Consider the following 60,948-nt stretch of genomic DNA (forward strand, 5'->3'; position numbering starts at 1 on the left):
AGTGCAGTTTGTAGCATTGGTATAAGCTATTGGTTCTGGGCAGTGGGTTACTCTTGCTAATCTAAAATTGGTGGTTAACAGGCTGCTTCAGTTGAGCTGTCTCTGACCAAGGCAGGGGTACCCTGTTCATCCTGTGGAAGAGAGCAAACTCCACCCCTGGATACAGAGAATGGGCTACGGTATGAGTATGGACAAGCATATTGCCTTCTGTCCATAGCACAGCTCCTGTTTGTCTCAAAGAGAGCTTCCCAGAATGAACAAAGGCAAAGCCTCACCTTTTGGTGCAGAAGGTAATGGATTGTTTATTATCCCTTCCCTCTTTTAGCATTTGATTCAGCAAAACTCAGTAGGAGGGATTTCTCTTCCCTTCCTTCCCATCTTCCTTTCTCTCTTTCTGCTCTACTTCCTTCTTGGCATCTCTCCTTTCTTCATCCTTCTCCTTCCAGCAATTCCAAGCCCAGCCTTACTGCATCTTGGCTTCATTTCTATTCCTCTCCATCTGCTAAAATGTATTCATGTATTATGTATCAAATGTTGACATTTATAATGTTGTCAATAAGGTTTTGAGTCAAAGCCTGAATAGAAACAAGCAAATTGGGCAGTGTTTATATCTCATCAGTATAATTTCAGACTATTTTTGGACTGAAGAAAGGAAACACTGCACAGTTTGGACCTACTAGGACAATTTCCTGAACAACCATGATAGATAAGAGCAATTTTTGTACTTTAATGGAAGTATAAATGCCAAAGAACATGGTGGTTCTCTATGGTTAAGCCATGAATCAAGGTGACCCAGTGTTTCAAGAATACTCTATCAAAGTAAACATATACCACTGCAGTACAGTGAATGTGCAGTCCTTTTGGAACACCCACATCCAGACATATGCATGACTGGGAGTGGAGCTGTGTTCTTAAAGCTGCAATTCCACAGCACTTTAGTATATGACCTAAAGTGGGATTGCCCTCCTCCTTTCCTTTCATGCTCTCTCCATTCTCTTCTCTTCTCTTCTCTTCTCTTCTCTTCTCTTCTCTTCTCTTCTCTTCTCTTCTCTTCTCTTCTCTTCTCTTCTCTTCTCTTCTCTTCCTCTTCCTCTTCCTCTTCCTCTTCCTCTTCCTCTTCCTCTTCCTCTTCTCTTTGTGTGATCATACAGAGAGCCAGTTAAGGGGGAGAAACGAGCAAATCATTTCATGAGGTGTGCAGAGGGGAAAAGAAGCATTTTCTTTCAGTTTAGCTCTCCAACTCACTGCAGGATTAGGTACAGGTTTTGCCAGTGTGAGGGAGAGGTGAAAAATCTAATCAGTGTCATGGGACAAAGGGGCACATAGTCAAGAGGTAACAGCAGCCTTGGTCAGCTTAGACTCTGACAGAATTGCAGATTTAAGGGGGGATTTTGAAAATCTCGGGCATGACTTAGCTGTATCTTGTGTAAAAGCACGGGAGGTGTGTCAAACTTGCTTCAGAAGCATGGTGGCATTAGGGAGGCTTAAATTTACAGCCCTGCTTTCCATTTCTTGTCTGTCTTTGATGTATTGATTGCTACTCTTCCTCCAAGCTGTTTGCTATGCATCACACTTTGATTTTAGGAGAGGTCTCAGACAGCTCTGGATATCTTGATAAGACAAATTTCTCCTGCTCTACAGATTTATTTGATTTATGTTTATGGGATGCCCATATCTGACTGTTAGGATATGAACTCCATATAGACCAGAATAATTTGATTGCAAGTTCCATAGGTCTTCCAATTACAAGATGCTACAATCAGATGGAGGCAAAATATGAAATACTATCAGGCACAGCACCAGTCAATGCTTATTTTTCCCAATATGAGATTTTTTTTTCTATTTCACCCAATAAAAAGTTCAGCACTTGTAAGAAATGGAACAAAATATGATGAAAATCCTTAGGTGTGATTTCCTCTGAGTAAAAAACAACTGAAACAAACTGAAATTCAGCTTCTCCATTAACATGATGCAACAAAGTAAGAACTAGTCAAGGTAGACTAACAAGTACATGGCTGAATCTGGAAGGAACAGAGGTGAAAAGAAGTTATAAGTGAGAAGAGGAAAAACAATTGTTTTCTGAATGCTTCAGTTAGTCAAAGGCCTGCACAGATGCCCAGCTAAGTGGACTGTGTCCCCTTTACTCTCTGATCTTGGTCTGCAAATGATTAATGGCATTCACTGATCCACTACATCAGTTTGCCAGTCAGTTATTAGGGAGTCACAGTTTCTTTTTTGCTTTCCATCCTTGTTTTTACTTCATTCAGTTAATCTCTCAGGGGTGTATTTGCACGTGTGAAAGAAGCAGCAATGAAATGCAGAAGAGCTCTCTCTCTGTGTATGGCCCTTCTGCTACCGTGCCTTTGTGTTTAAATGTTTTCTCTTGTGTTTGGTTCTTGCTGCTCCTGGTCTTTTAAAACATATCTCATTTTCTCTAATCATTTTACAAACACAGACTCAACCAAAGGGCAGAAAAAGTTCTGCTTTATTTGCTCTTACAGGTCACCTCCCCTGAATATTACATTCACAATTTATTTTTAAATTGCTGTTTATCCATTCTAAGTGGTTCAGTCCATACATAATGTCCTAAAAAAAAAAAAAAATTGGCCTTGAAACATTCTGAGGACCACCCAAGAATTGCTGAGTACTTCCCACTTCCATGAGAACTGAGGGCTCAAAGTAACCCGCTGTGCTGTGCCTTGACTCTTCTGTCAGAACAGGACCGTGAGGCTTCACCCTGATGCTTCCCACCTTTCTTGTTTGCTAAGCATCAGCTGACAGGTACCAACCACTACCTGTGGTTGCATTTCTTCAGGTGTGTCTCAAAGAGAGAACACCTCAGCAGCACTTTTTCGTACTTAGAACAACCTCTTGTGGCTATCCAGTCAAAGGAAATTAAATGTGGGAATATTTGCAGGAAAATTCCAAATCCCACCCTCAGCAGGTGAGCACAAGCCTTTTTGGGAGAACATGTTCTGTATCAATCACAGAGTTTACAGTTTAAATGTGTCCTTGTGGAGTATGTGACATCCATGACTTTTCATCCACTACAGGATGATCCTGTGCCATCACAGGATGATACCTGTCTGCCCTAAAATGGAGGCAAACCTTCTTCTCTCAGGAGGTGAATTCCGAAATGGAGCCAACCTACATGTGACTTACAAGAAGTAGTGTATTATTTAGTTTCCCTTTATTATTTATAGTCACCAGGACCCATTAAAGCCGTGAAGCTGCACAAATGTTTGCCAAACTGGAGCTGTATTCTTTTAACTCATAGTGCACCTGGCAACACAATCCAGTATCTCATAATAGACACCTGAGGGTATTGTCAGGGGAAAAAAAGTGATGTTGTGAAGTGATTTCAGAAGGAACCAGAAGTGTTCAGTCATTAAGCTAATATTTGGCAAGGGAAAAGTGGCAGTCTGTAGAGAACACAAAATATATTTTCAGAGGATAGTGAATGGAGAAGGGTGTAAGAAAGCCATGCCAGATGGCAGAACCAACAAATGAGAAAATAAACTGTACCACTCACTGGAATTTTACATGGCAATACATCATCTAATGGGCTGTAATCTCAGCTAGGTAGGCTGGAATAACTCCATTAAAATCAATGAACTCAGCAAGTCCAGCTGGGGACATGAAAAAAGACATGCCTTTAGCAAATCTTTTTGTTTAAGCCACACTTTGATGCTTTCTATGCTGTTTGTTTTCCTCTTGTAACACACTAAGGGCCAAATTCAATTTTCCAAGGTTGTCCAGCGCCCAACCCTATCAGCATCATTGCTGCTCCTGTCAGAACCAGCACGTGGAGAAGTGCAGCAGATTGGAGCAAGATGCCCGCGCTGGGCAATGGTGACAAATGGCAGCCAGACAGGAACTGAAGAGTGCCCCAGAGCAGCCCTGGGAGCTGGCCTGCCCTCGCCAGGGCTGGCAGGGCCAGGGGTGCTGGGGCAGGCGGCGCTCCCAGGGAGATGTTACGCCTCATCTCCTCTGCAGACCAGCTGCTTCTGCTCCTCCATTGTTTCCAGAGGAGCCAGGAACAGGCAATTACAGACCTGCACACACGCTGGCCAATCTGTTGCCCCATTATGTCCCTTGATCTGCCCTCTCTGTGTCTAATGGAGTAGTGAAGTCAGACACGGGGCACTCTGCATTCAAAGCATGTGAGCAATTTTTAAAGGAAAAGCAAAGCTTTTGACAAGCAAGAACTTTGAGGGAGCTAAAATTTTTTATTTTATGGCTTGTAAAACACACGCTTGTGATGAAATGACCTACTCATATGCAACAGACAACTCGCAGAAAAACACCAATGATAAGCATAGAGCAATTTGAAGGGAAACAGGTCTCCTGAGAGTTTTTGCAGGTTTTGTTTATCTTTTCCTTTGGCAGCATGGATGCAAGAGAGGAAAACCACCTGATTTGTTTTTCCCTCCAACTTATTTTCTCAGACCTCTGCAAGTCTGAGACACCCACCACAAACAAAATTCTGGAGCAAAGATGAGCTCCATCAGACCTCCAGGTAAACGGATACCTTGGCTCAGAAAGTTCAGTGTTCTCAAAATTAGTCACTTGTTATTCCCTCCCTCAGATTGCAAATGACATTTATTGAGATTTTCTCTCTATCTTTTACCCATCGTCAAATGACCTTTAGCTGTGTGGGCAACACCAAATAAATATAACCCTGTCATATTCTGGGTTAAGAGGAAAAGCCTAGAAAAAAAAGCAAGGGTTGACGTAAGTACTCTGCTAAGCAGCCCATGTATCCATCAATTAATCTCAGGCAGGCCTCCTGAGATGTTTATCAAGTTAAATGCTTAGTTCTTTTCCTTCTTTTCCCATTTTTCCTGTTGCCTTTGGATTTGCTACCTATTCAGAATAGTTGTCTGGGTAAATAGGAGTATTCTTCCAGAACTGTTCCATTCCTGACCACTGCAGTACAGGAGCAAAGCATTATGAATTGAAGCTTAATGAGCCCGTTGTTCAACTCCTCTCTAGATACAAGATGTCCTAACTTATGAACAGTGTGGAACAGTTGCTGAGTTTTTTTGGCATAGTGAGGGCCTCTCTCTGGTCCTCCTCACTATGATTATAACCATAAGAACACAAATACTAAGGGCATGTTAGTTTTCCAACATTTTTCTGTAACACCCTCAGATGTCACCAGGAGCATCTATTTTCCAATGAAAAGTCACTTATTGCTGTCAGTAGGAAACCAATGAATTGTTTCTCTGACTTGACAGTGAAAAGAGACACAGAAATAACTTCAAAAGCAATTTTAAGTATTTTTCCTGTCCTTTTTAGGGCAGTATAGAGGTATGTCCTAAATGTTCTCTTCAGGTTAGCTGTGCCCGTTTGTGTTTGTGCTGGAAAGGCTAAAGCAGTACAGCTTGTGGGCACAAAGAGTTATTAACCTTGGAGAGGACACAGAAGAGCTTCTGATGGCAAATTCTAGCCTGAACCTCCTGCAACCTGTCTGTGCCTGCTGCACCAGAAGGAACCTTGAGAGAAGGATGGAAGGCATCTGGGTTTCAGCAAGTCCCTTTTCTGTCACTGTGGAGGTCCTTTTTCAGACTTTGTAGGGAAGAACAGACTTGAGCAGGCTGCTCCTTCTTCACTCCAGAGGTACCTGGGGACCTCATCAAAACTGGGAAGTTTGAGAAGCAACTGTGGTTCAAGTGATTTTTGAAAAGCTCTGGGCAAGGAAGCCTCTTTTGCAATGTACTGTCTTTTCTCTACATGTGCATTTATCTTGTGGTACAGGCTGGAATTATAAATCTTAATCAGAATGGTATCTTCTGAATGCAAATCAGTCCTGAGACTAAGGAGGAAAAGGCTGGCATTCTCCACTTAATCAGTGGTTCTCTTCCAAAAGCCTTTCAGCCCACCAAGCTTACGCTCTATATTTGGCATGTGATAATTGCCCCCAGTCATGGCCAGGTCTCCACATTACAGAAATAAACTCTGTGTCAAGGTTTGTGTAGATGTTTAGTATCTAGAAAACTAAATTTGGGTAAAATGAATGTTCTCCTACACGATAAGATTTTATTAGTACTTCGGACTTGACCACCACAGATTGCACCCAGCTTGGTCACTGTAACCCCTCATTTGGCATTGCAGCCTCCTTTTCTTGGGCATTGCCTTTCTCCAATGACGCTGTAAGAAGCCTAAGGTTGGCTATTTTGGATTACAGAAGTCAAAACCTGTCTTTCCTTTCTCTGCTTCAAATAATCAGGGCTGTCAAACTTTGTGTTGGAGATAGCATTTTAACCCCAGAATAGTTTTCTTATTTAAACATACTTTGCCTCTGCTCAAGCTGCCAGTATGTCAGATTTTGGCAACCATGACAGGAAAAGAACTGTGTGAGACTGGGACTAGAAGAGGTTGCAGTACCACAAGAAAAGTCGTGAGTGTCCCAGGGACAAGTCAAGCTGCTTGTGGGTAACTGGGTTCACCAATTCTGGTGGAACATGGTAAAACAGGGATGGGTATTACCAGCACTTGGAGACAGGTTTGCAATACATATTTAGTTGCCTGACATCCAGGCTTCATTTGCCACTGAGAGGTACCTTATCCATGCCAATATTATTTGTGAGTTTAATCTTTATAGCCTAATTTTCAAAGATAGCTGTCTCCTCCAGCCCAAGTGACTAAAATTGTACTTTGGGGGATTTACTTCCTGTGACTTCTTAAATAATTGCTCTGTTGATTACACAAGAGGGGAATATTGCTGCTGTATGTAAGAGCTGTGGAATTGGACTCTTGAGGGTTAGGATTCTCCCGGCTATGATCATCTTCCCTGTTTGGTCAGCTCCAACAAATTGAAGACAAGCAGAACATCAGCACACAGTACACAATTACATTTCTGACACGTTGCATCTTGCTGTGCTATCTCTTCTTAAATCAGAACCTGTTTTCACTCTTATAATTTAATAGAGCATGATATGAAGCCTTGAATAGAATGCATTTCTTTAAAACTTGACTAAAAATAGCTTTTCTTCCACAGTGAGCTCATGTCTTTTTATTTTATGGTCAGTTGACTTCCATTTCACACATACACATATTTTATGAAGTGGACTCATACAAATGAGATTTCTGAATTATTAATTTACTTTGTGACTTATTTTAGTAGTTTTCTTATATGAGTTCTCAGAAAAAGAGTTGGCTGTTATGTGAATGGACATTTTGCAGACATAGGATCTCTTTTTGTACATAAACATAGTCAGGTATATACTTTTATACATTTCATTTGGAAAGCAGTAGAGTTAGTGGCTACTGAGGAAGAGTTTAATTTAAATACTTTTGTCACCTCTGGGCTTTGTTTATCTCTGTGACTGTAGGTTTTCAAAATAAGATGTATAAATTTGTTTACCAGACATAACATAAGGCCCTGCACTAAGAAAAAACTGGGCTCTGTTTCTACGGAGTTAGATACCTGGAGTGAAGCTGTAGGAAAAGCTCTTTTTCTTTTTTTTTCAGCCATCTTAGACAACAGGGCTTCAAGGCCTAACTACATTATCTTCTGCTTCCCAAGCTTTTCTGTTAACTCTGGGAAATGGACATCTGCTGGGAACTCTCTGTATAATTCCTGGTCAGATGGTTGGCCCCTTCATGCTCCACTTATGTCTTAAATCCCTTTTCTGTGTACAGTGCAACTGGGTCTCTTGTCCCAGCATGGATTGTCCATTTTTATGACTACACTTGGCAGCACAAAACCTGGGCATTCTTGTAGGCAAATGTTCATGATAAAGTAAAAGTACTGCTTTAAACAGAGCTGTATCTCTCCAGAGTTTCTCTGCCACATCTGTCAAAAACCCAATTGCTTAAGGAGGGTGAGAAGGGAATTTGCATCCCCAAAGTTCAATCAAAGAAGAAAGCCCTGCTCATGCTGCCTCATTAGCCTGGCATTGGTTTGTGGACCAAGCACCAGCAGGGCCATGTTTGCTCAGGGGAGCTGTGACTGATTATCAACAGTGATGGGCCTGATTACTCCTAAAACCTGAGGAGACCTGCAAGGGGATTAACACTGGAGGACAGAAAATGTTCTTGGCACAAACGATCTCATTAGAATATTTATTGGTGTAAAGAAAAAGACAAATTTGAAGGTGTCAGTTGTATTCCAAGGAAAACCCCTTTGTGACAGGATGCTTCAAGGGCACAAGACCTTTCACATATTTACTCTGTTAAGGACATTCAGGACATTCAATGCATTAAATATGGTGGTGAAAATGAATAAGGAGATTTGAAAAAAAAAAAAAAGAAAAAAAAAAGAGAAGTAGGAGCCAAGCTTAGATTTCATGTATGTTAGAAGCCATGTCTATTGACTCAAAAAGCTGTAACATCTGTTAAAGGTATTCTGAGCTTGTTTTCAGAAGGATACACTTTCAACAGACTTGCAGAAATCTGAAATATTAGAGTGACATTAAAACCACTTGATTACACCTCACCATATCAATATGACTTTTCATGAAGCATTTGTTAAAATGTCCAGAAATCTGCTGAACAACAGGGTCAAATATTTCCTCTCACTATTAGGTCACTATGACTGAAAAAAAAAAAAAAAAAAAAAAAAAAAGAAAAGAAAAAAAAGAGGAAGGAAATCAAATCACGGGCCTTTCTGTGCAGTTTAGCAGGGTAGCCAAAAGGACATCTGAGAAGTGGCAGAAGTTAAGCCATGGATTCCTTTGTCTCTTAATCAAAGGGAAAACAATGGGAAGAGATGTTCTCTTACACTGCTGTACAGTAGCTCGTTTTTTGTACTTTGCACTTCAAAGGAGACCTGATGCTGATAAACCTAATCTCCACAGAGACCTCCACAGAGGGTATAAGCACTGAGCATTTAAAAACTCTGAATCCTGCAAGACAATTCAGATGCCTGATTTCATCACAGGTGATAGAGCCTGTCTGTCAGCACTACAATCAGCAGTGTGTCAGTGCCAAAACAAGAGTCTCTGGGAAGCCATCCCTCACCATGGACATAGTCAGAGATACCTCAGGAGGTAGGAACATTCCAGATGACTCAACAGCTTGAAGCTTCCTTGAAGTTCCAGCAGGGACTTCAAAAGGTAAAGTCCTGGGTATGTTGAATTTCTGCTAAGAGTTCTACTTTAAAGGAAAACCCCATTGAAACTTAACAGAAGAGCTGTGTTTCCTAGAAACATCCCACCTAACATTGAGAAAATGGTATGGAGCACCATGACTGAACACTAGAATTGTCAGTGTTACAACCTTAATCCTGTCCCTTGGTCCATCAAGTACCAGTCTGGCAGGCATACTTTAGGCAGGCTGAAAGGAAATTTCAAACAGCCTGTACCTTCCATTAATGTGTATTTTAACCTATTTCTTCCAGCATCTCTGAAGTCCCTCCCAAGGCAGTGGTCTTTTGTATGTCCCATCCCATCGTCGTTCTCCCCTCCTTCCCAGCTGCCTAAAGCAACACTCTTTCTTGTCTGACACCTCTTTCCTGTGGAGACTGAGGGAGGGGAAATTCTGCTCCTTCTCTGTAAATCCCCCACTGACTCTGAGAAAAACATTATCAAATTTACTATCAGCTAAGCATTGCCTGGTTCAGGTGATTCCTGAAGACTATGGGAGGTGACAGTTTAGAGAACAGCCATAGCTCTACTACCATACCTGGATTATATTTTCTTTCTGCTCCAACAGGCAGCAGGAATGTGACACAAATGTTCTCCTTTCACTGTCGTTAAATTGTGGCCAAGAATGCTACAACTGCAAGTTCATCAGCTTAATCAATATTAATAGTAATCATAAGAAAATTTCTTCAGGTTAAATGGGAAATGTTTTTATTTCAGATTAAGACCTTCAACCAGCACTTCAACCATGAAATAGATGTCTGCTGGTTGCTCATCATTTTGTCATATTTTAATTCTCGTTTATAAGTGGGTTGTATTTTTTGAAAAGAAAAAAAAACTCAGAATATAATCTGAGGCATAATATAATATATATCACCACCTCTTGGTGGTGAATATTTTGCTGTATGACTCATGATATTGAAATGTACATATATCCTACCTGAAGAGAAAAACTATTTCCAGTTCCTCCTCAATCATTAATAATGTTGTTAACCAATACCCGAGTACTGTATAATAAACTGTGCTGATTTTTACTCCTTGCAGACTGCAGATCCCCATTACTTGGGGGAAAAAGGGGGTTATGTAGGTGACTGTCTCCATTAATTAAGCTATTCAAATCCAATTAGCTTTTCCTAGAGGGTACTTTATCTCATTACAGTTCTCTTAACTTAAACAATAAAACAAACAAGCAGAAACTACAAACCCAATCTCGCTGTTCCCCATGTCACGATCAGTTAATGTCCTGCTCGCCAGAAAATGAGCAGTGATGCTAACACGTCTAGTCAGGCCTGCTCTTGCCTTCATCTGAGATGGGGAACAACTCTGATGTTCATTAGAGACACTCATCACTGTCACAAGAGAATGGCAAGTCACACCACAGCAGCAGTGGCCCACCACGGTCCTCATATTCCAGCAGCAAGAAGCTCTTGGATGTAACGAACCTTTGCAGGCAATCACAAGCCTGGCTACTGCATTTAAAGGTGAGACCAAAGTTCTTTTCTTGATTCCAAAGGCACTGCCGCTATGGTGAGAGCGTAGCACGTGTGAGGATTCCCAGGACTGAGGCTCAACATCGTTGTTTCTCACACAGGATTTCACCCAGTCATAGGGAAGTGAAATGCTACCACACACCAAGTTGTTTTGCCATCTGGACACTGCAGGAAGCATTTTGCTTCTCGTAAACAGAGTGAGATCATCTTTCCTCATTAGCTAGGTCACTGAATGGCTAGCTATCATGCCGTTTTATAAAATGCACACTCCCTTGCCTAATCACTTCAGACCAACAGCCTGCAGAATACAAAAATAAGGACAGATCCATAATTTTACATTTCTTTGCTGAAGATGCCCCAAACTCATGTTCAGTGCTACTTGGCAGTGTGAACGAGCACCATTCAGGTCACTTAGTCAGCAGTGACAGTGATTGGCAGCTCTAAGAGAAATACCCAGATGTTCATGTTCATTTCTTGCCACCTTGCAGGACTCTGGCAGCTGATTGTAATCCAAGAGAGGACTCATAAAACCAGAAAGAGAGGGTAATAAAGGCCAGATATGCTGGGAAGCCCATGAGAACAGGGAACAAGCTGCTCTGTCAGTGACTCAGAAGCAACCTCCTCCCATAGGAGTAATTTTATGTTTTTTTTGTTAGAGGGCAGAATTTGAATTAGTGAGAGACTTGATGGATATAAGTAATAATATTTCTATTTGGGAACTTGCATAGTGAAGAAAAACAATCTAAACAATCTGTGAGTGCTCATAAAAATGGATAGCCCCTGAACTAGGACAATGTAGGACTTGGCAAGTTGGATCTCTAAACCCTTTCGCCCATAGTAGGTGCAATTGCTGGCATGCAGGTGGAACTCAGTAGTTGCCAGGGATGGAGCAAACTGTGAGTTGGTTTCAAGACGGAACATCACCAACAAGCCTGAGAGAGAGCAAAGAAATGTGCCAAAGTAGTTTTAAATTAGAGGATTTCAAAACGCTTGTCATTGATATCAAAAAGGACAATTTGGCACACGACTCCTTTCCTCCCCTGGTCTTTGAGGCAAAGCCTTTGTGTCTGCAGCGTTGTTTTGTACCATATCAGATTCTGCAGTAGTGCAAAACTGAATGTGTTGACCCTTTCTTTTAGCCTGCCATTCTTCCACAAGTGGTGAAATTGCAAACTTTATGGATAAACAGCAACTTAGAGATCAGCCCTCTGTAATCCTAAAGTGCATGGACCTTCAGTGCATGGACTCAGAAGGGACGGCACCACAGACCTTGTTACTTTATCAGATGACCTGGGTGGAAGCTGGGAGTGCTGTGAAGGGCATATCTGGAGGCAAGTGAGGGGAAATAGGACAAAAATCTGTAGGAGTTCAATATCTATTTGTTTTGCTCCTGACAGAGCAATGTGTTTGCACTAGACAACACTTGCAGCAAACTTCAGGACCAGGGTCTGCTTTGTAATGCTGGTGAGCCCTAAAAGCAGAATTTCCCTGTGGCATTTGAATGGTTAAAAAGGTTTTGTTTCAGAAACTACAGGAAGTATTACAAGTATTGTTATGATTAATGGATGTTGTTATACTGCCCATTTCTTAGACGTGTTGTAGCTAATTTTAGCTAACATGCATCAACCCTTTGTGCAGTCAAAAAATCATTGGATGTGCAAACACACCAGTCTAAGGAACGTGCAGAGCTACAAGATGGGCACATGAATTTTAGATGCCTGAGACAGTCTCAATGTCAATGACATGTCCATGCAACACATACTCAGAACCCAGTAAGGGCAGCAATTGGGGCAGCTGAGTTGGGCAATTCTACAGAGCCCAAAATAACCATCCGGGGAGGAGAGCAGAAAAAACATGCATCAGACATGCAGTCATTTTGGCTGAGCCCTGAATCCTTCATTCATTCCAAAGACAACTTTGTAGATGACTAAATGACAGGTTTGCTTTTGGAATGCAGCATGTACTGCTGATTTGAAGGGATGGTGCCACAATTGATAAACTTGACAACCCCTACTTAGCTGGCCCCTCAGGGAGATTGTGACCCTGGGGGAAGATGGTCTTTGTCGCCACTTAAGATCAGGCTGAGCTCCTGGGTGATGCTACAGAGGTTACCTCCTAAGGATGTGATGGTGTTACAGTCACCAACAAACAGGACTTTCTGGATGAGCTCTTCAGTGACCCTTGCAGTTGGATCTCAGCTGCAGTGGATGAACCAGTGACCACTGTCACCATTTGTCACAGTCTGAGGAGGACAAGGCCTGGTGTCTGAAGACAGGGGGGTTGAAAAAGGGAAAAACTACTTGGTCCTGTCTTAATTCTGAAAACCTGCTGCCTCGCTGACATTTGTGTTCCTACACCATGTACTCATGTGTCTGCTGGCATGGTTCTCGCAGATGCTCAGACTAAAATTAACCACTACAGCCACCGATTGTTATGCCTCTGAATGATAGCATAATCTGAGCCACAGGGTTTAACCCACAACCTTGCCTCTGCTGAACTGATCCAGGTGGTCATTCCTGCAAGGTAGAAGCATGGCAGGAGAGATCTGAGTGGATGGTGACTTTCTTCTCTAGCTGGTGTACACTGATGTGAGCAAGAAATCAGACACAAGATTTCTCATCAAGTCCCCAGTTAGGGTAACATACTGTACAGTTGCTGAGCAGTCTGTCTCTTGTTCTTCATCCAACTCCAGATTTTGCATCAGTAATGTCCCAAGTCAAGGTGGGAGTCATCTCATCTGACATCAGGTGTCTCCATCTGAGCTGGCCTTTATCATTGGTGAAGTAGGTACTTGTGGGCATGAGTCATCTGCCCTCTGAAATGTCTGCATTAGGGTGAGATGACTCACGCTCTTCCCATTTCCTGCAAAGGAAGCTCAAACCTCAAGCTCAGGTAACACCTCAAGATATTAAGACTAGCAGAGCACTATTCTTAATATCTTGAGGTATGTCAGTGGCCCAGACCTGGCCTGTCCTTTCTAAATAAAACAAAGCATTTGCCCTGACAATGATGTGTTGAATTCACGCATACTGAAGTGGGTGCTCTCAAACTGGAAATAGTCCAGTTTGAAGTAAAGTGTAAATATCATGGAAATACCTCCTGTCCCTGGCTTCTACATAGCCAGCTGATGGCCAGCTATATTTTGCTGATGTTTTACAGTCACATTTTCCAGTTATCTTTTAAATTATATCTGTCCAGCCACCTTCTACTCCCTACGAGCTACTACTAAGAGATCAAACAAAGCACACAAAGAGTGGACACAGCAAAGAGAGAAGCTAAGACATACAACTAATTCTGCCAGCTGTACGAAAAAAAGTGATTCTCCAAAGGATTTTTTCACTCCTGTCTCTTTTCTTTTTCAAAAAAAAAAAAAAAAAAAAGAAGTTACTTATGACAGCAATAGAGACTTCTCCAACAGAGTGATCTTAGTGGGCAGTGTTCATTTAAATTAAATTTTTCTAATCAAATAGCTAACTTCATCAAGCAGCCAAAATCAATGCTTTATATTAGACACGGACCCAAACTCATTAAGGCTTTATTATTCAAGCATGCACCTCCCTTCAGCTTTTATCTCCCCTCAAGGGTTTTCATAGTAAAGCAGGCTTTTTTTTTTTTTAATTAGCCCTTCTGCCCTGGAGTCTTCTATTTGATTTTCCAGTATCCAGGGAAGTATTGTTTTTTTTAACTACTCAATCCTTGAATAGAAAATTTTTCCTCTTAGTTCTACATTATCAGTGATAATAAAGCTTCGTGGAAGACATTTTGATAATGCAGAGACAGAAGTGAACAAAGGCAAAGCGACACTTCAAAGGAGCATTAGCTCTGATATTGGAATCTCATTTATCTGACTCGCTCCTAAAGGACAAGTTAGCAATTCGCGAGGGTGCAGTTCACACGCACACATGAAGTGGCATGAAAGGCCTTTCGCTTCAGCAGAGCTGCCTGATTCCAGTGCCCTTGAGCGTGTGGAGCTTTATGAATGCTGTTGTTGTAGTTTGATTTTTTCTCGACTTTATTTTCATATGGAGAACAAACTGCTTGCTTAGCTGTTTCTGCATGTCTTGTGTGGGACCCAGAAATGGATGTATGAGGATCATGGTTATTGTACAAGGTGCAATCTGAAGGTTTGCTGCTTTCCCACGTACGCTGAGCAGCCTGTGACTGCTCACCAGCCCACGAACATCCAGCCAGGTACGTGTCTCAGTGTCAAGGATGCTGTGCCTTTGCTGCTTAACCGTGGTGTATCTCACTGACAGGATAACCCGTGCACACATAGCAGGGCATTATTAGTCGATGTTCATGTATTAATGGGGATGAGTATATGTCTTATCCACTGGAAATACCACATGCACCTATTCAGGAACTATAATTTTATTAGTAAGGGCATTAGAGCATGTTGTCCAAGGGACTCCTCAAAGCTCAATCCACATGCTGGCCCAAATTGCTGTCAGTGGCAGGTGAATCTGTAGGGTGGGTACCACCCTGTAGGAGCACCAGTGAACCTGGAGCTGCTCACGGGGGCTTATCCCAGCGTGCTGTCATCAAGACAGAAGGGCTCATCTGCTGTAGCAGCCAGGGCTCCCAGAAGACAAAGAGGTTCTAAAACTGCTGTCACCTTTCTATTATTTCCATCCTTTACACAATAACTCACTCTATGCCAGCCTCGAGTGCCAAGGCAGACACTGCACGTCTGTGGCACAAAACAACCTGGTGCTGAGCTGGGCCAAACAGACACACCCCTGGTAAATTTCCATTCTGGCAGGTATCTCTCTCCTTCCCTTTACCAAGGGCTTACACTTACCTTACTTCCATTCCTGACAACTGCCAAAGTCTCCATACCCTGCTGAAAAACTGGGATGTCAAAAATGAGAACAAGAAGTGAAAGCTTTCAGCAAGAGACTAGCTCAGGAGCTAGTGTGCCTGGAACAAGGCATTTAGTGAAGTTTTACCTCAGTTATTTTCAAACTAACCATCATCTCGTGAAGAAAGCTCGGTGTGAACTGTTGGCAAATTGTTCTCCAAAGCATGAGACAGTAATTCCAAAAGGAAACTGTTTTACTCCTTTTAGTGAAAGAAATGTCTGCAAGCAGCCATTTAAATGTCTATGCAAATTAATTCATTCCGTGATCATTTTGCTCCTGCTAAAGAGTTTATCCATATTCTCCCAAAATCCCCAAGGCCTGGCGAATTTAAGGTTGTGCACTGTTTTGGGGAAAACCACAATAACAGCAGATGAAAAATGGAATTTATTGAAATAGTGTCAAGGAGCTGAAATTGGCCTGAAATGGCTGCCAGACTGAAAATGTTTGCCTCACTTTCTTGGTCCAATCAGCTCATTTTCAAAGCTAATTGCTTTTTAGTGTAAACTTGCCAGAAGCAAACCCCAGCCCAGGAAAGAAGGGTCTGAATTGTGCATTAATTTTCATACGTACTCTGTATGTTTTCATATTTAAATCGGGTTGCCACAGAATTCCTGATCCATCTTGCAAGGACTTTCCCAACAAAAGAAGACTTAAGGCAGAGCTTAGCACCATCCTACTTCCCGCATGGGTTTGGAGATAGAGTTTTCTTCATTCTGCATCACCAGCATGAGAGATAATTTCCCCTATGCTTGTGCACGCTTCTCTGCCTCGCATTCCTGCAGGATCCACACATGAAGGGAGAGGGCTGGCAGCACAAGCAGGTGGCTGGCTTTGCAGTTCCTCATGTGTACTTATTTCTCTTTGTTCTTCCATCTTTTTGTTCTCAGTTTTTCCAGGGGTGTCACTTTAGGAGTGGATTTTGGTATGTTGCCTCATCTGAACCTGTGTGATTTTGGTGAGCACAGTAAGCCAAGCCAGGCTAGCTCATGCTCTTCTGGAAAGTTCTGTACTGTACTGGACAGTAACTGGAAGTCTCCAGAGTGAAATGTCCCTGGTGCTTGTTTCAGCCTGTGATGGGGATTCCCAGCCCCTCTGACCTGACAACTTACCTGCATGTGTAAGCACTTCTAACCCTGCTCAAAGCCAAGCAAGGCTGCTTCTTGTCGTAAATCACAGATTCTCAGTAACTTAAAGAGCCCATGGGGACACAGGTTTCATGAATGTGTGACTCAAGGATTTCATGTGCTCCGTGTTTAGAAGGTTGCTGGCTAGCTAGCAAACTGAAGAACATGTGCCATGAACAGCATTTTTAATACAGATAATTTGCTTGGAACATTGCTAGTTGACTGAAAGGGAAGTTTCTCTTTTTAGCCAGACAATGATTTAGACCATGCCAAATAGATCAGCTATGCTTGGTATTAAAAACAAATACTTAGCTCTTAGGAACTCTTTAGATCATTAGCATATCTAAAAGTGCCTCAGGAAATAGGATTTAGTATCCACCTAGTCTACCCTTCTGCTCCATGACAGAATCAATTAGATGTAAACTAGATTTTTGACAAGAGTTTTTCTAGTCTGCTCTTAGAAGCCTTTAGTGACAGAGACTCAATAAACACCCAGGCAATCTCCCCTGGTGTCTCACAATGCCTAGAGTTAGGAAACTTAATTTTCTGGTATAAGTCTCCCTTGCTAAAATTTAAGTTCACTTTTCCTTGTCCTGTCTGTGGTGGAAAGACTAGTCCCTGCCCATCAGCAACAGCATATTTGAGGGCTGCAGTCCTCATTCTAAATCTTCTGTTTTCCTTTCTGGTCTTACTGAGCACTGCCCATTTGTACAGTCTTTTCTTATTGGTAGTGTTATTTAGACACTCCTACTCCCCTGGGTCACTGCTTTCCTTTGAAGGCTGAGATATATCAAGTGCTTTTGCTTTGGTGTGCTGGTAGATGCCGAATACAGGTCTCCAGCAGAGCTGTGGTGCTCCCAGTGTCTTGTGGATAACACTTACCCGAGTGAATCGAGTGTCTCCCACACATTTTCACCACAGTGTGTTATCATCCGTGCATGTTAAATTGGAAACTGTCACCCTTAGGTCTTTCTGCAGAGCTTCTGCTGGCTAGGAACACCAAGAGCTAGAGAAGTAAAATGGCTCGAGCAGTCCCCTCCAGATCAGAGGCAGGCGTGGGAACAGGCAAGAGGAGGTTGGTTTCAGAGAACTGTGTGATAAGCAGGGACGGAACAGAACGTGGGAATGAAAGTGTCAAGGGTTCACAGGAAAGCCCTCATCACAGTTGCAGCCAGTTCCCAAACCACTCTCCTGCATTCCAGCCCATCCCAGAGCTTTCTCTGTTTGCTCCAGACAAACCAAAGCAGTTAATCTAGCACTCACAGCCTTAAAGAGGTCCACGAGGGGGTGAAGGCCGTACAATATCACATTCAGATACACACCTGGAGTCCTCCATGAGTGTTACTGTGCCGTGCCAGAGCACGGTTCAGAAGTGAAACCAGCCAGCAAAGCAAACACTCCGTGAGGTGCTGTGAGGGTGTGTCAGGCTCACTCGCAGTCTCTGCAGCGCTGTGACATGCCTGGGCTGAGCACAGCCCCCTCCCCCTCTCACTGACACAGCGAGGGGTCAGGGGCTGCAGTGCTGCATTCACAGAGATCGGGGTGGTGACAGCATCAGCGCGGGGTCAGAGCACAGGAAGGATGACTGAGGCAAGCAAGGGTGGCAGGGCGGGGAATGAGAAAACAGAACCTGGAAAGCTCTGAGCATATTATGCTCTCTTGTTACCAATTTTCATTTGCATTGAGAAGGCAGCTTTTTTTTCTAATCATTACCAGCACAGAGCATATTTTCTGACTATTTGGAGTGGTCCAGTCAGGTAAGATGTTCTCACTGAAAGCTATATTGCTTGGAAATGAGAAAGTCTGTGATAGAGGAAAGCCACCTTTTTGTTTTTCCTTGATGCCCTATTGTTTGTCAGGCACAAACAATGCTCAGTGCCATGTGCACAGCATCCATGCCTGGAAGGAAGGCGTACTCCGGTGAAGAGTGGCACAAGGCTGTCATCCTGGCTGCAGAGAAACAAAAGCTCCAGGAGGCACTGCTGTCAGGAGCAGAGGGGACACGGAGCCTCGCAGCTGTCACCCTCCGAGTGAAGCTCCCTATTCACTCACCTCCTGCCATCCGTGCTCATCAGGGCTCCAGATGTTCTCCCCTCCCTCTACTTGTCACTCATGAACCCCCAGGGATGCTAATGCCATACCCTCTCCCCTGCAGCATGAACAAGAAGCTGTGTTCTGAACTCGGTTTAGTAGGAAGCCTCACAGCAATAATTAGAAAAGATTCAGGATTTGGTTGGGGTTTTGTTGTCTGTCTTGTTGTGGGTCTGCAGCAATGAGCCAGCTCCCGTGCCCCCAGCATAATTATTTATGAATGTTCCACAGAGACCAGCTCCTGTCAAGAAGTGATTAAGCCAAATGCTCCTTGGCTGCACCACTTGGCTGTTGTGGCAGTCATCCTCACTGATCACTGGCAGAGCAGGATACTGTCTTTATTGAAATAGACTTCCTAATTGCCTCCTCTGGGAAGGAAAGAGTTCCAAATCCTCAACTGCTTGGAAAGCAGCGAACCCAAAATCCCTGTTTATATCTCTATAAAAATACATGCCTGGGTGTTCACATGACTGTAGTTAATGCATACACACTGGCATCAGAGAAAGGTGATAATGACATCTTGAGATCTCCTGCATTGTGTGAGGCAGTGGGCAGCTGATATGGTGGTAGATGGATCTCACCAAGCATCATAGAGAAGACAGCTCAGTACAGCTGTGTAAGGAGAAAGAGCCAAGTAGCTGGGTCCCTTCCCTGATGGATCGTCCATGCCTTGCTGCCCCCTTTGCTACACCACAGTGTCTTAGACCTGGTCCCACAGGCCAGCAGCAGGAGAGAGGCTTATCACTCTGTATTTACAATATTTTGTAGTATTTGCACTCTAAAAAAAGCAGGAGCACAGCTTACCCCATGTCTTGGAGCACTGCTATTAGTACCTGGCCCACTGATCCATATTTCTGCAGAGTGCTGAGACTGGTGAGTGGTGTGCCACCTCAAACCTACATCTCCTATCAGTCATATATCCTAGACACCTGATGTGGTGTGATCAGTGCCCTGATGAGGATATGAGAGGGTAAGGATGGATGAGGAGGAGACACTGACCCCGTGACTTGTCTTCTGTTGTGCTAACACCAGAAGTTTCAGTATGTGATGGAGATGTATGTTTTCTCATACGAACTCAGAATTTTGTTTCCCTGTCTGACAGGTCTCTCCTGTTCAGGACTCAATGCAGCTCCCATTCTGATGGCTACATGCCACTTCTCCACTACTAAAAAGAAATTAGGCTAAAAAGAAAAGGGGAGGAAGGTCACTACAGCCATTTCTTGTCCCCTCAGATATCTCTTCTTCCACAAATACTAGTTGAGTGAAATTTTGGGCATCCACATCCTGTGTTAAGTAACATATTGCAGTACTTGAGTACTTTTTGGTGAAGAACTTAATTGAACCTGCCTTTTGCTAGTTTTATTTAGTGGCCCCCACTATTGGAGGAGAAAGTTAAAACCTTTTCCTCTTCTCCATGGTCACATCAGTTATGACTTCACAGACCTTCAGGATCTTCTCTCTGCATTTTCTCTTTTACAAGAAAAAGAGTCCCAGAAACATTTATCAATGTTAAGTTTTATCTGCCATTTTATTGCTCGTTCCCCTTGCAATTCTTTGCACTTGGTTTTGATTTTATTACACCTATTAATTCATTGTCCTACAGCTATTAACTTGAACTTTCACAGATGAAGAATGGGTATATCCTGGAGACATGGCTCACATACATCACAAGTGAGATGTATGTGCTTCTGCTGTGATGGAAGGGCTCTTCAACACAGGCAGCCTTGGATCTGATTTATGATGTCTCCAAGGAGAGCTTAATTTGTAACTCCTGAACAGAAATTCCTAAAGATTTCAGAAGCAGTTAGCCCCACTCTGCTGGCTGGGCCTCATGCCTTGAAACAGAGAGGACCCACTCCTGGTAGCTGATGCCTTTGGGAGAGGTGCAGGGCATTGATTGATGTAACTGGATATATGTTCTGCTCTGCTACAGTGCAAGGATACAGCTTGGTGAGACATGCAGGGTCTTGTTTTAACCCAGTTTTCAGAGGGAAGAGGTATGTTGCTGCTCTGCCACCAGTCTGTGGTTTTTAAAAGCCTTAAAACACTAGTAGCAAAGGGCAGCTGTCCATGGGTTAGATACAAAAAGAACTTCTTTTGACCTGGAATGAAGTTCCTCTCTTCCTAGTTTCACAGCATCATGTGCCACCAGAGCAAAAGGATTTGTAAAAGCCTATAAATAAAACGTTTACAAAAAAAAATAAATTGGGGCAGCTGCAGTTCCACAAGCATCTGCTTCTCTCTGCCATAGACACATCTCTTACGTGCTCAAAAGAGGGGTGAGGTGAATGAGGTAAATGCTGAGCTGTGAATTCCTGAGCCACCCAGCCTGTTACTAATTACCATGATTAAATATTGACACAGTGACTGCACACAGGGCTCCCAGGCAGAGATCAGTACCCCTCTGTGGCAGCAGCAGAGAAATCCAGACAAAGAAATAGTTCCCCAAGCACTTACACTGCAAGACCCCATCCTACAATTATCATCCCCTGGGGTCTGGCAGCATGTGTGAGAGCTTGCAGAGCTCTAGCAAGAGGCAAGTGGGGGTCAGGAGGTTTCTGACTCCAAATCATTGCCTTTGGGACTCTCTTTGCTGCAGTCTCCAGCAGCTGGGTAGGGCGAGCAGGATGAGGCAGCACAGAGGGATCTGCTTCCCTGCAGCTAACATGGGCTGTTACTCAGAAGAATAATAGGGCCCTGCTGCTCTGGCTGCCAACCTCAGGGCATTCTCTGGGAAGCTCCCAGACTGACCTCCCAGTCTCACTTGGCTGCCTCCCTGTGTGCCTGCCCAGGCTGGCAAGCCTGGTAATTGCATCCCCCCACACGCTCCCTCAAGAATCTTATGCCCTGTCCTTTCATTGGTCTCTGTCAGAGATCAGGACAAAAGCTTGTGAACCTGCACTTGAGATTGCTCCTATTCAGGAAAGTGTCTAATCATATGTCTAAGAGTGTCCTGCACAGGGATGCACAAACACACCCAAAAAGGGAAGATTTTGCCCTAGAGAAACTGCCAGAACACGGAAACCTCTGGAGGCCACAGCTCCTTCTTCTCTCTCCTCCTCTTCCCCAACACTTCTGGTTAACGTGCTGGGCTGTGTGCCAGGGGAGCAGATGTACTACAGCATGGTTTTTACTCCCATATCGTAGCCGTCTCCAGCGCTGATTTTGACCATGGTCATTTTTTAATACAGCAGCTGTCTTGGCCACAAGTGAAAAATAAAATATGATCCCTTTCAATTGCAAACTGCCCAAAGCCATCTGAGCTCCTTCTACTCTGGGAACAAGAAGCAGTATCTGTGAAGCTCCTCTGTATCCAGTGCATCTACTAGCCCAAACTCCATTCCTTCTTCATTAGCTTTTCTCTCTTCATCTCTTCAAATCATACTGGGCAGCTGCAGAAGCCAGGATGAATTTGTGTCAGGTTAGTACTTGTAAAGCCGCAGAATATTAAGTTTTTCAGCTTGACCCTGCTCCAGTGCTAAGGTTTTTAATGAATGCTGCCAGTTGCTTGTGTTAAGAAAAATCACTTCCAAGTCTGAAGCTCTAAGGAGCATTTGCTTTGTGGCTGAGGTTTCTTATCCTGATGCCAGACAGAAAAGTATGTTTTACTTCAAAAGAGATGATGGTAGAGATAGCTTTCAAGATTATATTTGCAGGGAAGCAACTAAGACACAGCTTGTATATTGATACAAAATGTTGCAAGGCACCAATTTCTCCATTCTCCTGGTTTCACACTGCAGCATCCAGCAGCTTTGCCCCTGTAGGGTGAAGGGCTGCAGCTGCTGCAGCTGCTGTGAGGCTGGATGGGACCACCCTGGATCCAGCTTCCCTCCTTGCTCTCCCAGGAGCAGTGAGGATGGGGGGAAAGAGGGAGGAAGTTATGCTGCAGCTTCTTTCCCCATAGAGTGTCGGAGACTGCAAAGACAGATGGAGGCAAGGGGCCAGAGAGAGGACTAAGGTACTCGCTTGCGGTGGTTGCTCTCCCCTTTCCATGTACCTTCTGCTGAGGATAGCTCATGTTCAGAGCCTATGGCAGCCCTGAAAAGCACTCACGGAACCTATTTATTTGGGATGGGGAGAGGAAGAGGAGAAGACAGGACAGAATGTATTTGTTATCCATCCCAGACATAGACAACAAGCTGTTAATTACCAGAATGTAGCACATACACTTGTAGCATACATGGTTTTACTGGAAACTGTTGTTTAAAGAAATTATCAAGAATGGTATTCCTTTGGCTTTTGGTTTGCCTGTACTGAGCATGTTGCTTGGTACTTTAGTACAAGCCTGGTACATTTCCAGTTAACCAGAACTTAGCTAGGAAGAAGCCTGAGCCATCGCCCAGGTTTGCAGATGGGCTGGGAGAGGGATCAGGGAAGCTTGATTTTGTTCCACTTGACCTCACACTTTTCCCATGTCTTCAGGGAAGATGCTGGGGCTGAGGGGGTCATTCTAACCCAAGTGTAGGTCCCACACATCTGGCCTGATTGAATTGTTTTTTAGCAGCTGAGAGCTGCTCAGTGTCCAGCAGTAGAAGTGCTTACCCAGTGGGAATTAAGGGGAGGGTGTTGTGGGAATTTGTAGAGAAGGAAACACTTTGTCCTGATTTCTCCAGATACTTTTGTAACCTTGAGACGAGTGAAAGAAGCTTCAGTTCTGTTCTTCCACTTTTGATGATATTTTAACAGTCATTAATTAACACAGTTGTGCATTCAAGTACTTGAACACTCGTGGTTTAGATGTAACTTCAACCAGCACTTGAGGATTGGGATGAACTTTGCGGTCCATAACCAAACAGCTGTAAAGCATGTACACAAGAAGTGACACACCACTGTCTCAGGCAGACATTTGACTCACATTGCTTTCAGCTGTAGCTTCTTTTCTTGCTATTCTCACCCATTAAGAATCCCCACTTGTTACTCCATTGTCTTCTGATTTGGGGCCAAAAGGTGAACCAGCCTGGATTAGCAATAACTTCATCTGTATGGAGGTTGTTTTCAACACAAATCAAGTCTTCAGTCTCTTCATTGTGTGTCTTGACAAATAGTCTCACTGACACAACTGAGAGAGCAGGGCTGGAGAGAAATGAGTGGGCAAATGCAGAATGAAGTCTCACTTGAGCAAGACCTCCTCCAGAAGTGTGCATGTCATCCAGGTGCTATTTCCTGCTCATGCTGCTGCTGCTGCTACGCATACAGGGGCTGCCTATTGCTCACACACTCTTCAGAACCTGCGTGGGCAGCACAGTGGTAAATGCACTCTAAATATGAGCATCAGCAACTGCTTTACATCAACTTAAGAGCTGAATGTGTAATGGAGAAGGCAGTAGTTCAAGTGGTAGTCTCAAGTTTTGCTGCTGTTGGTTCCTCAGTGACTCTTCCCTAGTTCCCATTTTTTCTAGCTCTACTTCCATTTCATACGTTAAAACACATAAAAAAGAATTTCCATCCTTGTTTATGAAAATTTGCAGCCAGAACTTTAGTTATTGAAATAGCAAGGACTTGAGTATAATTGGTCTGAATATTCTGATGAAATAAATCCAGAATTTTACTCCCTTCTTGAGAACAACTAAATGGTGGTAACTTATACCTCTACAAATCAAATACTTATTGTCCACCTAAATTTTTTCAGCCTTCTTTCAATTTGCTTTGTCTCTTGTTTTCCAGAAGAGAAAACTTCAAATGCTTAAGTTCAGCCTGTAAAAGTTGTTCATGGGTTGGCACAGAGTGTGAGCCAAGACAAATGTTGTCCCAGGCTATCTGTCACCTCAAAAGCCATCAGTCCAAAAAAACCAGAAGCCGATTTTACATTAAGGCATCCATTATCAGGTCCTATAAATACATTGTAGTGGAGACTTCTATAGGTTGTTAAGGGGCAGGTTTGTATTTATGGCACCCAATGAATAAAAAGAGGGAAAATAAATTTCCGGGTTTGAAATGAGTCTCAATTTTATCATAGGGAAAACTACATCACGAAGCTGACTGCAATTTAATGTACACAGCTTTCCTATTTAGCCATTAAGCAGATTATTCTCTACTGGATGGATGTGTCTTTCCTTTTAATGTTAATGATAGTCCCACATATGCCATGACAGAATAAATGTCAAACTATGTGAACCATTTAATTCCTAAAGGAAAATGGAGTAAATCCTTCAAGCAATGTAGGATCTGCCAGCAAAGTGATGGGAGCCTGTGAAGGGTAGAGAGAGCTTTTAGCAGAGCTGAAATGTAGGGATGTTGTTTTGCCAGCTTTGGCAGCAAAGACAACTGAAGATGTTCCCATCCATCCTGTCGCCATCCCTGTCCCCTTGTGCTGTCATCCCCTGCTCTCTGAGTTGAAGCAACTGTAAAAATGAGCTGCTAAGAGGCCTGAGGTTTAAATCACCCCTTCAGAAGAAACCAGAAACCAGGTTGTCCTTGTTGGTCTTTAAGGCAGCTCATTTCACAGTTCTGCAGACAGTTGTACCAGAGACACTGGGAGCAGCAAACAGTGGCCGGAGTCCAGGAACAAGCAATTAGGGAAGGGCTGGGGAGAAAACTTCCTACGCTGGCATAGGAGGGAGCAGGCAAGCTGAAGGATGTGGAGTTATGCCAAGGTGCCTGCCTTGGCACACAGCATGGCTGTGCCACCTCTGCACAGGAACACTGGCTCACGGAGCTGTGGCTCACCCAGCTGATGACTCCAGCAGGGTTTGGTCAGCACGTGGCTCCTCACCTGTGCCTTTGCCCAAGCTTTGAGGTGGATTGTCCAGTTCTTCTGGATCACAGACAGGTTATTCAAGGTCCATCCCTGTTGTCTGGCCTCTGAGGCACCTCTAGAAGTCATGGACACACATGCCAGGGCAGCATGATAGGGGACTCCATGACCCAGAAAATCCTGAAGATGAATGGAAAAGGCAACACCAAAACATTATTTGGAGTTCTCTATGCAGCCATAAAGCAATTGTTTAGATGGACAAAAAGAGCAGGAGCTGGATGAAAACCAGCACTAAGATTCACTGATTAAGCTGAAAAGGAAACTCGGATTTTATTCTTTTAGTAGACCACTGAGCTACATCAGTATAATCAGCTTTAACTGTGTATTTTCACACAGATTTCACAACTTAACAAGTTTATCAATAAACAAACCCAGTGGCATCCTTAATATCTTGAGTGCTAACTTGCCAGGAGGTCAGAGCCACTGCAGAGGAACTAAGCTGGTCCTGCCCAGTCTATTCCCATAAACTGAAAATCCAGTGGGTGCCCCCAGTAACAGCCTACCTGCAGACCGGGAATACTTTAATTCCCTGCACTTTGTCACAAAACATGTATCTCTTTAAGAAATAAAGAAGATTCTTGCCTTTGGAGTTGAGATACTTAGAGGTCTTTTCCAACTTTAGTGATTCTATAATTCTATGATTCCATGATTTCTGAGGTAACCCTCAAGGAGTTGAAGGAATGCAGTCAATCACAGCAGAGGAGGGGAATAAACCAGACTTTTGTCATCAAACAGAGAACAGGTCATCAGATCAAGTTGTTTCCTCCCCTTAGGGCTTTCTTCCATGGATGAGTCAATCCAGATTCATATGGAGTCTCTCATATGCTACCAACAGGATATGAAAGAAAAAATAGCCAGGAGGGTCCACACTGCAGATCTCACAGGTCGGCCTCTGCAAGCCCTGTTTGCCACCTTCTCTGGCCCTCCAAGACTGATGGGGACTTAACAAAGTCCTGATATGCTGTTGTGGCCAAGACAGCTCCACACGCAAAGCTGCTGCTCACTGGCTGCTGGCAGTGGCTCCTGCCCCAGCATCTGACCTGCTCTTCTGGCTGGCTGTGGTTTGGTGAGCCACATCCCTGCTCCCACTTTCCCTGCACTGGATACCATTTGCTGTAGTAGTATCAGCAACAGCAGACGGGAGCAGGGAAGAGGGCAGAGCACCTTTCAAAGGATTCTTGAAAGAAATGCCCACCTTAGCTAGGAGGGGCTGTGCTGTTTTGGGCGTGACAGTGGAGGTGTCAGTAGAGATGTAACTCTGAGTAAGATTGTCCATTCAGAAGCACATGCCCCCCATCTCCGTTGCCAGGATAGCTAATATGAACATCAGTTATTTCATCAGTCTTCTCCTTGGAAGCTCTACTCCTCTACCATCACAGCTAATGAATCATTTTTATGAGATATTGGGAATGCAGATTGAGACTATTTAAGTACCACTGCTGGAAAAGAGTGCATGCAATCTGAGAAATGACAGGTAGGTGACAGGCACTGACTAGAAGGTTCACCCTGCCAAGCAGTAGCTACAAAGGCAAAGGAGAGCAGGGGTTCAGGGACGTGCAAGATCGCATGAGCTGCCCATCAGACGTGCTGGCTTCAGTGGCAGTAGTCAGAAGGATGCTATTCACATCTTCTGTGTGATTTGCTTGTGTGTCTAAATGTCTGATACGCAACAGCAAGCATCAGGCCACTGCTGGTGACTGAATGGCTAAACTTGGTCACTTTGCTTTGATTGTAGTAGCTCTCAGCATCATCATCCCATTAAGCAACCTGTAGGCCTGGGCAGGTCCCTTCTCCATGGGTAAATCTTGCCATGCAGCGTACAAACAGCACTGTTGCAGGGCCAGTGGGAGGGAGGAGACTTTATTAGGAAGGAAAACATGACTTTTACTGTTCTAAAAGAACAGTTGGCGGTGAAATGTGTGATAACATGCAGAAGTTCATGCAAACGGACATGGTGACAAGCTGTGCCAGGGTTGCAGAGGACTTTAGCCTCAGAACTGCAGCAGTGCCTCCCTCACAGAGCAGCAAATGGCCCTGTCTGTTCAGTGTGGTGGCTGGCTGGGTGTGGAGCACTGTGGCAGCAGGATAGTGCATAGTCGTAAGGATTTGGGGTCTTGCCAATGCTTTTTTGCTAAGGCTGAAGAAGCTGAGTGACAGGGGAAGGGGCTAGAGGCTGGCTGCAGCTCTTGGAGCAGGACCAGGTGCAGAGCACCTCACTGGGGACTGGTGAGGAGGAAGAAGAGGGGCAGTAGCTGCTGTTCATTGCTTGGGTTCCACACTGATGACTTCTCTCCAGAAACACTCCAGTTTTGAGATGTTATCTCCACTACTTTTTATGTGTCTCTGAAGACAGTTTAGTGGTGGATCTGGCAGTGTTAGGTAAAAGGCTGGACTTGATGATTAATTAGAGGCCTTTTTGAACCTTAATGATTCTAACCCAGAGATTCTAACCCAAGTCCATCCTCTTTTATGTGCTGATGGATGAAAGCATGTTCCTGGGGCCTTTGCTGATCTGCTGCTACAATGCTATCTATCTTTTAGCAGGGATGCTGCATGAGGCCTGTTACCTACTTGGTTGCTCATCTCTGCCTGGGAGGGTTCAGGGAGTGCTGATGAACCCTGGTTAGTGATCATGTTACCAGTTCTGCAGGTAGTACCCTCCCTTTTTTTGGATGACATAACAAAAAACCTGTACATTGACAAAACCTAAAGGAATTTATCAAGAGCCTTGCTCTGGTGATTCCCAGAAAGGTGCCTCCTGCTATCCTGCAGAACTGGAAAAACACACACTCATGCACTGGTCCTGATGCAGAGTTGGAGAGGCCTCAGCAAACACTTCATTATCCCACTTTATATCTGTAGCTCATGGATTGCTGCATCCATAAAACTGTCATGCCCTCAGGCTCAGATATTTTGTGATGCCAAGAAAGGGTCCACGGTCTGTGCTTTGTAATTTAGGTTTTGCATTAATAATTTTATTGCAGCCTGCTACACTGACTTCAGAAGGCTCAAAAAACAGAGCTGAATTCATCAAGGTCAAGGCATTCACTTTCCATAGCCAGAGGCACATGGAGGAGGAGATATGTGACCAGCACCTGGTTGATCACCCTAGGCATGGCAACCAAGAGGGTCACTGACAGCTGGGTGACACATCAGCAGCTTTTGTCATGAGATTATGTGAGCTGGGCACAAACTCACATGCTCAGCTCCCAGAGCTGCCACTCCCCATCGCTGCTACATGACTCACAGGCAGCTCAGAACCTTCCCTGATAAGGGGTTTGCAGAAACAAAAGCAACACAATAAACAGGGAATAATAAGATAATAAAAAAGAAAAACCTTCAAGAAGAGCCAAAATAAAAATTTCCAAACTTTTATTAACCAAACCAGACAGTGTGAAGGCATGAAAGCTGGCACTGATTTTCTGTGTGAATTGCTGCATTTCTAGCACTATGTGTCCTGAACCAAGACTGCAAGTCTCTGCTCTTCATTAAAGCTGAGCATATGATCCTTAAGGATGCAGAGGAAAATGGAGAGCTGTGCTTGGAGGGTTTCCAGCTAAACAATAGGGAAAAGGGCAGCCATAGACCTGAGTATGCTGACCAGGAGAAAAGCTGGGGAGAAAGAGGCATATTTTGCCAACTGCACTACCAGTTATTTAGCCTGCAGCTGTAGCTGGGGAGAGAGTGAGCAGTGTGTAGGGTGAATGCAAGCTCATGTCCACTCAAGGCAGCTCATTTTCTCATTACTGAGAAGTGTGATGCTCATGTTGGCAGTGTCCTGCAGGCACTGCCTGGCACTGCCAGGTTTCAGGTCTCCCTCAACAGGGCTGCTTGCTGCAAGGCAAAGACATGGAATGCATGGACAATGTCAGTGCTGACCGGACATGGAATGACTGTCTGTGATCTGCCTGTCAGCCTCAAGTCATTTCAGTGTTGCAGAGATTGGCTCCTTACAATGCTGTTCCAACCCCTGAAAAAGTCCAGGGAAAACTCAGCTCCACCTCCAGTCCTGGGCTGGGGTGGCATGTAGAAAGAGTATCTGCATGAAGTAGGCTGGGATTGCAAGGATCTGTGCAAGTAGAGGTAACATTTGGTCAGCAGCTGCAGCGTGGCTGAGGCCAGCATGGCACGGTGCACACAGGTGAATGCTGAGAGCAGAGCGGTGTGACCAGCAGCCACACCTCTGCAGCACTGGAGTGCACATACACACACAGGCATGGCCGGGGCAGAGCTTGCTCTGCTGGGATATTGCTTCTGATGCTGTACAGTCCAGCTGTGATCCAGAAGGAATGGGTACCATCAGAGCCAAGAGGCGTAGGCACCAGCTGCCACTGCCCCATGTAGCTTTGACAATGCTGGCACCCATCTTCCAACTGCTTCTGCCCCTTGCTTCAGGTTCTCAACCTGTCTGTCTGCAAAGGAAAAGCCTGTCTGCAAAGCAGGACTTCCTGCCCCATGAGCTGATTCTTTTCTTCCCCAGCCTGATCTCTTCTCCAGCAACAGCTGAAATTGCCAGAGAGAACAAGCAGGGTCTCACAGGACAGCAGCAAACTTGCTTTTATCATTCCTGCAAAGCTACCATCAGCTAGAGCTGTTTCAAAATGTAGGCTCTGCTGACCTCTAGGGGACTGCTACAAACCCAAAAACATTAAGGCTTCAAAGCTCGTGGCACGTTACAGCCCTTCTTCACAGGCTCCTCAGGAGCCCTGTGCTGACACAACCCACTTCTGGTCTCTTTAGCACTACTAAGAGCTGTAAATAAAACTCCGGCTCCACCACTGCCTCTTCCATCTCACCCTTATGGCAGCAATACTTCAAGAAATGTGTACAAGAAGGGTTAGGTTGTTGGGGAGATATTACCTGCTATCAGACTGCCTCATGTAATTGCTGCTTTTCATCATGGAGAAGGACGCTGGAAGTTTGGAAGTTTGTGGATTTCAGTATCAGTTTGTCTAATAAAAGGTATAAAAGCCCTGCCTTGGTATCATAAGTACAGCACTACTTGGTGAAAACCATGGATACATATAGATATACGTAGGCATTGGAAACAAAGTTAAATGTACTTTTTTATGGCATTTCATCACTCATTAAACAAGTGGCAGAAGCAAGAACCTTGTCACAAAGTAGAAGGAATGTGAAGAAAATGTAAAATCTGATGTGCTCCTTAAAACAGCACACAATGCTGCCAAGGGCAGTAACAGCATTTCCCAGCTGGCTGACTGAGGACAGCTGTGGCGGGGAACAGAGCATTAGGCAGAAGCCAACAGAGGCTGCACATACTGAGTACCTCTAATGGACCTGCTCTTGATGCAAAGCTAAAGCCTATCACAGCCCTAGAGCATCCTAATTTCTTGATCCGGGGAAGGTGTGACATGACATAACTTTGGAGAGCTGGAGTGTGGACAGACTTGCGCTGGGAAAAAAAATTGTGCACATGGCAGTGTCCCCAGCTGCAGCCACCACCTTGCAGGGCAGCTCCCCACCACAGCAGGGCAGCTGGTTGTCCCTGGGCTGAGGTCCATGTTAACAGACAGCTGATGTCTAAACCATTTAAATCCACTTGACAGTCTGACACAGGCAGAAGCCCATCCAGCAGAGCTGAGAAGGCAGCAGGCTCCAAGCAGCCGAAGAGGTGCCTGGGAATAGCACTGCTTCTGCAAGGGCAGCTGTATCTGTAGCTAGAGCCTAACTGTCCCAGTGGCTTCCACCATGTGCAAAGGTCTCTCAAGAGGCTGTAGGGCCTGTGCTGTCGGGATCATGCTCCAACACAAGGGAGGCAGTCCTGGCAGGCACTCCACCAGCCACAGGAATGACTTTATAGGCAGCGCTTGGGGTTCTGGGCACACCAGAGGACATGTAATTAGTGTGCTTCTACTCAGTGCTCATGCCCTGGGAAGTGCCAAAAATACAAGGCAAGTGCTAAGTTAAAGCAATTCCTCTTCCACAGGCTGGAAGATGTCAACCTACAGAGGCTCATGACAAAAGGTAACAACTGACTTGACTCTTTCAACTAAATCAGGGTGAGAAGATGTCAAAATGGCAATTAAAGAGTGAAGTGTTTAAAGAAAAGAGACAAATTATTTGAACAGAATCACCATTTTCATTTCAGCATCGTTACATGTCTCTTAATTAGAACAGATGTCTCCCTATTCTGTGCAAAACAGAAAAGGACCTGTGAGGTCTGAAATACTGGCTCATACACAAATACTACCACCAATTCCTGGCTTCTGACAGCAAATCCACTGCCTCAGACTGTGCCAAACCAAACCACTTGATGATTCTGGGTCCATCAGGGCTGGCTTTGCAGTGCCCAAAGCTCGACATAATTTTCTCCTCCTTACACCTATAAACACTGCGTTATCCTACCATGCACCAGCAGTGCCAATGAAAGTCAAGCCTGTGCCACACGCATTGTAGCTGTGCTTTAGCCCCTTCAGATTTACAACTGAGTTGATTTTGCTCACAGAAAAAAGACACCATCAGTCATCAGAGTTTGGTAAGCTCTTTAATGGGAAGCTCATGGTGTAACGACACTGCTGGATATGACACCTTGGTGGTGGACAAGGAAGGAGGATCAGAAGGCAGGCAGTGCTCCACTGTAGGCTTACACCTTTCAAAGTGCTGAACAAAAGGGCAACTTCTTTTGCTGACTCCTTTCACAGCTTAATAGTCCCAAAGATAGAGAGGTCTTCCAGCCAGAAAAATGGTGGAAACCACGCCCAAGACAGCCCTGGCACAGCATGGTACAACATGATTTCTCCTTGGTGTGTTGAGGGCTGACTAGTCCCTGCATTAGTAAAGGAAAACTTGACAAAAGAATTGCATTGACTGAAATCCAGAGCTGACACTTCTACCACCCCTGAAGATGAAAGCTTCCTTTACATGTAGTGTTACCACAGATCTTTGCCTACATAAGCAACAGCATGTTGGTACAGAAAGGGAATTTCAAAGTTCAATGTATTTTACATGAAACCGGTAAGGTTCATTATAGTCAGCAATAAATAGTTCAAAGAAGTTTGAGGTTTTTTTCTTGTAGACAAATGAAGGCCCTTTTTGTTAATCTGTACTTTTTTTTTTATGTCCAAGCTCATACTCACAGTGTAGTGCTATGCAGCTCTGTAAAAACTGGGGTGTGCAATAGTGCAGATGTGCCTTTAGGGGCTGTCTTTAAAAAAAAATCAGCAATGAGAAAAAAGTCAAACACAGATCATGTAAAAGACAATTTGGCTCACTGAACTACTAAATATGGTTAAGTGGTTTCCTCTGCCCACCTGCCACAGACATCAGACACCAACAGTGCAACTAAGTCTTGGAAGTCCAATAAAACCCCAAAGTGACAGGGTCTGCCTCCTAAGGACCAAATTTAAGGACTCTATTTAATTATCTGCATTGGAAGTGATGTCCCCTGAGCCTTCAGCTCCATGGTTACCCTGCAAGGACGACATCAAGTCCAGCCTATTACAGGGTCTAGGAGTTGCTACCCTGAGTCACTCCTGCCTGGCTCTCACACAAAGCTTTCCCAGCTGCAGCTGTCTGCAGAGACAGGCTGCTGGAGAGGAGGGGAGGTCCTGCCAGAATTAAACACATAAAACAAAGCATTTGCCTCTGCTCAGCAATTTACAGAAAGGGGCATCCAGCTAATGCCCCTGAAGGGATCTTTCCCAGTTTCCCATGTCCTCTGGCCAGACCGAAAACAGCCAGCAGAGAAAGAGACCTCCCAGTGACCAAGGCAACCAGACAAGTCTCATTTTCTGGATGTCCAACCTGGAGAGTCTCAATGGGTTATGATTTTCAGAGACTAGATTATCTGGCTAGACATAACTGCCTGTGAAAAGATACTGGATTTGGCACATGAATGACTGCTGTCTTCTGCACAACCCCAGGGCATGGACCACTCAGGGGTCCTCAAGGGATAACACATCTCCCATGCCACCTCATCACCCTCTACAGAAAGGACAGTGTGACTCACACTGTGCTGAACTGCAGCTCCACTGATGCAGCTGGGTTCAAGCTGTGGGATGTAAGAGGTGCTTCTCTCCTCCTTCCTATGCTTCCCTTCCTCTGGGAGTGAGAACTTCTGAGAAGAACAGAATGGTAAGGATGGACAGGAGGGAAGTATGGACAGAGGGTAAGGATGCAACCTCTCCTCCTGCCACTGCTAAAGCTAACACTGAGTACAACAGCCATAGATATCGGCCCTGGATCACAGACAAAGATCAGGAAAGATGCTGAAAGAGGCTGGGAATATGTCCTGAATGGCAGCTTTCCAAAACAATGTCCACAATGTTATTGCAATCGGTTTTACTGTCACAGTCTCATGTCTCACCTTGCAGAGGGGTAAAGGGCAAGGACCTACTCAGCAATGTTGCAGCAAAAACTCTTCTGCGCTGCCCCCAGCCACCATATCATACAGCACATCTTCTGTGGGACACAGTGACAAGATGCGGCAGCTGACATGCATGTCACTGATGCAGGCAAACTAACCATGGCTATTCCCAGAAAAAGTGGCATTCTTACAAGCATGATACTTTCAAAGGCACAGCACTATGCACGGAGGGAAACTGCCTGGTGAAGAGCTGGGAGCAGGGCAGGAGGTGGAGCTGAAGTCTGGTAAGGGTTCAGGTCATCATGTCAGGGGTGAGCTATTCCCCCCGTTTCTGTGAGGTAAAACTCTCACAATTTTTTTTCTCTCATGAGCAAGTCCTTTTAAAGACATGCTACTATGCACCTAAAAAAAGAGATTCCTGCACCCTGACTGCTGCTCCTACCAACTGACACAATATCATAATGCTGGAGAAGAGGAATAGGCTTTTCAGTTTGCCTTCTCTATCCCTTCCTCCCTCAACCATCTCAATGCATTAATCAGGTAGGACACTAACAGGAAAACACTACTGAACTTAGGGCCTCAGTAGTGTCCAGAGGAGCTTTTTCATAAACTGCATGATCATGCATGATCATTAATATGCAGATACTTGGCAGGATAGCTTTGGTTGTCTCAGAAATATCAATCTCTCTCTGAAGGGGCTTTGTTCACTCTTGCCCCTGCACTTGTCACAGCTCTGAAATCTGCCTTTCCATCTGGCAGATGGAAATCCCATGTATTTCTCATGACCCAAGCAGCACTCAGCTTACTGCATTCATGCAACTCATATTCAGAAGCACCAGTTCTGCAAGAGGCTCTGCTCTGCTGTATTTATATTTAGTTAGAGCATGAAATGCCTATGAGAAAGGCCGAGGGAAAAGGGAAACCCTTCTGTGTCCTTTCATTACTGGTTTGCTCTGAGGATAGGCAATGATAATGTGTATCTCTGTTCACCCATGGACCTAAAGTGCTATATACACTGCTGGGCAAATAATACTAACAGTCTCTTTTAGAAAAAGCTGAAGGTGGGACTTTCAAAGGAGTTACCTTGCTCCTGCTAAATTTTCCGGAGGCCTGCATGCATAACTAGAGGCCTGCCCTGAATTCTCAGTCTGAGACCCACCTAAAGCTCAGGGCAAGGCAATGGCAGAGCTACAAACCCACATCTCACCGAGTACCCAGGATTGCAAACATTTATGCATGTGTTGGCAAATCTTGTGTCTCAGTCTGGCAGCCTAGTCACAGGGTCATGCTACCCCTGATTAATTACTGAATGGCAATATGCGGTAGGAGGGAGTGAAAAATAAAATACAAACGAAATACAAAAACCTTTTGTAGTACAACCAAACCAGTGCCACACCTCTTGCATCATTTGGCAAGTATGGAAAAGTAACACAGTAATACAGAAATGTATTTGGTCAAAGTAAGGAATCAATATTTTTTGATAAAATACATTCTATATTAATGCTCATTCACATTTATTACGTGTAAATTAAATTTTCTATGTATAAAATTCCAGTTTATTCTCAGTGCTGCCTGGTCATGCTTCAGTTCAGCAGCAGGGCTCAACACATTCGGCTCCTAGCGAAGTGAGAGGAAATGAGAGCGCTCAGCTTTCGGCAGGACCAAGCCTCACACATCCCCTGGTCCTGCAGGTCCTGCCTGAACAAAATCTCGCTGCCTTCAGTGGGAGTTTTGCAGGCGAGAGCGCTGCAGAAGGGCTGGCTGTCCAGCACTTGCAGTCTGTGTGGAAGTCACTCAAATGGCACACGACATTCCAAAGAAAAAGTGAGTTAGTGAATACAGAAAATAATAATAACATATCTACATAATTTACAGCGTTGTTTGCTTCCAACTGTATTAATGCTCAACTGCTCATTAACAATTCAATCAATATGCACGGAAAGGTAGCAGAGTGCAGTACACATTTCAACCTCCTGCATGCAATTACAAGCACTTGATCTTAGTCTCTCTTCATTTCATGAATTCCTGCCTATCCCGCTACCACCAGTGCCCAGTTCCCACTGAGCCTTGTGGAGTCAATCCCTCACACATTTAGGCCAGTCCACATCTCCACCACAGGCCCCTGACACCGTGCAAGGCGCATTTAGCAGCAGGTCCTCAGCTACTACCCATGTCCACCCTGCACCCTCCCCTCTGCTGTGCCAGCACTCTGTGCAGCCACAAGCTAAGCCAGGTGGTGGGACCAATCCAGCTGGAAGCCTGCCTGTCTGTGAAAGACAGAGGGCTGTGTCCTAGTCAGGCCAGGCTCGCAGCCCAGCTCACTGTGCAGGTGTGCGTGGGGTGCCTGCACCTGCACATTGGTGCCAGCCACCTGCCCCTCAAACAAATGGGTGAAGCGCTCAGCAAACCTGAACAGCAGGACTTTGCCTCCAGCTTGCACAACTGTAAACTGCTCGCTTGCACTACAGCAGAGCAGAGGAAAGTCAACCCCATAAGATCTACTTGCGTGAGCAGCAACCCAAGGGTAGGATGCTATGAAGAGAGAGGTTCTTCCAAAGGAAGGCTCTGTTTAAGGTTGTAGTATCTGTCCTAGCCAGAGAGGAAAGAAAAATTTAGGGGCTTAAAGCAGGGGTGGAAACCACTGGTCTTACACTTTATTTCAGTAAGCAAAAAGCCTATTGCTGCTATACAGTGTTATACAGTGAACTGCCACAGTTCTCACATCACTAGTCCATAGAAAAGGTGCTGCAACTACCATGTCTATGCCTGCATGCTGAAAGAATGTACAAAGTTGCATTAGGTTCTGGTTTTCTTCCACTTTTTTTTTTAATATTCTTAGACTCTGACTTTTACAGTGTTGCAGACACTTCTCTGCAGACTCCAGTAACACACATCATCCCAGTTATGGAAGATCTTTGCCTCCGACAGAAAAAATCATGTGCTATGCATCTCTCAAACCACCATCATAAATGTAAATCATCAAGAAAACTTGCTCTCTTTAGTAACCCTGGAAAAACAGTCTTTATAAAATCTATTGAAAAGGAAACATCATTAACAACAGGTTTTCAAAATGATGCGAGTTATTTATAGGAATTGTCCAAGCATTTTCTCTTCGCTCACTCTTTGTTTTTATAAAGCTAATTCTGTATAAAAGGGCTTTTGAAGCGTGTGACCTTTCTTTTACAATTTTTAAAAAACTGGAAAAAAAGGAGTAAATTTAGAAACGTCATTCTTGATTGTGGAAAACATCTGTATTACAACAGAATTACCTTTGCTTCTTATATTTTCAGTACAAAAGGCAAGTAAATAAAGAGACCCTGCATCTTCACAGTCTGTCACTCATCCAAGTTACTTGGAACTATGTAAAACAGATAAAAAGTATGAGGGGTCATCTTCTCCTTCATACTAAGAGCCTCGCCAAACCCCTTGGGGAGCAAGTCCCCTACTAATAAAACCTCACTAAATTTTGTATCAGCTGAAGCAGTATTTTAGCCTCCCTCCAAAAAGATGTACATGCCCAGACTAGCTCAAAGGCCCAGGAAGAAGTCTGGCATAATTTTAAGAGCCAGGTGCTGGTTGATACCCTTATGGCTTCAGTGTTAAGTTGCATTCAAGTTGCACTCAAGGAAGATCCTGGAAAACTACAGGCCTGTCAGTCTTCCTTCAGTGCCCAGCAAAACCACGGAAAATATTATTCTGGAAGTTATATAAAAACACCTGGAGTGCAATGCAGTCACTGGTCACAGCCAGCATGGCTTCATGAAGGCAAAGTCCTGCTTGTCGAACCTGACTTCCTTTTAGGACAAGGTAATCCACCTGGCTGATCAAAGGAAGCAAGTTGATGTCAAATATTTGGAGTTCAGTAAAGCTTTTGATACTGTATCAAAAGTATCCTTCTGACCAAAATGTCCAGCACACAGCTGGATAAACAGGTCATGGGATGGGTCAATAAGTGGTTCACAGGCTGGGCACAAAGGGGTGACATCAGACTGGTGAATGGGGTGACATCAGACTGGTGATCTGTCACCAGTGGGGTTCCACAAGGCTCCATCCTTGGCCCTGTGCTCTTCAACATCTCATTAACAACCAGGACACAGGACTTGAAGGAAAACTAAATAAGTTTGCTGATGACACTAAATTGGGAGGAGCTGTCAACTTTCTCAAGGGCAGAGAGGCCTGCAGACCCACCTTGACAAATCAGAGAGATGGGCAATCACCAACTGTGTGAAGTTTAACAGGGGCAAGTGCTGGATTCTGCACCTGGGACAGGGCAACCCTGGTTGTGTATAAAGACCAGGGAATGAGAGGCTGGAAAGGAACCTGGGGTCCTGGCTGATGGCAAGTTGAATGTGAGTCAGCAGTGCCCTGGCAGCCAGGAGGGCCAAGTGTGTCCTGGGGGGCATCAGGGACACCATCGCCAGCTGGGCAAGGGAGGGGACTGTCCTGCTCTGCTCTGTTCTGCTCTGCACTGGGGCAGCCTCAACTTAAGTGCTGGGGGCTGTTTTGGGAGCCATGATGTAAAGAAGACATTTAACTATTAGAGAGTGTCCAGAGGAGGGCAACAAGGATGGTGAAGGGTCTGGAAGGGAAGCCTGGTGAGGAGTGGCTGAGGTCACTTGGTTTGTTCAGCCTGGAGGAGACTGAGGGGAGACCTCATTGTGGTCTTCAGCATCCTCAGGAGGGGAAGACAAGGGGTAGCTACACATCTCTTTACTCTCATGACCAGTGACAGGACCCAAGAGAATTGCCTGAATCTGTAAGGGGAGGTTTAGGTTGGTTACCAGGAAAGGTTCCTCACCCAGAGGGTGGCTGGGCACCTGAACAGGCTCCCCAGAGAAGTGGTCACAGCACAAACCTGGCAGAGCTCAAGAAGCATCTGGACAATGTTCTCAGGCACATGGTTTGACTCTTAGGGTGCCCTGTGCAAGGTCAAGAGTTGGACTCGAGGATCCTGATGGGTCTCTTCCAGCTCAGCATATTCATGATTCTAATGCACAATGCCACAAGGTTTGAGTAATAATTTGGCAGTGTATGAAAACCAGCAAAGCTTAAAGGTAGTTGTCATGCAGAAGTGGGATAGGCGACAGCTATTTTTTACTTGATTTGTAAGAAAGCAGCACTTTGGATCACATGGTGTCGAAGTACCAGGGCTGGTTATAATGTGTGCTGCCAGTGCCAGTTATTCCCAGGTATTAATTCACCACTTGGAAACTCAGGTTTCAGTGAAATGACATCAATATGTCTGACACCCCCTGGATTTCCTACTTCCCATTATTTTTTTTAAGCCTTCATATGCACTTCTGCAGCACCAACCACTACTAAACTACTGCTTTTCAGGAGAAGTCTCTCCACGTTTGGTACTTTGTCAAAAACCTATAGCTGTTAAACTAAAAAGAAAAGCGCAGGTGGTGTTTGCTCTCTGCGCCGGTTTCCTTGGAAAGGTCACGGGTGAGGACTCTCCCCACACGCCTCCTACATTCTCAGTACTCTACATTCATGTCAGCAAACACTACTCTCGAACACAAATCGAAGAGACAAGTCAGCGACAAAACTACTTCTAGACTGATAACGGCAGAATGCTACCAAGACAATTCCATAGAAAACCCACTGAAGCAGGAGCAAAATTCAGGTCACTTCTCAGCAAAGCTCATCATGGATTATTATTTTTTTTTAAACCATTTTTTGTAAAACTTTTATCTTGGCAGCCAGATATCCCCTTGTGATGTGCTAATTCAAACAGGCTAACGTGGGACCACCTGACCCCACCTGGTACCAAAGGCTTCCGAATTTTTTTATAGCTTCTCAGAAAATCACTGCTGACTGACACCCATCTGTTGGTGATCGGCTTCTGGCTCCTCTTCTTCCACATCTGCGTTATATTCTTCAAATGCATCATCATCAACATCTGGAAGCCCAAGTAACTACAAAGAAGAGAAAACACTGTGTAACAATGAATTACCCACTCATGCAGCTTTGCTGCAAATCTTCACACAAATCCTACGTGCACTTCTTAAAAACCTCAAACCCTGGAATAACAGTACTGCATAATGATCTTGACTCTCTTTCTCGCCCTCCTGGGATAAAGAAAGATTTGAAAATGCATCCTCACACCAAATTAAGCGCTCAGAGACCGGAAGATAAATAAAACCAAAACAAAGCACTTGCAAAAAGCTTCACATTCTTCCCTGAGGTCACATTATGAATTGTTGAGTGTTTAGACTTGGCAGTGGTTTAACTTTAGAAAGAGCCATGATAATACTGTAGCAGTAGTTGTCTTGGTTTAAGTTTGTTTTTCATCAGCCCTATAAAAGCAAAGAAGAAAACATCCTCATGAAGGACTGGCTAGTGTGGAATAGGCAAGGAGCCCCTAAAAACCCTAAGAACCTGCCATGTCAAATGGTCTTCTTGAAGCCTTCGCTCCATGACACCAGATAAAGTCTTGCCTGCTGTGTGAAGCCCTTGCAGTAAGAATTACTATGTATTCCACTGAAATACTGTCCCTTTAAACTTCTGCAAAAAAGGAACTGCCAGTCCATCTTGCTTGGACAATGTTTGGATGCCTCCACCTGATGGCTCCAACCACTGCAATGTCACCTCTTCAGTACAGGAAAAGGAGCAAACACCCATGTTTGAACTTCTCCCCTCTCCCCCAAAAGGTTGCCACGCCAACACAAGTCAGGAAGACAGATAAACCAAGTAACAATCAAAATAATGCATCTGTTGAGGAAATCTCAGATTCCTCCACTAACAGCTATTAATAGCCACAAAGCAAAATCATAGGCCAGGCATTACCGAGAATACCATGTACTTAGCTTGCCAGAGCTGGAAGAGCAGCACAGATGCATGTAACACCCTCTTTGGAGAGTGATGCAGCTGTCAGCTCTTGAAAGAGGCAAAGCCCAGAAAAATCATGAGGAGGGTGACACTCTTTAGGTGAGAGCATGGAAATGAGAAGGCTGCAATGAGGCAGATTTTCAGAGACTTAAACTAATTCAGTCTGTGATCGACATTCAAAATTATTCAGTGGACATAAATACAAGGCACAGAATTAGCTTCTGGGTGCAATGAAGCTTGTATTCCTCACTGTCACTGGGAGAAAATCAGATTTTTGTTACAGATTTTCTTTGGCAGAGAAATGGAAGTAGAATTTACTGACTAAATCCCCTCCTTCGCATTTTAAAAATACTTACAGAGACCCCAAATGGAAAACGTTTTTGTTTTCTGAGCAGAACAAAGTAATTTTTTCCTCTGCATATTTATATATTTATTTACATATGTATTAAATACATATTTATTTTTCAAATCAAATGCTTAACTGAACATGAACCACTCGGTTCATTTTCAGGATGCGGGGGTTATATTTCGTGTTGAAGCTAAAATTAAAATACTCAATTTTCAAAAGGCAAAATCGAGGACTCTTTCTAGACCTTCTTATACACCAGTATTTTTTTTTTATAAACTAATCTGGTATACTCAAATTAGATGTGAGTGTTGTACTACTGTTTGTATCACCTGGCAGAAAGAGTTTTGATTGCATTTTTTTCCCCACCTCTGGTCATAATTCCTCTTTGATTTGCAAGGAAATGAGTCACATGAATCTTCATTTTATGGGATACTGTACTGCAAAGTTAGCATGGAAAACACAACGTGCACCACAAGAACTCCAAACACACACACAATCCCAAAGGATGGGGAGTACATCCTGCTTTTCACACATCCCCTCTCTCTTTGCCATCAGGAAATACAGCTCCTCTTCCCCCGGAGCAGCGTAAATCAGAGTGAGCAGTGTAAATCAGAGTGATGCTGTAGGCTTTAGTGGTTTTACACAGGAAGAATGGGGGTGGGGTGGGATGGGATTCTTCTCCAAGGGAGATGCAGTTTTATTCTCTCGCAGACATTTTATGACCCTCCAAGCCACCAAGGACCTCAACCATGCAAGTCTTGCTTTTAGGTGTCATATCCTGTTGCTTCTCACTGCTGTTAACCCCTTACTGCTCTCTGAACTGCAGTGACAAATCAGCCCACACCTTCAACACATGAAGGGAGGATCAGGGTCCAAAGCACAGGGAGCTCTATAAACATTGGGACAAAACAGAAGGAGGCTATACAAAAGGTAAGGACAAAGTAAGATGATGAAGATGGCCTGGGCTGATCCTAGACAGACTCCCTTATCTTCTTTCCCACAGACTAGTTTCTGCTTCTAGTCCATAGCTGCTATGTATTTTGAAGTATCAGCTACGCAGCAGACTTGAAAGGACTTAACTGCAGAGGAAAACAGTAATCTGTTGTAGAAAGAGAGAGCTGATTCATCAGCAGAAAAGCCAAAGGGAACCAAAACTGGGAGGGATACATGGCTAGGAGGAGGTCAGGGACATGGTGAGGAGGGAAGGAGGGAGGGTAACAACCAGCAGCATTGCCTGTACAACAGCTATTTATTTCTGCTGGCCCAACTACCCATCTGGAGGTAAAGGAGAGGCCACTGGGACACGCATGAATACAGTGAGTATGGAATAAATGGCTTTTACACTGCAGACTCCCCACTTCAGATGTAGGCTTTCCAGGCTGAAGATGAGCTCAGTGTAGGACCCCTGGAATCTGCTGCTGAATTGTATGACTCATGCCTTGGTTTCCTGCAAACTTTGCCCGTTGGTGTGATGTCCTTCAGGCATTTCTTATATTTGTCTTTCTTAACCCTTTTCAAAGTGCCCTGATTTTACAAATAACCTCACAGTTACTAACCCACAGAAGCAGAGTGACACTGTCTCCTACCAAAAGCTGTCACACAAGCGCACTGAAAAATAAACCATGTACAAGACTGAACTTTAGCAGTCCATGTGATGCTACACCAGAGATAACTCAGTTCTGCTGAATACCTGTGGGAAGGACTATGTCTCCAGACAGATATGTTTGAAAGCACCGGCAGGGGCACCTCCTAGTACCTCTGACACCAGAGAGACCAAAACACAGGAGGAGATGGGATGCTCTGAGGCAAATAATAGTATTTGAGTCCAATGCTATTGGTTGATATCATGTACCTTTGTGGTGTCTGGCACTTCTGGATGCTCCCTGAAGAAGTGGATAATAAGACAAATCACAAAGTTTTGTGGAAACCGACCGAGGAAGGCAGTAATGGGTAGAGACAACATGCCCCTCACCACCTTCAGTAAAGAAACACCTTGAGAGGTGTGGGTAGTTGCTGCAGGCAAACCAGCACTTTTTAAAAGCCTCATCTAATTAAATATCCTGCTTGGCACTGTGTTTAGACACATAAAAGAAGAGATGCCTGAAAGCAGTGAGGGACAGTGAGCAGACCTAGACCACCCTCATTGCCTTCTGTGCGCAGGGAAAACTGGTGAGCAGAGGGAATTCTCTGTCTCTCACTGAGAGGGATGCCAAGTATTGGGAATTCATATTCTCACTGTCTCCAAAACACAAGGCCCAGCAGCATGAGAAGCCAGTCCCTTCCCATTCCACAGCCCCAGGGCAAGCTCATGCAGACATGGCTGGGCTGTTATCATGAACATGCAGAGCAGGGCTGAGCTGAGTTACCAGAAAAAGTTGTTTTTGGAGCCCTCAGTTATGGGAAGAAAGATACTCATGCTGTGCAAACCGGCATGGAAAGCTGCAGATGCACTGCCACTGTTTTCTTCTAAATATTTCCCTTCAAAGGACCCCAACAAAGAATTTCAGAACTGTCTAATAATCACAGATGTCTACTGGGAATACCAAAATGGAGAAGACTTTCAGAAGGTGCTTTACAGTGCTTAGCAAGAACCTGCTAAAAACCTGGTCCCCAGTGTCCCAGACCGAGAACCAGAGCCACCAGATACTTCAGAAAAGCCCAGCCTGACCTTCAGTTGCAGTTTCTTCCTGAACTGCCATCTTTCACACTGGAGTTTGCCAGACTGGTCTGGCAGCTGTCAGTTGATTTGCAGGGATAGAGGAGAAGAAATGCCCTGCAAATGCACTGCTGCCTTGCAGCTGACAGCAAGGTGGTCTCATTAGTAAAATGGGTACAGTTCAGAAAGGACAGGAGATAGTATGAAGTGGTGCCAAGGAAATAATCTCCCCATCTCAAAGAAGTGCTTTGTTCTGGGAAAGGCCTGAGGGTGCAAAATAACTGTTTCCATACATTTACTGTAACACCATTCAATTTTTAAAATCTTTACTCCCAAGTATGTGCTATTTTTAATAGTTACTATTAGGAAAAATGTCAATACATTCCTTAATTAGACTTGTCTACACACAGACACATCTCAAATGATAAACCCTTATGCTGATGTAAATCTCTCACTACTGGGTGAAAGGAGAATCTCAGAAACTTAGTATCTGTGGTACAACCACGAGAAAATGAAGAGGTACTTGATTACAGTCTGAAAGAGCTTCCTGGCAACTGAGGACACCATTTTTGGGCAAACAAAAGCAAAACAAAATTCAACAGCTAGGAAGCAAAACTATAAAAATGCAGGTTGTAAACAAAAGAGTTATTCAGAGCTGTAACTAGCCATGAGAAGAAAAAGTGCCCAGCAGTGTTGTATCCTTTAAGTCACCTGAAGACTACATCAAGAGTCGGTGTCTTTGGAAAAGACACATTCTAGTTCAACCTCATTTTATATGGTCAGCTGTGGAAATCATGAGGTGAAATCTGATTAATTAATGAAGGGGTCAGGATACATGAGCATAATGGTTCCCTTTGCTTTCAACCTTTTTATCCTGAAGGGTAGCTCATCTTGGTTTGACTGAAGTCAATTTCTCAGTAACTTAAGTAATGCTGGAATAAATGTGGTTTAAATGAAATAAGTAATGTGCACCAATTTAATTAAGTCTTTTTTTAAGTCCTCCTTAGTTAAACCAATGGAAGTTCCTCATCAAAGGCACAGCTTCCGTGAGCAGGAGAAGACGGCTATGAAGATCTTAGAGCCCAATACTGTTCCGGAAAATATAATTATATTTTTTGCATGTTTTCACAATTACAAGCAGCTGTAGTGACAGATCAGATTTCCAGCCCTTTCTAAGAAAAGTGTGCATCTGTTCTATTTATTTCTAGCCTCTCAAAGGATTCTTTAAAATGATGCTCTTTTATGTCGACCAGCTGTGGTGATCTGTGCAAGGGTGTAACACAGGGAGGGCCAGTGTTTTCATATGGGTGCTCCAGGCCCTCTCTTTCGCACTAAATACTTGGGATACATTTCCAGTCTTCTCAATTAGTCAGCCAGAAAAAGACGGGAGGAGAAAGTTGAGTATAAAAACGTCCATTGGTGAACTTTCTCATGGACATGACAGGAGAATGGCTCTGACTACAAACCTTCCCCTGCTCTGCACCAAGCCCTTAGCCAACCCTAAACATGCAAAAGGAGTATTTGGCAAAAATTAAGGACAATGGCCAGCCTAAGACACCTCACCCTGATGAAATCCTAGCTTTGGAACAAATCTTAGTGCTAAACAAGGATGGAGAAAGCTGAGTAGCAGCAAAACAGAAAAATACAGGCCCCCTCCCCACAAAACCCAGCTTCTCTTCCAGCTTCCTCTCAAGCAGTGACCAAACCAGTGTGTGCAAATACCTAGTGGCAACCATCCTAACTGCAAAATCTGCATCACTTGGGGAAAAAAACCCCAATCATAAAATAAACCACCCTGAGGACAGACTGTACTTCCAGTTTCCCAGAGTTTTACTCTTGCTGTTCATATCCTTGCAAAACTCTCCAATTCCAGTGCCAGGAAACAACTCTGCCACAAAGTCCCATGGCGCTGACTCGTATCCCATTCCTTGGAGTCAGTGCTGCATCAGCAGGACACGAGCCCCTGCCCACTGCCACCAGCTGACACATCAGTTGGCCTGCCATCCCACACGGGAATCTCATCCTCTCAAGCACAGAGATGGAAATAAAAAGGCAGCTGACTTCCAAGAAACAACTTCCAATTGCCTGATGCTAGCTTATGTGCTAACACTCCTGTACCCAGGCAGCTAACTGGAGATGTAAATCTCTGGAGAAGAAAAAACAGCTTCTCTATCCAGTGCTGTCCTATTAAAAGTCACAGCTAACTGTCAATGTTTAGAAGGGAAAAAAAAGCACTTACAGGTCTGAAGGATTTGAAGACTTTTTCCAATATTTCATGGAGTGTCTTTTTCCCACAGGAGGAGATGTAGTCCTGTGCAAGCTGCAGAAAAGGTAAGCAGTCCTCACTTTCGCTCCACACATGCTGAAAGCCAACAGCAACACAAGAAAGGAAAGGCATTAACAGGAATTCATGCCAATCTTTCCATGTGATTTTATAAGGTGACATGTTGTAAACATCTGCCAAAGTACACCGAGCCTCCTGCAGTTCAGACCCGCCCTGGGGACAGGCATTTGCAGGCTTTTTTCAGAAGCCATGTTTCTGAGGACGAACCTGTATTTTATTAACATGATGCATCAGAAAACAGGGAAATCAATCCAGCAGCAGAAATGCCTCATGGTTGCACCAGCCATGAAGTGTACACGCACGTGGCACACGCACATTTTACCCATAAAGGTGCTTTTGTTCAACATCAGCCCTGCTCAGACCTGGAAGTCATGTTGGGTTTTCTCTCTTTCTGCATCATCTGCTGCAGTGAAGCCCTCAGGAAGAGCTAAAGCATCTCTTTGTCTTCCGGCATTAGTGCAACTATGATGCGACCCTGGAGGTGGAATTTGATGTGTAATTCTCTTGATGATGCAGAAGAAAAGATGCAAAATCTGCCTGCAGGCTAGACACAGAGTCAAGGAGAGATGTTTGGGCACTCACAGCATCTTGACACTTTGAGCCTCCCACCCTGTTTTGAGATTTACTCCTCCTGGAACACTATCTTCTCTTCCCAGGCAGGCACATTTAAACCCACTTAAGACCCTCCTGTCTTACTCCTGCTCTGAAGATGCTGGTTACCCAGCCTTACACTCAAAGCCTCTCTCAAAACTGATGTTTATTCTGCTGCTAGGAGGTTGTTTGAAGCAGAGCTGGCAAGCGATGGAGGGAGCACCCAGACAACAATGCCTCCTGCGCCCAAGGGCACAAGCTAATGCATCATCCCAAACACCTTCTGTTTGAAAACTCGGTGCATGGGACTGTCTTAGGCAGCCTGCCACACAGAGAAATGCAATACTGCCAAATTGGTTTGAGACTCTAGTACCTCTCTTTTTGCACAGCAGCTCTTTTCCCCAGAGCGCCTTTTTACTCGCTATAAACAGCAGGTTATGCTTAAACAAGGAAGAGAAAGATCTCTCCAAAGCTTAACTAACATTCAGGGAAAGACTCAAAACGACAGATGTTTCAATCCCTAGCATAAGACTTGCATATTGCCTTCCTCTTCAGCGGTGAGTACCTGCCAGGGACACAGTTTTGCACTTAACGAAAGAAAACAGCGCTTAACATCATCTAAATTGCACCTTTAAGATAAAACCTGTAACTGCTTTGTTATGAACCTCACTTGACCTACATTTTCTTTGCTGCTTGTTGCACTTTACAAGCATAAACATAGTGAAATGTTTTGTTATGAAAAGAGCCCTGCATTACTGAGTAGGTTCTGCTCCTTCCATATAACCAGAGTCATGTCTTAACCATTCTGGCAATAAAAATAAGTTCTTTACAGTCTTGCCAACTCTCAAATGCACACACCACAAGTCTTATGATGCTTCATGCCATCTTAAGAGTCATGGGCCTTGAAATCCTATAAATATACTACTAAATCTCAGCTTCTGTTTACAACAACAACAAAAAAAAAAGCAGAAAAAAAGTCTGCACTTTGTGATTCCTGTGGCCTAAAAAGGCAGAACGTACATGAAGTGAACTGAAATGAGCCTTCTTCAAAATACCAAATGAACACTTCCAAATCACATTTTAAAAACAACCTTTGGAGAAGGTTTTGGAGGTCTGGCCCACGATTTCTTCATACTTGGGGTTAGCAATAACTGTTTAGTTACTCCTAAACTTCAGAGCTGAATGTTGCAGCTTGGCAATTCCTGGCTCGTGCCAAACCTATTGCAATTGTTTATATATTTAAAACAATTATGACTGCTGAGATCCTCATTCTTGTTTAAATTGTGGCTTCTTTTGATTACCAGAGCTATACACGGGAGCTTCCACATAAATGAAAATCAGGCCCTGCCCTTTAATAAATCATTGCTGGTTCGTTCCCCAGGGCAAGTTAACCCCATGTTGTCCTATCGTGTTTTTACAATCTCTTTCCAGGCTGTACCACATTTTAGACACCAGTGTGAATTCATCAGCAGTAGGCAGAGGAAGATGACCTAACACAAGAGGAAAACCTAAGAGAATAATCTGATCACTGAGTTTTTGAGGAGATTTTTTGCATAGCATCATAGGACAATTAGCAAGTAACAATTCCAAAAATTTCCCCATCTGCAGAGGATTTAAAATGTTGACTGTAGCAACAAATGCATAACGAAAAGTTTCATGTGCCATTAGTGCGCACATCTCATTTGAAAATGGGTTGATTTAATCTTCTCCCTCAAAAACCTCAACCATAATAAAGACCAGGGCTGTAATGCCTGTAGGTTCAGCTGCATCTGCTGAGCTCTCTGTGGTGGCTCAGCGCTGCACCCAGGCAGAGCAGGAACTCTCTCAGCACTGACTCACCCACCTCCAGAGGAACCTGCAAAAGGAGTTTCAGCCTTTCCAAATAAAAACAAACGTAATTTCAGGATTCAGCTCCTGCTTAGAAGGTTCAGTAAGGCTGCATATATGGAGATGCTTTTCCTGGAAAACCCGAAGCCTGAGGATCTCTCTGCAGTGGGAGAAGGTGGGTGCTGGCAAACTGGTGGACCACAGTGCTTGGCTGTGGCTGTGCAATTAAAAAAATATTAACCTCATCATCAGAGTATGTATTTTCTAAGCTTGCCCAGTTTTGCTCACAGTTGCTTTATGTCACTACAAAAGCACACAGCCACTAATTTCCACCTCAGCTGACCTAAGATCATGGTTGAATTATTTAGTTCAGCATCTACACATAGCACGTAGCTGAGGAAATCAATAGGGTTGTATCTGGAGGGGTTTGCTTTCCCTCACACCTTTAGATGATTCCGTGTAGCTGGATGACAGAATCACTCGCTTGCCCACCTTTTTGTAAGCAGCCCACTTGTTGTGCACGACAGCAAAACTTTTTATTTATGGGGATAATATGACTTGCATAAAATATTCAGACTCGCTGACTCTGTTCTGAAATATTTTCAGGAAATCTTGCAGCAAGATGGCATCATATTTTTATTTATTTTTATATTTACTTTATTTAGTTACTTTGAATACCAGTAGTAATATGGTGACAAAACAAATGACAGACTGTAAGGAATAGCATCATAACCCTCTTTCTCCTTGATTATGGCTACACAAGTGAAATTAATTTCTTGAGAACCTCAGGATCATCAGGAGCTGAACTGCATATTGTTCAGCTATCTAAAATGCTGATTTGGAGTTTCAGTGCCCAGGTGGTAGTGAAAATGCCAATAAGCATCTACCTGGATCTCCTGTGTCTCTAGCACGTTAAAAGCCTAGCCTAAAGATATCTTTTCAGGAAATGGAAAGTATCAGATTGATATGGTCTGGGATCTCTGATGTTAGACAAAATTCAGTGTATTTCTCCCCCAGATTGCATCTTGGCAACCTTTCCAAGCTTTTCTCCTCTCCTCTTTCCTTTTAAGTTCATCATGCTCATCATTTCCTCCTTACAAGTGGGTTATCATGGAATTCTCTGGCACCTCCTACATAGCTTTTTGAGTCGCATCATTATGAAATGACGACGTAAAGAAAGAACAAGAATACCAGGCATCAGATGCTTATCAAATGTGAGGCTCCTTTATAATAGAGGCACAGGGTGCAAGAAGGCTATGAAGTGTGTCACTGTGAATTCTGTTTATATTTACTCATTTTCACACTCCACACTGTGTTAAAGGAGCTATGCAACAAGGCTTTAAAGTGCAAATGATAATCAGTCCCTTGGCTTGTATTAAGTCTCCTTAAAATAAACTTTAGCCTGTGATTGCACACAGAAAGCAAAGTTATAATCTGGAACATTAGAAAAAAAAGGAAAGTGACTGCAAAAAACCAAGATAATCAAGCTGGGAGCAGAAATTAAGTCCCACAGTGCACTAGGAGAAGGAAACAGGATGCTGGAGAATCTAATCATTAGTGGGTCATAATCATATTAAAAGAAACACCATCTCTTTAAAGAAAAAAGAATTAAGAATGACACCTATCTGCCTGTCTTAAAAGTATTAGCATTACAAAACGTGCCTCAACTAATAAGGCAGAATAAAAAAAAACAGAATAAAACTAATAAGGCAGAAGAAAACATCACTTCTAGTTTTCCATGCCTTATGTTCCAGATTTGACAGGAGTTGGCCCTTTGCTCCATTTTACTAGTGGTGACTCTGGGCAGAGAGTTCTTCCCACACCAACCCTGGAATGAAAATATTTTCCAAAAAAACAAAGGGAAAATGTGATTTCAAACACCAAAAAAAAAAAAAAAAGGCCAGCACTGGAATAGGGTCTGAAGCTGCCTTAGACTTTTTTTAAGTTGACTAGACTTTGTATGAAAGAGTTCACTCAATCATTGAGCAGCATATAAAGAAACAATACATGTCTAAGAAAAATAAATGGACTTTCTTTGCAAGTTCCAATATAATTAATGTTCAACCTCAGTTTTAGCCTAGCGCTGCACTGGATTCATATGTATTCCCGTTTAGGAGTGCAGCAGGCATGGCCCTTTCTGGGTACAGGCATCTCCAGAGAGCAATGAGCACCAGGGTCTGACAGGCTCAGAGGTGCTGGGAAGACAAATGTGCAGAGCTATTCCCACAGAGGACTGAGAGAACCCACATCCTGAGATACCCCACTGCTACATCTGAAGGTCTCACGAATCCCTGGACAGATGCATAACTAAACTCCAGACATCTTCTTTCATAATTCAGCATGACCATCTACTCGACACAATAAATAAATAAATGTCCTGCTTGCTGGGATCTGTGGTCCTGGAGAAGTCACTCCACTGCTCTTTGTTTCCACGGACCCATCTATCAAATGGGCTCACTCCCCATTTACCTGTTGGAAAGGGAATTAGCGAACATTCGTCAAGCAAGTGGAGGGATGAAACTTGCCCCGTGAATGGAAGAACCTATAACATTCCTACAATAATGGTGCTAGGAGCTGTTTTGTTAAAATAAGCAAACCAAAATCCTTTCACTGAAGTTAACTGGCACTTGGCAGCTTACAAACCCCGTGGCGAGGCGCCGCTTTTCCATGACACTTCTGCACTTCTGCTCACCACCGGGAGGGTCTGGCTGAGGGGAAAAGCACCCCCCGACCCTTCCCAAAGATAGGGCTTGCGCTGCCGGAGCCTTTTCCGCACAAACTCGGCGCTGAACTCCGCGAGGGGCGGCGGGGCGGGGGCGCCCGGCGGGCACCTGCACGGATCCCGCGGCGGGCCCGGGGAGCGGCGGGGGGGGGTGGGGGGGGGGCGCGGCCCTCCTGTCATCCTGACTCCATTTTATTCCTGCCCATTCTCCATTTGCCGTGACAGCTCTGCCAGTCCTCCCGTCCCCGCGCCGTGCCCCGGCCCCGGCACCCCGGGAGGATGGAGGGGCCGCGGGGAAAGCGGCAGCTGCAATGCCCGCGGGGCGCAGGGCAGGCTGGGGGGACCGCACCGCTCCTCCCCGCCGGCCCGGAGCCCGCAGCCACCCCGGGCCGGGTGATGGGGAAGGGGGGCGGGGGGGGGGGGGGGTGTCCCTGCCCGCGGGGCCGCCCCCCACCAGCAGCGGACTCCATTTTGCAGATTGTGGGAGGATCCCCCCGGCCCCGCCGCCCTCCATCACCGCATCCCTCCCTCCCGGGCACGGCCCCGTCCTCCGCCGCCCCCCCCCGGCGCTACCCCTCGGGAGCTCCCGCCGGGCTCCGGGGATCCGCACGGACGGAGCGTCCCGCACCGGCGCGAGGGCTCCCCGCGCGTCCACGCACACGCGCGGGGGGCGCCCCGCGCGCCCGTGACCCCCGATCCCCTCACGGGGCACTCACGAAATTGTCGCCGCAGGCGGCCTCCGGGCAGAGCACGTAGAAGGACACGCCGGGCTCGGCGTAGAAGTCCATGCGCCGCTCCGTCTCCTCGGCGGCGATGAGCTGGAAGGGCGTGCGGGCGCACCATCGCTCCGCCGCCTCCGCCAGCGCCTCGAAAGCCATCGCCGACCCCGCCGCCGCCGCCGCCGCCGCCTCCCGCCCGCGTCCCCCGCGCCGCCCGCGCCTCGCGCCGCCCCGCGCCCGCCCCGCGCGCCGCCCCTCCCGCCCCCCGCGCCGCGCCTCGCGACCCGCGCGCGGCTCCCGGCACCGGCCCCGCTGGAATTCGCCGCAGACAATTGACTCGGCGCCCTCTGGCAACTTGGGGGAGAGGGGAAATAAAAAAAACAATAAAGGAAAGCCCCACGCATGAAGGCGCTGTCGGCGAGACCGTGCCTCGCCTCGCCGCTTCCCGTCCCTCTTCCCTGGAACTGGGCCGGAATCTCGGCAGCGCCCGTTGTGCTGGGCACACGGGTACCCCCTGCTCTGGGTTCCGTGGGAGCCACCCACGTGTGGGCTGCTGGGCTGTCCGAATCCAGGCAGAATCACCCGGTGACATTGGAAAGCTTTACGGTTCTTCCTGGCCCACTGTCCTGTTACCGGGGATTTGTGGGTTTACAATGAGGTTCACATTACTCTTCCAAGCTTATCCCAAGGGATTACCTATATGTCCGGCCAAAGCATAGGAGATACCAGAGCTGATCTGCGTTTATAAAGGGCCTTAGATTTGCATTGGCGTGCGCTGTGCTGCAGAGGAAAACAAATCCTCACAGGCCTGTGTGGGTTTTCAGCGGGAAGCCCAGGAATTCATAGAGGTGAACAGGAATTTATTGAGGTGAACAGGAATTCATAGAGGTGGACAGGAAGCACAGAGCCCATAGGTGGCAGTGGGCAGAAAAGTTTGCACGGACAAAGAGAACACTGGCCTCTGAAGCAGCCCAGTGGCTGTTTCTGGTCTCCTGAGTGGTGTTCCACTGCATTCCCATGGGAGGTACCAAAAGCCCAGCTGACTGGGTCGGTGTCACACATCGAGCACTCCCATCGTATGTATCAGTTGGTGCATGACTCATTCGATCTAATGGTGAGGTCACCAGAGGTCTTTTCCAACCTTAGTGACCCTGAGGTTACAGCATGGTGGCAATAACGATTCTGAGCTGCAGAGGGATTGAGCATGGCAGCACCAGCAAAGCTGCAGCCAGGACACATTCCCGCTGCCTCCGGCTGACCTGGGGCACACTCCAAGCACCCACACTGCTGTGCTCAGCCCCACGGTCACTGTCTCCTGCCGCTCCTTGCCACAGGTGTGGGCGTGGGTGCAGCAGAACTCGGTGCTAGTGATACCACAGAGAAAATCCTCCACTGGCATTGCGGCCGAGAACTGAAGTGTCAGGAAATGCCAACAACATGACTGCTTGTGCAGCTGTAACTCAGCTCCTTTATGCATGGTGGGATGGCAGTGCTTGCTTGTTTTTTCCACCAAAAGATTTTTCATTTATTCTGCTCAGATATTTTGGATAATGCCCTCATTCCTGGGATGCTCTTAGAGTGGCAAGTGCTGAACACTTTTCTCATTACACTTAGAGCTGTGCTCTGAATGTGCAAAACATGGTAAAAAATACCAGTGTTCCAAAACTCCTCTAGGTCTAGGTGCCTCAAATCTCAGAATCTGGGTGAGCTCATTTAGGTACTTATCCTGGTCCTGGTACATGTCTCTTCTCCAGGGCAAAATGAGGCAACATTAGTCTCCTACCTACTGCATAAGTCTGGGGATGTGAGTGCAGTAATACCTACAAAACACTTGCTCTGTGGGGTACCTGTGGAAGACCTGTGGCTCTGCAGGCAGCCTGGCGCTGGAGCAGTGAGTCCTGAGTAGCTGGAAAGGAAGTTCTAAACCTCTTGTCACTTCATGAAGGAGCCAGGAATCCTGCAGAAAACCAAATGTTACCATAGGCTGTCAGGGTTACAGGCGTTGGTACAGCTGTGAGTCCCGTGCAGGACTTCTCAACTTTAATATTCTCTCATCATTGGGTATTTGTTGTTTTCCTTTCCAAATACATTTAAGTAGTTATAAAAATAGGACATGGAAAAATCTTTTCTCCTAATATGTGACATTTACAGCTTGCCTGAAACCAGTGGGCAGGGAGCCACCACTTGGGCAGATCTCTCCCCTGCCACAGAGCTTAGCCACCAAGGTCAGTCCCAATCCCACTGTCTCTTTGTGCTTCCTGGAGATCTGGCTTTGTTTTCTATTCTCCCCAAAGACCATGCTGACACTGGGTGAGGACATGGTGGTGAAGCCTTGCTCTTTCATGTCACTGCTGGGGCCATTGGGTTTGGGGCCTCCCAAGGTGGGCAGCCAGGCAGCTGTGTCCTCCTGTCCGGCAGCGCCCTGGCCCAGCAACAAGGGGAGGTCAAGGCTGCATTGCAAACAGGCACAGTTTCAAATTAATGGGGTCTCAGTATTAATACCTATGATTTATATGCATTTTCAAAGCTCCACATGAACATCTTTTTAGCCCTTAAAACATCACTTTGAAGTATGTGGTATTCATTAGCTCCCTTCTGTGGAGTAGGGAAGCTGACAGGTTTCAAACGAGATTTTAAATATCTTATTGCAGCATGCACTGCAAAATCCTTTGTCACGTTTGAGGGTGCAGCCATTCAAATCAGACAGATGTGATTATTTGTTTATTTACATGTGATGAGTCTCTTTGCATTAACACTTGTACCCCAAGAGCAGGTTATAAAAACAGTCTGGTAAAGGGTAGTGATTTTGGCAGTGCAGAAGCGCTGCTTGCAGGGCAAGCCAGGCTCAGTGGCCCTGACCATTGTGCTGATGCCAGGGGCTGAGGGATGGGCACGTGGATGTCAGGCAGGTGCAATGCTCACAACGTCCTTAAGCCTCTCTGCAAGTCAAAATCAGAAGCACTTGCTGCTTCTTTTACGAGATGAGGAGATAGCCAACAGTGCTGTACAATGCCTGAGCTTCTCTGGAATAGCGTATACTGAAATCACACACATGGTTTTTCTTTCTACTTGTTTCAAATACCTGTGAGCATCCATGCCCCCAAGCATGGCCACACAAGGGGAGACAGTACCTTCTTGGGAAAGAAGGGGGGAGGATCAAGGAGTTGTCTGCTGTGGCAAAGATGGTTTACAGAAGAGAAATCAGAGGGAAAGTAGTTTCCCCTATCCTGAGGGGATGCGCTTCCATTTCCACCTCCTTCTGGAACATAGCAGCTCTGATGCTTGCCACTGCCCTGATCCAGGCCGTAGAGAAGGCAGGGAAATGTTGCTGGATCATTTCAGAGGGATGCCAGTGCCAGTAACTATGACCAGCCGGAAGAGGCATTTCACTTTGAAGAGCATATGGAGAGCATTAGGAAGGGAGAGTGCGTGCACTGCCATAGCCATTCTAGTTGGAACAAAAATATAAATACCAGCATTTTACCGGTGACTTCTGGTTTTTGCAGGTTCTACACCTCCCCAGAAATTAAAGAGTCAGGTGAGAGGGGAGTGTCAACATGGGCACTGAGTGGATAAAACAATCTTCTGCCTTTTGCATGGATTGGAAGAGATGTGGAGGGGAAGGTTTTCCAAGTACCTGGCTTGCAGGAGTTACCTTTACAAAAGCCCTTACCTCTGGGATACCTGGTAATGAGTGTGGTCTAGAAGGCTAAAGAGGGGCAGAGTACCTTGCTAGGTGTTTACTATTTCTCTGCTTCCCCTGGACACAAGGACACTGGGAGAAGATGTGTAGGGAAGGCAAAGAGAGAAGGTGCAGAAGGTGGAGGAGCAGAAGTGTTTCTGAAATGTGTCAGACAAACACAACTTGCCTGCAGCTGTGGTGTCTCCCTGAAACACCGAGCCACTGTTCTCCTCTACGGTGGGTTAGAAATCTGACAAATTCCACTCATGGACTGGCCACGTTCAAGATTCTTTCTTTTTCTTTTTTTTTTTTCTGATGAAGTGCCCTCATTGGTCTGCTTTTGGTGAACTGCCAAGCAATTCGCATTAATTCGCCTGACCAGCTGTAAGAACCCGATTGCCCTCCTGCAGCCCTCATTAAGCACCCTCCCTGCTGGTCCAAATACCGAAAGGTCAGGAGGGTGAGCTCCAGTAAATTATAAGAGATACACCCTTAGCTGCTGTGCTGTGTCAGCTTGTTCTCTTGCATCTCTACACTGTATGCCCAGTTTGGTCTCCTAAGGAAAGACTGGTTCCCTTCTTCCAGAAAACAAAAGCATCAAGAAATCCTAGGGGAAATAAAATAGTTGGGAGGGGGGGGGGAACGACAATGATCCCTTCATGGACAACCCCTCGTAGACCTTTATATCATGAACCTTTAAAAAGAAAATATTTCTTATTGTTATCAGTACTGGTTCATCCACAACATGCTTTTCACACATCCAGAGTGTCCTTGACACTTGCACTTGCTTGTGGGAGGTGCTGGAAAAGCTGTCCCTGCAAAAGCTTGGTCTATGCAGGGCTTCCAGTGGTGTTTGCACCCTCACAGCATTTCCACTGAGCCTTTAACAGCATTACATGTCCTGCTGCAGCACAGCAGCAGGGTGTTGTTCCAGGGACTCAAGCTGAGTGACTGTTGGCCAACAGATCAGTTCGAGGCTGGAATCCAAGAGCCAATGTGTTGGTATCTTGCAAATTGTTCCCACACCTTATTTCCCTGCTCCTGAAGATACTCAGCTTTCCAGACAGCAGTCTGTGTTTATCTTGTCTCTAATGAGGAGCACAGCTGTGCCTGTCCTCTTTGCTTTGGGTTCCCTTTCTTTTTTTTTTTTTTTAACCCAATGGTAAATGGAGTTGAGGATAGAGCAAGAAAATTTTGAGGAATAATCCAAGCCAAGAACGTGTTGTAAAGGGAAAGTGAGTTAGAAATGCACAGTTTCTCAATTAAATTGTTAGTTAGAAATCTATATAAAGATCCTGCTGCTCCCACAACTCCTCCTTTTGAAGTCAATGGTTGAACGTCCCATCACTTTGGCAGTAAGAAATTAAACACATAAATAGTGATGAAGATCTGGGCTATGAAAAATCCACTCGCTTAATTAGCAGCTTTCCCTGGTGGCATTGCCAGCTCCAAAATATGAACTTAAATTTTAAAAAGGCATCAAACAACCCCTGCATCCATCCTCCTCCTAGTCGCTGCTTTTTAGGAATAGGAAGTTCATGTGTTAAATGTGAGGGAGAATATACTGATGCGCTGTCATCTTCCTGGTCTTTAGGCAGGCACTTTTGAAGTCTGTATTGCTGTCGACATCCAGGCCAACAGTATCCCACCACATTGCTGGGTGCTGTGCAGGAACAGCACAGTGTCCCTCCACTGTTTTGATAGTGCTATGCACTTACTGGCAATGGCATGTTACATTTGTGAGCAGTGCACTGAAATATGATGGGAATATTTGATGACTCAGCAAGCTGAGGGTGATACGAGGCTGGATTAACTGTGGATCCCTTCACCTGAAACTTTTCATCCATCTTCTCTTTATTCTGACCCTCAAAGCCTGGTACGAAGCCCTCATCCTGCCACATGCTGGTAAAACCCAACACCAGCTGATGTTGAAAGAAGTTGATTTTTCTTGAAGCTTTCTGAAGCTCAGGCTGCATACACATTTAACATTTTGTGTCCTTTTGGGAACAGTATGTTTCTGACACAGACACAATGGTAGGAATGAAGAGTTGTGTACTTTGTTTAGGGCCTGTCAGCTGAGGCTCAGCAAGCAGCCAGCCAATATGGCCAGACTGGATACAGGGGTGGGAGAAATTGGGAGCAGAGCACTGGGTACCTTCTGCCCTTGCATCTTTTTTGGACACAGAAGTTGGTACATCACAGTTCCTGTCTTTTTCACCAGGAGGTATCTGCCAACACTCTTTTTTATTGCTGGATCTGTGTATCCATGAGCAGACCATGTAGCCAGGAAAGCCAGGTGGGGGAGACATTATGAATTGGCTTATTAAGAGCTGAAAGGTGACTTTGCAAAGACCTGAATGTCATAATGCACCATAATCTCTTCAAGCAAACAAACAGGATTTTTTTTGGTCAATTTGTGATCCTTTATGATATTGAGAGGGCACAGAGCTGCAGACTGTCCCTGATTTTCAGATGAATTGCTCCACTAATATAAAAGATATTCTCATAATAGTCCCAAATTAGTTGATTGCTTGAAGTGCCAGAATCCTTAATGCTCTGCTATTTTAACATATGGAAATTGATTCAACACTTACCATCTATTTAGAGATGTAAATTTATTGAAAAAGATGCCACTTCTTAAGCTTTAGGCAAGCTCTGATACTTAGCTTTCTGGGCACAAGCAGGTTTTTAAGAGGACTTACGATTTTAACTGCAGCAATTTACTTTCCTTCTAAAGGAGGGGAGAAGCAGAGGAAAATTGACTGTATTGTGTATGAGGGAAAAAAAAAGATACTGGTGCAAGCACTGGTGTGAACTGACACAGATAGTGCAGTATCTGGCACTTCACACCCTGAGGGTCTTTTCCCAAGCACAGCACTGGCCCAGACCTTGCCCTAACTTCTGCTGCAATTGCTCTGTAAGTCCACACCGATGTTGGGAGCATCTCTTATTTCTGACACAGCCACTTGCTTCAGGGGAAGAGTAGTGAAAAACCAAGCACAGGCAGTGACAGCAATGACATTGGCTGGGTCAACACCCCATGGAAAAGAAAGCTGCCCTCCTTTCCAAGGTTAGCCTAAGCTCCTAAAAGCAAACAGCCTCAGTCTCTTGGGATGCCTTCCTGCAAGGACAAGCCCTGTGCTGATGTCATGGGCATGAGGCTGCTGATAGGATTAGATGGGAAAGTCTGGAGCCTGGTCCTAGCTGTGCTGCTGACAGCCTTCCTTTTGATTTGGCAAAGTCACTTAGCACCTTATAAGATGGAGATTTGTGTGTATTAATTAGGAATACTGTTCATGCCTTAGAGCTTGTGAAAATATGAGTTTCTCATGCAGAAAAAGATTTTTTTTTTAAAAATTGTTGTCTTAAGTATTTGATCCAGTGTTATTATTATTCAGTATGATTCATATATTAATGCAATACCAAGAACGTCTCCATAAGGCCTAATATTGTGCTTCTGGGATTAAGCGGTATTTCTTAATGTGTTTCTCATCCCAGTATTTTTGCAGAGAAACTGGAATGGGGCCAGTTCATGCAATGTGCCTACACATTAATAGTCAGCCCAGGTCAGGAGAGCACTTACAAAGTGAATGCCCCAATCATCCCTACTTACCCTGCTATGGTTTGCATCATGAAGAGGGCACAAGAGGTGGCTTCCTCTCAGATGAAAGGCGGACAGCGTGCACATTGCAATCTCAGCACTCTCCTGCATTATGGATCTGCTCCCAGGTTGTACTACTTGCTAGCACAGACACAGCTGCAATATTTTTATTGCACCTTAAAATCTCTTCATGGCATTTGGGAGGTGAGTACACTGGCTGGATTAATTAACCACCAAGCCTGGTATTTTGACTGGCTAATGGTTAATCTGGGGCTTTATTTTCTAGTTTACACCATCTTGTTTATGATGTTGAGTCCAGCCTCAGTAGTATGGAAGAAAAATCTGGATCTGTTTCTGAGGTAAAGCATCTTAGTGTCTTGGATAAACCTGAAAAATTAATTTGGAGTAAGACAGGGTTATAACAGAGCTGGCTTTGGAAGTCACTTCTTGGGGTCTAGCTCAAACAGAATCTTTACTCCCAGTGGGAACTTGTGATATCCCTTGTCTTAAGACTCACTAGCTCCTCTTTGAAAAGAGTGGAAACCACCACAGCCTGCAGCTGCTGAGTGACCCCCATCCCTACTCTTCCTTTCTGCCACTGCTCTCCAGCACCCAGACCCAAATAACTCTCTCTCTTCCCTAATTACACATTGACTGCATACCTAAATATAACACTTCTTACATCGTGAAGGAGAGGGTGACAGCTACCAGTATCTCTCAGGGCATTCAAACCTTCTCCACCATAAAGGTGACCTCTCACCTTGATTGTGCTGGGCTGCTCTGAGGCTCTGGTGTGACTCAGCTGACGGAACACTGTGGCTGCCATCTCTGGGTGGTCTCTCACCTTTGTGTCCTCTCCACTTCAGTCCCATCAATAGCCCTGCTGTCATATCCTCTGTGCAAACCATTCCCAAACATCTCCTCCCACTCAGCTTCCCAATGCACACGTGGCACAGCCTGTGGCTCCAGTGTAATTGGCCATTTTGGTACATGTCCCATACACTTACACAATTTTTTGTCATCTTTGTTATGTGTGATGAGCATGCAGGGCTCATAGCGCAGGCTCTGTGTTCCGAGCAGACTATCACAATCCTGGTACTTATTTGAAGCACTGGAGCAAAATCTGTGGTGCTCGCTGAAGTATTTGGTAGCTGTTTTCCAGAGCAGGTGCTTGTTCGGTTTTGTTAGTGTTGTTAATGTCTGGCAGTAGGAAAATGTTAAGGAGGTGTCAGAGCTATGGAGGAAAAAGCCAATTCCCAACTTATGGGGGGGGTGATGGCAGAATTTATGGTCTGACTGGGGTGGCAAAGGAGCAGACAATTACACCTTACTGGCAGCACACAGGGCGTGTTTTCCTTCAGAGCTGACCCCGTACAAGTACGCCTCAAAGATTTTCACACAACATCCTGCAACAAAGCTAGCTGGTCCGGAAAGAAACACAGGTAAAAAATTTCATGTAAAACCTTCAACATGATATTTAGTGCATTTTTACACTCTGCCCTTCTCAAAGCTCTTTTTTCCCAAAAGCTTATGAGAATGAAAATCGCAGTCAGAGGTACCAGAACCTACAGGTTCTGTGGGATTTCAAGTCAGATTCATATAATTCCTTCTGAGATATCCCATCAGTTGTCTCATTTAGTTGTCAGTGCCATTTAAAAAACATGCAGCTGAACTAAATCCAACAGCACACAGAAGAACAAAACATGTCAGCCTCACTCCAGTCCTGCTTCCACCAAGATCTGCCTAAAAAGTTAGGGAAGTGTGGGTACCCCCACTACACAGGGCACACAAAAACTTACTGACAGAGCTGAACAAAACTTAGCAAAGCAAATCATCCCCTCAAAACTCTTGCACAAATGCCTTTAGCAAGGTATTTTCAACCTAATT

General features: G+C 44.9%; 1 protein-coding gene across 1 annotated transcript; it reads right to left on the bottom strand.

Annotated features, from left to right (window-relative positions):
* Positions 1 to 31,896: 31,896 nt before the first annotated feature.
* MTURN (maturin, neural progenitor differentiation regulator homolog) lies at positions 31,897 to 52,001 on the bottom strand. Its single transcript, XM_038128754.1, has 3 exons — positions 51,776 to 52,001; positions 45,815 to 45,937; positions 31,897 to 39,657 (listed from the first exon to the last, which is right to left on the bottom strand). The coding sequence occupies exons 1-3, from the start codon at positions 51,935 to 51,937 to the stop codon at positions 39,547 to 39,549; spliced, it is 396 nt and encodes a 131-aa protein (XP_037984682.1). The 5' UTR covers positions 51,938 to 52,001; the 3' UTR covers positions 31,897 to 39,546.
* Positions 52,002 to 60,948: the final 8,947 nt, after the last annotated feature.

Source organism: Motacilla alba, chromosome 2, assembly GCF_015832195.1.
Source record: "Motacilla alba alba isolate MOTALB_02 chromosome 2, Motacilla_alba_V1.0_pri, whole genome shotgun sequence".
Lineage (NCBI taxonomy): Eukaryota > Metazoa > Chordata > Aves > Passeriformes > Motacillidae > Motacilla > Motacilla alba.

Excerpts from the sequence above, each read along its gene's own strand:
- MTURN (XM_038128754.1), bottom strand. The coding sequence starts at position 51,937 with ATGGCTTTCGAGGCGCTGGCGGAGGCGGCGGAGCGATGGTGCGCCCGC. Across the intron at positions 45,938-51,775 it reads CCGCCTGCGGCGACAATTTC|CATGTGTGGAGCGAAAGTGA; the intron begins GTGAGTGCCCCG and ends GTTGGCTTTCAG. Across the intron at positions 39,658-45,814 it reads TCTTCAAATCCTTCAGACCT|TTACTTGGGCTTCCAGATGT; the intron begins GTAAGTGCTTTT and ends TCTTCTTTGTAG.